This window comes from Melanotaenia boesemani, chromosome 10, assembly GCF_017639745.1.
Source record: "Melanotaenia boesemani isolate fMelBoe1 chromosome 10, fMelBoe1.pri, whole genome shotgun sequence".
Lineage (NCBI taxonomy): Eukaryota > Metazoa > Chordata > Actinopteri > Atheriniformes > Melanotaeniidae > Melanotaenia > Melanotaenia boesemani.
The window spans coordinates 13,320,158-13,392,246 of NC_055691.1; the positions used below are offsets into that span (position 1 = coordinate 13,320,158).

A 72,089-nucleotide genomic window follows, 5' to 3' on the forward strand; every position below is an offset into this window, starting at 1 on the left:
TTTCACTGCATGAAATAAGAGAACACCGAGACAAGAAGACAATGAGACTTCAATTCATTGAGCTGGGAACAAAGACTTTTTATTTCTAATCACCCAAAACCAGTCAGAGGCAGACTGGGAAGCGAAGTGAAGCTTTAGAGTAGAAACATATCCTGAGCTGCTGTCATGTGATCACAGCTGGTGGACAAATCCATCCCCAAATGTCCTGGGAGACCAGCTTTGCTGGGATCTCCATGGATGAAACCAGGTCTGAACCTTCTTCATCTTGGATAAAAAGCTTGAACCCATGATGCTGCATCATCAGGACCTTTAGACAGAAACCTTTTCTGACTGGAACCAACATGAGTCTCTTCAGAACTAAAATCCTGCTTAAATAAGATGCTTCCTTTCTCTTCTTTATTACTATTAACAATATTCTTCCTGTTATGTATACATGTTATATTTGTAGTAAAATCTAAACAAACACCTAGAACTGACATGGTTATAACTTTATTTGCACATTGGTATTCATTGAGTTCTACGGCAGGACAACGATCTTCTTCTCCAGTTTCTGCTGTGGGAAGATGAACCTCCTCATCACATCATCCAGCTCCTCCAGAGCCAGCTGTGCATGTAGCACTGCAACCTCATCTGGGTCTGAGCGAACCACCCACTTCAGGGCCCGGTACAGGTCCAACAGAACATCACTGAGAACCTGCAGGAGGCAAACAGACAGCTTACATGGCTGAATATGAAAATCAAAGGGTTCCATGCCCTCTGATGTAAAGTCTAATGGCCTTTGCATTAAACTACTGGTCAGTCAGATGTCTACAGGCTGCTCATTTCCTCAAGGATGAGTCAGCTGACTAGATCAAGGGTGCCCAAGTCCAGTCCTGAATCAATTGAATGTCTTGCTACCAGGCCTCTGCAGAGCTGAATGACACGCGAAGGAAGAAGTTCTGCCATTTGATTCAGGTGTGTTGGAGAGGGGTTGCACTAAAGGTCATAGGATAGTAGCTCTCAAGAAGACTTTGGACTGGATTATTTCAGGTCTATGTTTAATTTCCTTGTCTTTCAGATTTGATTGTCTATAACAGCAGACAATTCTTCATTCTTTGACCAATTCTTGATTTAATTTCTATAATAAAGATGCTGTAGAATGAACTTGTTTCCAGTCACTCCAGCACTGTTGAAACATTAGGTTAAATACATCCAACTGCTTTGACGTAAACAGGGTTCAGTCCAAAGTCGGACCGTACATTTCTTGAGAAACTGTAAAAAAAAAAAAAAAAAAAAAAAAAAAAAAAATTAAATTAAAAAAAGTTAACAGGCCTTAATTAACAGATTAAATGTTAATGATCACAACGGCACAAAAGTTGTAGCTGCTAAAGGTGCCTCATCTGGGTTTGTTGTGCAGCAAGAGGATCTGGACACCTTGCAGTCACTGATGGACCATGAACTCCTCTGGATACTAGAGTCAAATGTGAGTGCATCTGTCCGACAGCTAAAGCCTGACTGAAACCGTCTAAGATCCCAATCACAGCAGCAGATCTACACCTGAACTATGGTGTTGACCTGATCCAGTCCAGACCTCATCCTGACTGAAATGCTGTGGTGGGAAGTTCAGAGCAGTTTTAAACACGGATATCAGTGAGGCGACTTGCAGGCGAACGACTGTTCTGGAAAACCGCAGGAGGACGGCTGGCCTGCAGCAGGATGGCGACCCATAGGCGGAAGGGGAGCGGTAGGCAAACAGGGCGACCTGCGTTAGGCGGAGTATTTGAATATTCTGACTTTATGTGTTCTTGCCCATTGAAGCCTGCATGTGGCTCAGGTCTGTGCTCTTTATGGTTTTAATTATCTGTAGCCAGATGATGTCTAACAATACCAACGTTTATTTATTAATAGTTTGGAAACATAAAATATGACTGTAGAAAGAGTTTTACTGACATTTCCAGCAGTATTTACAGAACCAATCAGAAGTTTGACCACAGATTCCTGTAGTTTTACTGTGAAAGAACCAGGAACAGATGAGGGACAGTTTAACCCTATAATGATGGGTATAATCACTAGTCAGTTTTTAAAATATCTTAAAATGAAAACTTCTACTTTATTTAAGGAAATTGAATTCAGATGTTCTTCTGGTGCCGGGCACATTGCAGAGTTGGATGTAGAGATGAGTTTTGCCTGTGTAGTCGGTTACCATACCTGCGTGGTTTTATCGGCGAGGCCTCGGAGAAGCTCAGCAATGACATGGATGGCAGCTCTCCTCACCTCAGCCTCCTTTTCAGTCTTTATCAGAGCCGTCAGACAGGAGCTCAGCTGCACACAAACACAGCATCAAGTAGTCATGAAGGCCAAGCATGTGTGTCTCAACAGGAGCTAATGCACAATCCTTGTAAAAAAGAAATCACTGAAAAACACAAATTCTGAGAAAAATCCAGCATCGTTTTCATCCAGTCTCTTCTACGAGATCTCCCCTAACGACGGCTATTCCAGCATCCGCTGATTATCTCTAAATCAAGATCACATCTGACTCTGTAACACCAGAACATTTCATCTAGTAAGTAGCTGAATAAAGTCAGCAAGTCTTAATTTCAACAAATTATTTTTCCAACCGGATGCCTTGAGAGTCAATAAATTGAATGATTTCAACATGAAATACAGTCTGGTTTTCAGCTGCAGCCCGACACTGCTGAGGTCAGTACTAGAACTAAACTAGATCGATTGATGTATCAGCCATACTTCAAACCAACATGGGCTCCACAAACAGAGTCTGTCCGTGTGGAAAAGTGGAAGCGTGCATGTTCCTGAATAAGCAATCTGTTCCTGCAGCTGACAGTGCTGCTCATTCATAGCAGCCGACACCAGCGTGCACACAGCAGCATCTTTAGACAGCTGCAGCAGCCTGGAATGCCCATGCAAGGCCGTGGGAGTGGCTTCCGTGGCCTCAGGTGGCGTTTAAGCAATGTGTGTGTGGAGTTCACAGGTTTTAAACAATCAGAAAGATTTAAATCCCTCATCACAACTTTTTTCTGTTTGATGGACCGAAATGTGCAGCACAAATATTTCTGTTTCACTCTGCAAAAAAGGTCTGATGTCAAAAAGGTGCAACTTGCTCCATTATAAGCAAAAAAGAAAAAAGAAGTTTTTTAAAAACTGGCTGAGCCTAGTGGGATCGAAGTTAATCTAGTAAATAAACTTAATCATGCTGATTTTTTTCACTCTGATGCAGGATGAAGCTGGAAGCTGTGCAGCTGGGCATTGTGGTGTGGAACCTACACTATATTCCACAAGTTCTTCTTTAAATTGTACTTTGTTACTTTATCAAACAGTCACTGGTTAAAATAGCTTCTGTTAACTTTATAAAACATCTTTGCATTTCCTAAGTATTGAAAGAGAAACTTCTGATGTTTTATGTGGCTGATTTCCTGTAAACTTGAATTTTGGTCTCACCTCTTGAGCCAGTGGCCCCAGGGCATAGTTTAGTCTCTGACAGAGCTCTCCCAGGTTGGACAAACTACTGGCCCGGACACTGTGATCTGGATCTCTGGTTCCCTGCAGGAAGACGTCAACTAGAGGACGGCCAAGGTGGGGTGCCAGTTCCCCTGCAGGAGGAAAAAAAAACAGTCAGCGCAACTTGTTTAGACTCAACAAATGTGTCTCTGGTTCTCTGACGGACATCAGTGTGTTTTAGAAAATGTCTTTATGGTCTGTGGTTATTAAATGTGAGATGAATGTCGGGGACATTTAAGGCAAACTAACAGGCAGCCAGTGCAGCGAAGAAGCACAGGAGGATGTGTGTTCATAACTGAATTTGATGGATGGAGTCCTGACTCACACCTGAGTCCTCATTCATACCGATTCAAAATATTAAACTTCAGTAACTTCAGCAGAGTTAACCATCAGGAAGGAGGATAATGCTACGTGGAAAGGAAGAGGTGGAATAGAAAATGCAAGACAGCAGTAAGTGATAATGTTTCTGTTAGCTACCTGCAGCAGGTACAAAGTAACGCGTTACAGTAATGATATTACTTTTTTGGGTAACGAATAGGTGTTATACTTAAAATATTGGTAACAAAATTACTTTACTGGACTACAGTAATGCGTTTTTTTGCGTTACTTAAGTCATCTTTGTCTATGTGTCAAGTTCTGATCTGTTTTAAGTGTTACGCGCATGCTGCTGCCTGTGTGTGTGCTTGCCTGGGACGTTGCCATAGAGATCGATTTAAGTGTGCGCCTAATAAGGAAAAAGAAAAATTAAGCTGCAGAGTCAGAGATAGGAGCTTTTGGTCAGTGACGATATTCACATTATTTTCAGTTCAGTCCAAACTTGTGGTGAAAGATCCTGTTTGCCAGTCAGTGGAAGAAGTCCTTCAGCAGCCGACCCGCATAAACAAGCTTTTGTCAACATTTCCTGGAGCGCAGCAGCCGGTAAGACAGAAATTAACAAGCTAGTTGCAGGGTTCATTGTAGAAGACATGCTCCCCCTGTCGACTACTGAATTGATTAGATTTAGAAAAATACTAGATAAAATTATTATGAGACAAATGTGGCCATTTCTTCCCACAGACAGGGATGTTGTTCTTATGGTTTTAAAGCCATTTTGTTCACAATATACAGTAAACACTATGCAGACAGGCAGCGATGATTCGGCTATGATGTTTCTCCATGTCTACACGATTAATTAGGAAATGGTAAAGTAATAAGTACTGAAGATACTTTTCAAATGCAGTAATGTGTAATTTTATTACAATTTACAGAAGTAACGAGTAACTAGTAACTAATTTCTTTTTTAGAGTAACTGTCCCAACACTGCAGGTAGCTAACATAAACAGAACTGGTCTGGCAGTCAATGCCAATAACGAACTAGAACAGTCAGAGCAACTTTTTTAAATGAGCTGATAATATGACTACACAGTGTAATATAACACACTGATGAAGGTAGAGGGAATTTTTCTCACTGAGTTGGTAATAGTGACCTCTTCCAATATGTGCCTTGTAAGTATATCAACCTACAGGGCACATTCACTGAAGGCCAGACTTCAGAAAACACACTCTTTAAGACACTCATCCCCACTGTACACATTGTTGATGGAGCACTGATTTTCCCTCCTGAGCCGCCGGATGGTGGACCAGAATCTCCTTGAAGCCATCTGGAAGTCATTCTCCATGGCCTCTCAAAACTCCTCCCATGACTGAGTTTTTGCCTCAGCGACCGCCGAAGCCATGTTCTGCTTAGCCTGCCGATAACCATCAACTGCCTCCAGAGTCCCACAGGCCAAAAAGGCCCGATAGGACTACTTCTTCAGCTTGACGACATCCCTCACTGCTGGTGTCCCCCAGGGAGTTCGGGGATTACCGCAGAGACAGGCACCTACAACCTTACAGCCACATCTACGGCTGGCCGCCACAACAATAGAGGCACGGAACACAGTCCACTCAAACTCAATGTCCCCCGCCTCACCCGGGACATGGTTCAAGCTCTGCCGGAGATGGGAGTTGAAACTCTTTCTGACAGGGGACTCCACCAGACGTTCTCAGCAGACCCTCACAACACACTTGGGTCTGTCAGGCCTGACCGGCATCCTCCCCCACCATCTGAGCAAAGTTGACAGCTCTGCCCCTCTCGTCACCCGAGTGTCCAAGACATGCTGCCGCAAGATTGATGAAAGTCGATCATGGAACTGTGGCCTAGAGTGTCCTGGTGCCAAGTGCACATGTGGACACTCTCATGCCTGAACATGGTGTTTGTTATGGACAATCCATGACAAGCACAAAAGTCCAACAACAAAACACGACTTGGATTTAGATCAGGGGGTCTGTTCCTCCCAATCATGCCCCTCCAGGTCTCACTGTCATTGCCCACGTGAGCATTGAAGTCCTCCAGCAGAACTAGAATGAGCATGCCCACAACTGTTCAGGGCCTCTCGCCAAGAGCAACTCCAGAATGGAAGAGGGTCCAGCCCCTCTCAAGGACAGTGGTTCCAGAGCCCAAGCCATGCATCGAGTTGAGTCCAACTATATATAGCCAGAACCACTCAACCTTGCACACCAGCTCAGGCTCCTTCCCTGCCTGAGAGGTGCGGTTCCATGTCCCTCTGCAGACGAGGATCGGACTGCCAGGGTCCTTGCGTTTGGCTCACACTGGATCCACTGATTTGACTCATCATAGGGGTCTATTGAGCTTTGTCTGCTTTTGCTTAACTTTCATTTAGCTGACTGAGGAAAACCACAGAGGAGCATGTTTTTACATAAATTCCTTTTGTTATCTCTCTATCTGGCTATTTACATTACGGTAAAAGCAATAAAATCCACTAGATAAACTAAGCAGTAACATTAATTATACGAACTCACAGAGAGAGTGTGGCTTAGCTCTGAATGACTGAAGCTGGCCAGCTGACACATTACCACACGTTAACTTCCAGCCATTTGGGCACGTCCTACATCTGTTTTTGTTTATAAATCAGAATCAAATCTAAAGCGGGCACACGTGAGGGATCGGCTTGCCCCGCCCACATGGTGGCTATAAATGGTCAGGTGGACGCCTGTAATACTTATTCATCACATTGTTTGCATGATGGCTCGGGAGGGAAAAGGAGTTAAGAAGTGGAATTTTTCGGGGTGTGAGGCTGAGATCCTGATGGACCGTGTTGAAAAACATAAAAATGTTTAATTGGTGGGAACAGCGTGGGCATTACTTGTGTCAGAAAGGCGGAATAGTGGTAGCGGGTGGCTGATTCAGACCTGGACAGTCCTGGAAAACCTGTAGTCTAATCCAGAGCTGAGTTCTGGAAAAAAAAGTACGCTTTTTTTAAACTACACTTTAGTATATACGTTACAAAACCAAGTACATTTAAAGCATGTTTGTTAAATGGTGACATTAAATTCAGTAATATTTGATATTCAAGGACTTTTAAAGGGTTAATGAAGTGTCTACCGGCTGGAAAACAATAGAGCCTCAAACCGTGTTTTTGTTTTTTTTTTACTATCGGTGTTGCCGCTCCGTGTTCAGCGTCCACTGAAGTGTCCAATGAGTAATTTCAGAGGTTCAACATCCTGTGTTGTTGCTATGGGAAATTCTTGTTGACTAGATAGGCTGTCCCATTTCCCAAACGTTAAGCAGACTTCGAAGTGCGTAGACTACGGAGGACACTCTGTAGCCTATGTAGTCTGCACACTGCGAAGTGTGCAGACCCTGAATTGGGACACACCTTTTTTAACTCTTATCTCCCTGCCTGACAGACCCTGAGAGACTTGGTGTGTCAATGGTTGTAATAATCTGGCTGATTTCCAGCTGGATTTAACAGAAGCAGCAACCAGGTTGCTGGAGTCAAGGTGAAAGCTGTGATGGAGCCAGATGCCATACAGCTGCTGATGCTCACCCATCGCCCTGCTTGCCCGCATCAGGACCTCTCCCACCTTTAGCCGGGTCTCTAGCGAGCGCTCCTTGTTGGACAAAGGAAGAGAGGGTCCGGTTTGGAAGTCTTTCAGGAGCCTGTCCAGGATCTGGTCAGGGTAGGAATCAGCCAGTGCAGCCAGACCTAAAGAGAGTTTATATGGAGTCCATCAGCAAACAGCGTCATCCCAGATCATCATCAGTGTCAGCTGAATCTTTACCTTGGATGGCTGACAGGTAGACAAATGAGTCTTCATGCTCCAGGTTTTCTAAGAAGAGCTGGAGAGGACAAACCATGAGTGAGATTTATCAAAGATTAGTTACTACTAAACCCCCAACAACATGAATATCTAATGCTGTTTGCTCTGATCTAAATGCTTCAAATCAATAAAAAGAGGATCAATACTGTCAGGAATATAAACAGCAATCAAAGAGAATAATTCACATTTAGACGACAAGTCTGAGGCGGCGTCGTGTCGGGTTTCAGTTTTAGTTAAAGGAAAACAGAATATATTAACTAAAGATCAATAAGCCGGGTTTCTGCCATTTCTGCAGGACTTCTGATTAGAGAGAATCGTAAATGAGGAGATGAACTGTCCCCCTTAGCAACCCCCAGGAGCCCACCAGCGTCCTCTCTGAGGACAAAGTCCGACTGGCTCATTGATTATGCAGGACCCAGGAGACAGAAGACCTTCAGCTGATTCCTCACAATTCATCGACCTCAACCAGAGTTTATGGACAAAGCTCCATGCTCGGTGCGTTTCACCTTCAATTCAACCTCGAAAATATTGATAACCTAACTGATCAAGCAAACCACCACAATATCGACAAAAAATCTCTCCAAGTAAAAATCCAAAACATAATTCATGTTTTAATTCTCTTAGAATGAAGCACTTACTCACCCTGGATCCACATAGATGCAACTGCCACCCTTTTGACTACGGTGTCTCTGAATGGACAAACAAGCTTTTAAACTTCAGCAGCAGCTTTGTCTGATAGGAGGCTAGAGCTCAGTTTGGGATCAATTACCCCTTAAAAGCACCATAGAAGACAGAACACCTGCAGTTATCTGTAGAGCAGTCATCACTGCACCTGAGGTTGCTGGACCTACTCACACACGAAAACATCTTTGTGTCTGGAAGAAGTTTGGCCTATGACAGCCGCCATACATTCACGGACATACTATACCCTTCTTGACCACATGATGGCAGTAATTCGTACACACCGGGGCTTTAAATGTAAGTTGATCAAAAAACATTTTATCTGAAGTTCATTTGTTCTGTTTCAGGTTTGTTTTATAAACATCAAAGGTGTGATAGGTGGAAGCAGGAAACCTTCCTCAGAGGTTTTGCTCTATAGTGACATGACAGCATCACACAGTTGCTGCAGGTTTGTCGACTGCATCCATGATGAGAATCTTGTTCCACCACATCCCAAAGCTGCTCTACTGGACTGATATCTGGTGGCTGTGGAGGCCGTTGGAGTCCAGTGAACTCATTGTCATGTTCTAGAAAGCAGGTGGAGATGATCTGAGCTTTATGACATGGTGCATTATCCTGCTGGAAGTAGCCATCAGAAGATGCTCAGCTGTGGTCATGGAGGGATGGACATGGTCAGCAACAATACTCAGGTAGGCTGTGGTGGTTGAACCAGGCCACATTGGTACTAAGGGACCCAAAGTGGGCCAAAAAGATGGATCAGACATGAAGATCACTCACCTTTTGGCTAATTTCACCTGTTGAATCTAAAATAGGTGACCTTGGGCAGAAGCTGAAGGGTGCGGCTTGAGAGGCAATAGGTAAAATTGACTGATGCAAGCTAACATTAGCTTTTTTTCATGGCTGCATTTGCTGGCTACGTTATAGAATCTAAATCAACAAATTGACATTAGGTTATGTATACACAGACTGTATATAAAAGATGGGTGGAGCCTCCGTGACGTCGCCTGTAGGTTTCTGAGGAGCTGAATTGAAGCTCATTGGGCCGTTCCAACCGTCGCCATCTTGGCAGTGTTGTCTGTCCTGGAAAATCCAAAAAATGGGCAAAGAGGTGGAGCTGAGAGGGGTCTGTGAAGGTGGGGGTGGATGATTGACACCCATCAAGCTCCGAGCTGCCTGTAGCTAAGAGCTAAGCCAATTAACCCGGAGTTAACGGTAGCTAACCAGCTAACGGAGGTAGGCAGGCTAAAGCTAAGGTGTGCTGTTAGCCGGCTAAAAACCCCTGCTGCACTCTCCCTTCTTGCCGCTGATATTGGATACCTGTCAATCAAAAGGACACGCCCCTAATTATGCCAAATTTTAAGATTAAATAACATTAAAATGGGTGAGTTAGAAAAAAAATCATCCCCTCACAGTTGTCATGAAGGTAAACCTGACATATTATTCCTAAAATGGATTTTTAATGGCTTTAAACATGGTTATTTCTGCTGTGAAGTCGGTCTTTTTAACATGGGAGTCTATGGGGATTTGCTCTGTTTTGGAGCTGCCCCTATTGGATGAGGGGTGAACTGCAATTTTTTGCACTCCCGCATAGGCTTCACATTTTACCGCCGGAGGTTGCTGCTTGGTTATGTAAGTGAATTTTCATAATTTCCTTGTCATATGTCACAGGACATGCTGTTTATATCAGATAAGTAATGTTAGTCAGTGGAAGGTAGGAAACTGGTGTGGAAACTGGGCATTCATGCTATTATGGTACTTTTCTTTACGCTACTTATTCACCTGCTATAACTGTAAATACATTAGCCTTTCTGTCTGAAATCCAACTATATATGCAGGAATTATGGGTAAAACAGTTTACTCTGTGGGTAGGGTAGGTTTACTTGGGGGGCCTAGGGTAGGTTTACTCTGTGGGTTCGAGTAGGTTTACTCTGTGGGGTAGGGTAGGCCAGTGCTTTATTTCTCTGAACTTGTGAAACACTCCTTTTCTACACTTGACATAAATGTGGTTTTTAAATCAGACTATTCCAGTGATCATATGTCTTTAGAACAACACGTCTGAACTAAGGGTGAACAACCACCATTCTATCAATAAGCTGTAAGTAAACCCTGATACTACACTGTGTTTCCAGAATGAGTGTGTTAGGAGAGGAAGATGCTGTGGTAGTCAAACACCTGGATGCAGGTATCAGCATGCAGGTGAAACTGGTCTTGGTTCAGATTAGAAGGTCCCAGTAAAAGTACAAGAGCTGTCATTTCATCTGTCAGCTGTGTTAAACACTTTCTTATACATTCACACTGGCCTAAAACTCTGCTGGATTTTCTCTCAAAGTGCACCAGATCCATGCTTTTAAATATAAAATGGAGCAGGCCCCCGGACCCCTGTAGAGGGGTTGCAGCCTTCTCACCTTTTTCAGCCCTGATCCATTTTCATGTCTCATGGATGGATCCATGTTTTCATGATGTTTCCACTAGATTCTGAGCCTAGCATCTGAATATGGAGCGGAAATGGCGACTCATCAGACCAGCAATGTTTCTCCATCTTCTATTGTCCAGTGTTGGTGAGTCTGTGTGAATTGTAGCCTCAGTTTCCTGTTCTTAGCTGAAAGGAGGCACCCGGTGTGGTCTTTTGCTGCATCCCGGTCCAGACAACTGCTCGCTGGATATTTTCTCTTCTTCAGACCATTCTCTGGAAACCCTGGAGGTGGTTGTGGGTGGAAATCCCAGTAAATACTCAGACCCACAACCATGCCACATTCAGAGTCTCTTAAATCCCCTTTCTTCCTCATTCTGATGCTCAGCTTGAACTCCAGCAAGTGTTCACCACGTCTACATGACTACATGCTGCTGTATGATTGGCTGGTTGGATGTGAACAGGAAGTAGAATGGGTGGAGCTGATGAAGAGGAGGGTGGATGTATTTCTGCCTGTGGCTGTTAATGTTAAACATCAGAAAAGACCATCAGGAAGTAATGAAGCCACGTACCAGGAGGACTTTCTCTTGGTCCTGTATGGCTTCTGGGTTTTTGTGTTGCACCATTCGGGTCAGGATCCTGAGGGCGAACGCTCTGGTAGGCACATCTGGGTCACACGCCTCCAGTAGCCAATCAGAAAACAGCTTGTTGGGCGAGTCAGCAGTGGAGCTCTTTCCTGCTACTCTTGGAGGCCGTGAGGAAGATGCTGGAAATTCGTGGCTTTCTGCTGCCTTTTCAGGCTTCCTGGAAGATGAAGCAGCGGCAGGGAGGTTTTCAGGCCTGAAGGCACCATGAGTGGCGATGACAGCTCTGAGGTTGGATGCCAGCTCCTGGATGACCTCATCGGGATGTTGCTGAGACAGAGTCTGCAGAGGCGGAAGCAGCCTCGACATGGATGAATAGTCCTCCACACTGAGCTGTGAGTTTGAGGAGACAGGATATTTTATGTTAGTTTTCCTCCTGTAATGAGGTCTGTGTGACACATCTGTAATCTAGTACTTCATCCTCAGTTGAAGGCCGCGGTTAAAAAGGTAACCTTCATCATTCCCACAGCCGCACAAAGAGCAGGAATTACAGGCTCTTCTTGTATAAAGGAGGTTTAATTCCCATCACATTCATAAGCTTTGTTTTTTATATTCTCTATTTTTATCCTCTATTTATATACTCTACTGATTTTAGTCACATTAAACTTTATTTCTAATGGTTTTGTTGAGCAGTAAAAAGAAGTTAATATGAAAAGAGAATATCATCATCATCTAAACCTGCTAAGCAGATGTTGCTACATGAGTCTCATCCATATGTTGGATGTATTTCAGTCCGGAATACCTGAGGAGCCGATAGCAAAGTGGCCACCAGGCCCATGCCCATGCTGAGAGTCTGGCTCTCCACTGGGTGCCCAACATCTGGCCCACAAGCCTCATGCAGGCCCACGCAGGCCCTCTGGAACAGGGACACCATGAAGTCCACCACCTGGAGCAGAAACAAAGATGAGAAGGTAGAAAGACTGACATTACAATCAATGCTAAGGTTTTATGGATCAGATTAAACAATCATCTGGTCCTCACCAGGTCTTAAAATCCAGATAGTTGTGTGCATGCGCTAACAGGCACGCAGCCTTATCAGTCACACGTACCTTTAACTCTTTTTTTTTTTTTTATCTTATTTTTTCTTTGTACTTATTGTTTTGTTGGCCATAAGTATCTGCCCTCTCAATATGTGGGTTGAGAGAGTTTTTGTACTTGTTATCGCAGCAGAACTTTTACTTTCATGGGGAGTTGGGACCGCAGTGCAGCAGTTACATGCCGCTCGCTTTGTTTACTCCAGGGATCAGCTGATCGCCGTGAAGCCGGCCGGACTAGCGGACAGACCCACGGACTTACCGGCTGAAAACTGGAGGAAAACACACCGAGGAGCAAAGGCGTACAGAGGGGAAAAGGTACAAGCCGTGTCTCCCGTCTATTATAATGGGGAACGTAAGGTCACTGGCGAATAAGATGGACGAGCTGACAGTGCTAACCCGGAGTCAGAGGGAGTATCGGGAGTGTAGCTTCATGTGGTTCGTGGAGACATAGCTGCATCCGAATATTCCCGATGACAACACAGCTATCGTGGGCTTTCACACTGTCCGTGCTGGGTCATTGAACTGTGTGCTGTTGGTCTCAGACCATAATTGTCCCATGTCATCCTAGTGGCAATTTATGTCCCTCCTTCTCCAACCCCACTGCTGCATGTGACACTGTTCATGCTACCGTAGCCCAGTTACAGACTCAACACGCAAGTGCTTTCATTGGGATCTCGGGTGACTTCAACCAGGTTAACATGGACACTACACTGTCAAATTTTGAGCAGTACGTGGACTGTCCCTCCAGAGAAGAGACAACTTTAGACCTGTTGTATGCAAACACTAAGGATGCCTACAGTTCCTCTCCCCACTGGAGAGATCAGACCACAACCTCATTCATCTGTCTTCATGCTATGTGTGAAGAGGCAGCCGGTGACCTCAAGGGCTGTTAGGAGATGGTCGGAGGAGACCTTGGAGAAATAACAGGGATGTCCTAGTGGCGACAGCCTGCAGTGTGGTCCTTGAACGCATCAAGACCAGTATCCTGGTGGTGACATCAGCCTGAAGTCTGGTCCTTCAGACTAACTGGAAACAAGATGATTCTTTTAGAATTTGACTAAAACATAAAAGATGGGGCATTTATTAATGAAAACCAACTTCAGTCCTCATACAAACTAAAAAAAAAAACCCCTGATACTGTGAAGTAAAGTCTGATTAGTCTATTTCTGTGTGGCAGCATGACTCACGCTGGCCTGCTTTCCTTATCAGAACTCCCACAGGACTGCAGGCTGACCCTAAAATATGCTGGATAAGTGAAAGTCTGCCGGCTGGAGTCTGAGGTGACACTTAAAGAGAATGAAGTAGAACTGTCTGCTGTACTGCATGTGTTACATTAAATGAAGTCTTTGTAAAGTAGCTGCCAGTGCTGGCCAGATATTCTGAATATGCTGCTACAGACCTGCTTTTTGTTTTCTCTTGTGGGATCCTGACTGGCTTCTCCTAAAGGAATCTCACAGTCTGAATACCAGCTTCATATAACTGGACCAGTTTCCATTTAACAGCAGAGCTTCTTCAGATGTTTATGGCTGAACATTTTCACCTTGTGGCTGCTGGGATTTATTATTGTTAGTTCAATCTCTTTCAAGATGAACTGGTGGGAATTCATCCTCATCAGAGAACAGTGGGGAATCTTTACCCAGTAGAGTTGCTGAGAGATTCACAAGAGCTTGACCATCCAGTCTACCATGAGGGGGGTTCTGTGGAGGTTATTAGGTTCCTGTATGACCAAACCAGGAGTTGTGTCATGCTGGACTCCACCATGGCCAACAACATGGGGAGAGGAAGGCTCCTGGTTTGGTGAACCTCCATTTTCTGTTTGTGCTTCTAAATCTTTTTAAAGCTGCAGCGTGGAACAAAATCAGAGCTCAATAAGAGAAAAATTAATCTAACATTAAAAACTCTTTCTATTAGTATCATGACTTTACTAAAATAACTTCTTTATTCTCTTAGAATGAAGCATTTATATCTACCTGCCATGGGTTTATTTTATTTATTTAGCACTAAAGAATGAAAATTGCAATCAAATGCTTATCCAGAGGGAAGTTTGCTTATATATATATATATATATATATATATATATTAATGTTGTTCTTTATTTTAAAACCTAAAGATGGAAATAAAAATGTGGTTCTTCATAAATAACAAATATCCTATGGTGGCTCTTCATTAAGAAAATATATATTAAGTTGCCTGTTTGCAGCTCTAAAGGATTTTTATGTAGCTGGCTGAGGGAAAAATGGCTCTTTGGATTGGAAAGGCTGCAGACCCCTGCACTAAACACAAACAGATTTAGCATCAGTTTTCTCTTTAAACACCAACAGTCAAAATATGTCTTCATATATATTTATAAAATCAAATATTTATGAGAAAGAAGGATGAAATTCTCAGGATTTACTAACTAAAAGGTAAAAAATCAGCAGGACGAATTTAAAGCTGTGAAGCTGCTTCCTTCTAAACACAGAAGGAACAATATGTGATGAATATCAGCATCAGGGGAACAGACAGAAAGCAGGATTAGAATCTCACAGCTTCTAGATGGTGAGGAAGAGAAATATTCACAATATGGACAATAACTTCCATCCATGCACCTTCAGTGCTTCATTATCCAGATTTCTGGCCTATAAATTCTCTAACTTTCATTTTTTGTTTGACTGCACCTGCACCCTCCGCTACTGGGAGTTAAGAGGTTAACATCTTGTTTCTGGGTGTAATGTCAGGTCTGTAAATTTAACTGTAAACATGTGTGGTATCCACAGAAAGTCCAGAATCTCAGCTACCAGCTCAGTAAAACCATTTCTATGACCAAAACACACAGTTAGGACAACAATTCAAAAACCAGGTACACAAAGTCTGAAAAATATGTAAACACAGATGATGTCTCCCCATGAACAAACGACTCCTCTACTGAAAGCTCACATCTCACATACATTGCTAGTGTGGGGCTCTGTCGCACCCACTGTGTACTGCTCAGGGCAATGTAGATAGAGGCGGTTTCAGCAGCAGCTTTGTCGATAGAGGCGGTTTCAGCTGAAGCGTCAGCGAGGCGTCAGCCATTGTGTCAGCCCATATTGGGTTAAGACCCCATAGGGTAAAGACCCAAGAGTCTACCTGCACAAGTCCGCTGAGCAAATGCACAAGCTTTAACCTCCTCACAACCAAATCAACGCACAATGTGCTTCAAACCCATCCCTGTCAGACATGGTACAGACCAAGACATGTCACCTGTAGACACTGCAATCCACAAAACCCGTCCTTTCCATTGGCATGCACGTCTGCCACATCCTCTGCTACTTTCGGTTGAACTGTCAGTCCGCAGTGAACAAAACAGAATTTATCAGTTCATTGATCAATCTCTCAGACATTCAGGTCCTAGCCCTGACTGAGACCTGGATCCATCCAGAACACACATCTACTCCAGCTGCCCTTTCTGTCAATGCAGCATTTACCCAAACACCTCGCTCTGCTGGACGAGTAGGTGGAATGGACATTCTTATTTCTTTTTTATTCTTTTAAAACCTGTCCTGTCCAGCATCATAGCAAGCAGAATGATAGTCCGGGTTTTGTATTGTGCTGAACAACTTTGGTTTTCCAAGGGTAGGCCTATGGGTATAAGGCTCCTCTTGATAATCTGATTCATTTATTTATTTACTTTGAATCATAGAATCTATGCAATCTTGCTGGACCTGACTGCAGGGGACAGAAAAAGAAGGAAGACAGCAAAAAGAAGCAAAAGCGAAAGCAGAAGGAAGAAAGAAGAGACAAAAACACTACAGACAAAAGGCAACGACCCTTCAATCCACACTATCACCAGACAACAAACTGCAACACAGAAACACACCAGAAAATTTCCTACGGCTTTTACAAAAAAACAGAGCTGCCAGTGATTAAAATTTCTTAAATCATAACCAAATCAAAAAGACGTATCACAAACGTATCACAACAACAACCAGATACAAAAAAAAAATATATATATCTCAGTGTATAAACCCACTACCCAAGACTAAAGGATGAGGAATGAGGAGTGATCAGTTGATCAGTGATGAGGAATCGTGAGAAGAGATCATGCAAATGCGACCACACCTCTACGGAGGCTAGAGGCAGACCAGGGCAGCCCAGAGACCCGGGCCATCAGCAGCAACCTCGGAGCACGAACCCAAGCTACCCCACCCTGAAGACGACCCCAGCCCCACCCAGAAGGTGGCAGAGGAGAGCCCCAGTCAGAGCCCCATGTGGTCTTGGAGCACAGGCCCCAGTGGGCCAAGATCGGCAGCCACCGGCCCTGCCAGGCACCGGCCATCCAGGGCACACCCTGGGAACCAGGGCACCATAAACCCCCCTCCCTCACCTTCCACCTACTCCAACTTCCACCCCATTTAACCCCTCACTAACACCCTCCCCTGCGCTGTACCCATAAGCACTAACTATCACACAGTCACATCACACATAACCCCCCTACCATGCCCCGTGGGGTCCCCATTGCCCTCACCCTCCCCACTCATGACTGTTTGTGGTGTGTGTGTTGTTTGCAAGTAAAACTGAGGGGCAGTGACCACATTGTGCTGGGAGCGCGGCCATATTAGCAGCCCTGCCCTCCATGCGCTACATAACACGCTGCCCAATAGCTGTTTGTGTGTTGTGTTTCTTGTGTTCTGATGTCTAAGTGTAATTAAAACTGAGAGGCAAATCGCCACAGGGTGCAGCTGAGGCGGCCACTTAAATGTCCCCTTCGCTCCAATCTGCGGCATGCACTCCTCCCAAGTTCCTACGTGTGTGTGTGTGTGTGTGAGAGGGAGCGGGAAAGAAAAGGGGTCTGGGCATGTAAGTCAAGAGGGAAGCAAAATCCACACATGCATTTGGGTTGTTATATAATATTTTTATCCAGTCTATGAAAGATGACCCAAACCCAAATGTGTTTAATGTTGCAAATAAAAATCTCCAGTTTACTCAGTCAAATGCTTTTTCTGCATCTAAAGAAATTAATGTGGGTTCCAGATTATGTAGGGTAGAATAAATTATGTTAATTAATCTGCATGGTAGAGAAATGTCTACCTTTAATAAAGCCTATTTGGTCAGGCTGTACTATTAGAGGGGTTATTTTACATGGAAGGTTTGTTTCACAATGACAGAATATCTTAGTGGTTGAGGTTCTTATTAATATCATCTCCCTTTTCCTGGAAATCCTGTTTTTTGTTTTTCTTTTCTTTTCTCTAGCATGCACTGTTAGGAGAATTAATATCAAAAGTGCACCTTTATTCTTTTCTGCAAACAGCTTTAATGTCTAACATGTGGTGTGAAAGAAAAGGAAAGGTAATAGTGGATGGTGCACAAATGTCTCACATCATTTCCTTGATACTGGGCCGTTGGTGTCGCTGTTTTCCGTTTTGCTAGATTCTGTGCGTACACCTGGGTCAGAGTTTGCGTGAAGGTAGGAACATTTTCCCGTCAAGTTTGGTTTTCATAACTTTCATAAAAGTTGACTATATTTGGTATACGCTGGTTTTTGTTCACAAGCTTGATAAATAAGACCCCTGGTCATTTCATGCATTGACTACTGCAACTCCTTACTAGCAGGCCTGCCTGCATGCTCAGTTAAATCTCTGCAGATGATCCAGAATGCAGCAGCCTGTCAGGTCTAATCGCTGCTCACTGGCTTCCAGTTGCAGGGCATCAGATTCAAAGCTCTGCTTCTGGCTTACAACACAATAACGCAAACGGCTCCTGTCTACCTTCACTCCTTAATCCAGAGCTACACTCCCTCTCCACAGTCAGGCTCTGCCAGTGAAAGACGATTAGTGCTCCCACCACAAGATGGCACCACATCAGTATCTAGACTCTTTTCTTCCATTGTTTCCCAGTGGTGGAACGATCTACTGACCTCTGTCCGATCTAGAGTCCTTATCCACTTTTAAGAGCAAACTAAAGACTCGGCTGTTTAAGGAGCATTTCCGCACTTAGCTTAACTCTTCTACTCGTTAAAATGAGTTAGAAAAATTTGTCCAGCTCTTTGGCTCAACTCAGCACTGAATAAGCTGCGTGCACTTACACCCAAGATGATATTGTGCAATAAAATTGCGATCTTGTATTTAAACAAAGGACTTACAAAAAAAAAAAAAATTTTAGGTAATTTCCTTTACTGCCTTTTACTACCACACAGATAACCTGTCTGATGTTGTTTTACAATGGAAACGTTTTAAATAGACATCCTGGTGTTGCCTCTCCACCCACCTGCATGGTCTTTCTTAGCAGCTGAGTGTGCTGCAGACCCTCCACCATCACAGCCAAGACCTGAAGCAAAGCCAGTCTCCGGGCTCGTCTCTTGGTTCGGCCCAGCAGCTGCTGTTCCACCTCCAACAGCGTCATGGCCGACACATCCACTTCCTCTTCATCTCCATCTCCTGCAGCCTTCCAGCTCGTCAACTCCTGCAGGAAGATTAACATCAGCTGAACCAACAATGCTGAGCAAATACGAAGTATACCACACAGGGAAAAACATCCTGCTTCTTCCACCGATTTATTTCAGCCACAAAATGTTCTTTTGTATCACAAATGTGTTTTCTGTGCTTACCTGGATGAGGGTTAGGATGAAGAGCACATAGCCTCAGATAATAGATTCACATTAGAGCATTGTCACACATTATTATTGATTTCAATGATCTTAGGAACCACATTGGGCTGGTTCAAGTCATATTTGTCTGATAAATTTCACTTTGTTCATGTAAAGGATGAGCACTTCTGTACTTGGACTGATACTTTTCACCCTGTATGCCCTTCCATTAGGTAATATTGTCAGAAAGCATTTCTATGCAGATGACACTCAGCTATACTGCTCCATGAAGCCCAATGAAATTAATCAGTTTGCTATAATACAAATTTGTCTGTGCTGCTGCAGCCATACACCCGTGGTAACTCATCATCCATCACACCTGCACTATACTACATTATACATAACACTACACATGTTTTAATTTAAGATAAAATGTTTTAATTTGAAGAGAAATCCACAACTGTTTAGTTTTGAAATTTGTTCATTTGCAGTGACACAAGACTGTAAATGTGAAATAAGTGTTATGCCATATTTGACTGAGTTTAAGTTTGTCTTGTTTTCTGACGGCCAGTTTGTTAAGTTAGCATCTTGTTTCCTTACCACCTACTTTGACCTTGTTTAACCCTCTGGGTCTGGAGTATATTTCACTATTTAAATGAAAAACATGAAAATAAATGAATGTTTAGTAAAATTATTTTTCAGCACAATCTGACATGTGAATTTACAGTTATTTTATTTTATTTTGACCAAATGTAATAAAACCTAAAATCACACAAAGAACACAAAATCCGAGTGAGAGAAAGTTGGATTTATTACTATAGAAACCACAAATTTATCTAATGAATCATTGTTATAATTTACAATGTAAATATAGATGTAAATTTAGATCATGTACCAATCTGGCAAATAACAGTTATATACAATTATTAACATTGAAATGTAAGTACCTCTAAGGCTTTTATTGTAAAACTAATTATTAAATTAATTAAAACAATCAGATGTCAACATAACATACCACACAAATTATTTGTTCCACAAAAACAAAAGACTAATTTTCTACACAGTAAACACAATAACTTAGATGTCACACACAATAAATATCATTTACTTCAAACACTAACCCGAACACATCTTTCAAAGCTCCCTGTCACTATCGCTCTTGTTTTGTCATCAGTCCCACAACTTTCCCCTAGCAACTAAAATACAAATTGGAAAATCCAAGTCAGATAGTACGAGTAAAAAAAATAAACAACAAAAAACAAAAACCAAGTCACATAATATAAGTCAGAGAATACAAGTCTGAAAGTACAGGTTTAAATATATAAATGAGAAAGTTTAAGTTGGAAGATACAAGTCAGATAGTACGAGTAAAAAAATAAAAAGTCAGATAATACAAGTCAAAGATTAGGAGTCAAAAGATAGAAGTCACAATGTACTAGGGGTGTTGAATTGAATGGTCTCTACAATGCATGCGATGCAGATGCTTCTACATCGATGCAGCAAATATAAGTAATGTAATGTATATATTCTGCAGCTGCTTCTGTGTGTGGCGTGGTTTAGCTGCTGCAACAGCTTGGCAAACAGATAAGAGTCTCCCAAGAATTATCCCAGCTGGATCTGGTTTGAAACCCTTAATTAGGAAAACTGTAATAGTAGGCAAATATACAGAAAATACATCAGTATCTTACTGGAAATGCATTAATTATCTCAGTGAAATCACAAAACATTACACATGTAAAAACTGAAAAGTTAGCTTAAGGCTAATGTCTATAGAGAATACCATTGGAAAGCTAGCAGGACCGGACTAAGGGCATTAGACAGAGCGACTAATGTTCTGTGTGTAATGGGTGTAGTAAAGATCGGGTTGTGGGTGTGTCTGACTTTGCCTACGGGAACTTCCTACAGAGTTTATGACAGTCGGTTCGTTACCCTGAGTGTGTAGTTGATGAAGAAAGTGAGTATTTCCTGTTCGATCTGTTATATGTGATCTGAGCTAAGTTAACCTCAGGCATTTATTTATAGTAGGATGATGTCTCTGTTTAGATGAATATGTATGTGTTAGTCAGCAGACACTTCAATAAGTCTGCCTGTATATCTGTGTCAGTAACACAGCGTAGATTAACAGTTTTGTTCAGGGAAAAGGAGACAGGCGATGTCATGTGATAAGGGAGTGAGCGGCACCTGCTGTCATGCACATATACCCACACCGGTCGCTAGATGGAGCCAATGCTCCATCCGGATAAGTACAACCAGCCAGCATGCTCCTCAGTTTAATGCTGACATTATGTGGGGATTAGTTATGTTCATCTTTATGTAAGTTAAGTCAGGCCAGCTGATTTATGTGCTACTGTTTAGTGCAGGTCTGTTTACGGATATATGTTTGTAATTATCATGCTTGTGTATAATCTGTCACATTGAGACCAGCTACTGATTAGAATCTGCTTATTGTTGAGACTTCCGGTCGGATCACCATCGTGTATGGCTGCACTGTGAGGGAGCTCCCAAAAGGACCAGCGTAATCGACAGACTACCCCGTTTAAACTATGTAAATAATGTGATAACCGTGAAACAAGAAACGGGGAAGTTAAATACACGAGAGAAATCTACGCCAGAGACCGGACATAAAGTGAGTTAACTGAGAGACTTGAGTGGAAACTGCGTGTTAGCATTAGCAGTTATAACTAATACCGACTCAAGCTAATAGCAACAAGTGAAGCGAAACATCGGACCATGGCCGACTACGAAGTCATTTTACAAGAACTAAGAGAATTCCGACAAGAAAATAAAGAGCAACTTGGAGGAATCAAAGAAGAGTTGGCCAAGGTGAACGAAAGATTAGAAGAAGCGGAGGAGAGGATTACAAAAGCAGAAGAGAGAATTCAGAACACGGAAGAAGCTGTTTCCGTACTTGTACAGCTGCACGCAACCTTCGATGAGAAGATTATGGATATGGAGAGTCGATCTAGGCGTGAGAACATCCGAATTTACGGCGTTCCAGAGTTGTCCGAACGAGAAGCTCCATCCATGTGTGCTTTTGTTGAGACGCTACTACGCGAAGGCTTGGACCTGGACGGCGAAGGCATCAATATCGAACGAGCTCATCGCTCCCTTGGCCCCGCACCCCCGAAAGAAGCCCCGGCCCGCTCTATCGTGGTGAAGTTCCTGAGTTTCAAGATTAAGGAACAGATACTCCGTAAAGCATGGCAGAAGAAGGGGTTCACCTGGAACGGTAAACAGATAACGTTGGATAATGACTACCCTCCCCTTATTCTGAAGAAACGAAGAGAATACGCAGAGGTGCGCAAAGTCTTAAAAGAAAACCAGATAGCGTTTCAAACACTCTTCCCGGCGAGGCTTAAAGTGAAATACTCGGATGGGGACAAAACTTACGCCACCGCGGCCGAAGCGACTGAAGATATGTCTAGAAGAGGCTACAGCGTCAAGATCATCAAACACCCCGAAACGATCCTGGAGCGACTCAAACAACAAACCTGGACGAGAGTGACCAGAAGAGGTGCCGGCAGCGCGGTGAACCCGGGAAATGACCCAGGCTACAAAGAAAAGCTCCGTGCATTCAGAAGAACTGCAGCTGAAGCTACAGGAAATTAAGGTCTTACTCCACTTGTTTTTAGAGGCTCACTTGTTTTATACTATATACTATAGACGTTTCTCTGAATATAAACAGGTAAAATATGGTCCTGAGGGATTTTTTTTTCTCCCCCAAGTGAAGCCCTAGCCATTAAGGGCCCCCCCCTTCATTGTACTGATGTGGACGCTGCCCCTGGAGGCTTCGCAGGGTCTATCTAAAAGACCCCAGCCTTGGAAGTTCTCATTTTTCAAGTTTATATATAGTCATTTTTTTCTGTTAGGTTCTACATTTGTTCTGTGTTCAGTGTTCATTGTGGAGAGTGAGGCACAAATCAAGCAGCAAAAAGTCCTATATAAATGTCTGTTGATTCAGTGAAATTGGTAACAGTTAATATTAACGGTTTGCATAACCCAGTTAAAAGATGGAAAACCCTATCTAAACTCAAAAGAGATAAAGTACAAATTGCCATGATCCAAGAAACACATCTTTCAGATGAAGAGCACTCAAAGTTGAACAAGCTTGGTTTTAAGCATGTGTTTTATTCATCCCACAGCTCAGGGAGGCGTAGAGGAGTGGCAATATTGATAGCTGGATCACTAACTTATGAACATTTATCCAAATGTGTAGACAAAGAGGGGCGATTTATAATGATCACAGGCAACCTTGAGGGTTCTCTTATAACCATACTAAATGTTTATGTTCCTCCTGGCAGCAACTGGTCCACTTATAAACAAATACTAGAAATGATGACGACTAAAAGTCAAGGAACCTTAATATGCGGTGGGGATTTCAATGTTACACTAGATGCAAGAGTAGATTCTTCTAATGGGAAAGGTGACTTAAGAAATATAGGGAAAAGGATGACCCACTTCATGGAGGAAACAGGTCTATTTGATGTGTGGAGAGATAGTAATGCAACCAAAAGAGAATACACCCATTATTCCCATGCTCATAACGTATACTCCCGTTTAGATTATTTTTTTATGTTCAAAAATGACCTGTTTAAAATTCAGAAATGTGAAATCGGACCATGTACAATCTCTGACCATAACCCTGTTTATGTGCAAGTTTCCCTTATGAAAAATAAGAGATCCACTCTTTGGAGGTTGAACACAAACATCTTAAATTATTCGCCTGTGAAAGAAAACTTAGCAGTGGCTATCAGGGAATATTTTGAACACAATGATAATGATGAAGTTAACCCAGGAATCCTCTGGGATGCATTTAAGGCTGTAATCAGAGGTAAAATAATTAGTATTTCTTCCCACCAAAAAAAAGCTGCTGCTCGCAAAACTGTGAATTTAGAGGAAAAATTGTTGAAACTTGAACGAGAACATTCCAAACATATGAAAGAAGAGACTAAATCTGAAATAAAACAACTGAAAAGAGAAATAGATGACATTAACACATTGGATGTACAAAAAAAACTAATTTTTACTAAACAACTACATTATGACTCTGGAGGGAAATCTCTTAAATTACTTTCCTATAAATTAAGGAAACAACAAGCAGAAAGAACCATTCACAAAATTAAGAACCCTTTGAACAATAATGTTGAAAATGAGCATGATAAAATTAAACAGTGCTTCCAAAATTATTATCGAAACCTTTACTCTCAGACTTATATAGACAACGACCGAGACATAGACGCATTTCTCCTGCAGCTAAATTTACCGACATTGACAGATGAGCAAAACGATAAGCTCACTTCACCAATAACCAAAGAAGAAATCCATGTAGCAATTAAAAGATTGAAGAAAGGAAAGATGGCAGGAACAGATGGATTTAGCCCAGAGTGGTACAAAACAATGGAGAATTATCTGACCCCTTCCTTGCTGAAGACATTTAATTGGGTGATGGAAAAAAAAGTGGTCCCTGCCTCGTGGAGTGAAGCAATAATTTCTGTCATTCCAAAAGAAGGTAGGGACAGACTGGAATGTCACAACTATCGCCCAATCAGTGTCCTGAATATTGATTACAAATTATTTACGTCTATTATATCAAGAAGAATGGAGGCCATCTTACCATTACTGATCCATAATGACCAGACCGGATTCATTAAACAGAGGCAGACACAAGACAGTATAAGGAGGGTCCTTCATATAATGCAATATGCTACACGGGAAAAACAAGAGACCTTGATGATGAGTTTGGATGCAGAAAAGGCGTTTGACTCTGTGAGGTGGTCTTTCTTATTTAAAGTACTAAAGAAATTTGGCTTCAATGACTCTATGATAGAGGTTATTGCAGGATTATACACCAAACCAGTGGCCAGAATTAAGATTAATGGGGACCTCACTGGGCCGTTCACCCCAGAAAGAGGTGTGAGACAAGGATGCAATTTATCAGCTCTCCTTTTCGTTTTATATATTGAACCACTAAGTCAATGGATCAGGCAGAGACAAGATATTTCAGGGGTAACTATTGCTGGGAAGGAACAGAAATTGGCCTTATTTGCTGATGATTTATTACTAACCATATCTAACCCAACTCAGACCCTACCAAAAATTATACAGCTGCTGGAGGATTACGGTTCTTTTTCAGGTTACAAAATCAATGTGAATAAAACCCAAGTACTACCTCTAAATTATGAACCCTCTCCAAATATAAGAGACCACTACAATTGGAAATGGGATGCAGACTCTATTAAATATTTGGGAGTTCTACTGCATAAAGACTTTACAAAGATGTACGATGTTAATTATGGACCATTAAATCTGAAAATCAAATCTGACATAGAGAGGTGGAAGGCCCTGCCCTTCTTAGATCTGCACTCCCGAGTTGTGTCTATTAGAATGAACATCCTTCCCCAGCTGTTATACCTATTTCAGTGTTTGCCATCTCCTATTCCCCAAAAACAATTCTCAGAATGGAATAAAACTTTTTCAAGATTTATATGGAAAGATAGTAAACCCAGAGTGAAATTCAAAACCCTACAAATAAAGAAGGAACGGGGTGGTGCAAGCCTCCCCTGCTTACGAGAATATTACTATGCTGCCCAACTGAGGCCACTGGTCTGTATGTGCTCCCCAGTCTACAAGGCTGGATGGAAGGATATTGAAGGGGAACTATTTAAAGATACACCACTTGCTGCCCTGATGGCGGATGCCAAATTGCAATCTGAGGTCAACTTTCCAACTGAATCCATAACCCACACAACTTTAATGGCTTGGCAGGAAGTAACCAAACTATTGAACTTAGAGATGGAATCTAAAGTCCTCCGTTGGTGTGCATATGACTCAGATTTCACCCCTAACAGACATGATCACCGCTTCAAAGCATGGATCTCTAAGGGATTGTTTGACTATAATTCATTTGTCCACAAGGGTGCTTTCCAAACATTTGAAGCTCTTAAACATAAACACGACCTAGACTCTCATGATTTCTTTAGATACCTGCAGATTAGACACTACTTTAATCACAACATTAAGATACTCCCATCCAACCAAGGACTAATACCAACATTTATTTTATTAACAAAATTGATGTCCCCTTCAAAAATTGTTTCTAAATTATATAACAACATGTTGCAAAATAAACAGGACAACACATATTATGTGAAAGAAAAATGGGAGAGAGAAGGAAATTTCACAATAACTGGAGATGACTGGGAATACATTTGTAAAATTCAATGGATGTCCACTGGGTCAAATACTTGGCGTGAATTCTGCTGGAAAAATATCATTAGATTTTTTATCACACCAGCCCAAAAGAAATACCGGGGATTGGGAGATACCTGTTGGAGGTGTGGTTCTGAGAGGGCAAATCATTTTCATGTTTTCTGGAGCTGCTCCACTGTTCAAAAATACTGGTTGGAGATTCATCAGCATGTACAGAATGTATTTTCTATTGTCTTCCCCTTTTCTTTTGAGACGTTATACCTCTGTAATATAGATGGACTCAACAGCAGTGACAAAAAACTGCTCTACATACTACTAGCAGCAAGCAAAAAGGCCATCACCCGAAAGTGGCTCAAACCTGAACAACCAACAAGTGAAGACTGGATAAACATTACTCAAGAAATTTTTAAAATGGAGAAAGTGTCATCTCGGTTGAAACTACTGATGGACTCATTCTATAAAACCTGGTCAAAATGGACAGAATATGTCAAACCAACAAGATCAGACTTTATATAAAGTTGTGACGTTGCCATAGAGAGAATACTAACAACGATATGATGTGAATTAGAATAGTGCCTCCTCATGCCAATTGTTCCTGTTTGTAAACTTTTATTTACTTGTTTTTCTTTTTTTTATATATTTAAAAAAAAAAAAAAACTGTGAGAGAAGTGGATCTGTTTTCAAATTGTAGATTGCATTTCTTCAATAAAAAGTAAATATTAAAAAAAAAAAAAGAATCTGCTTATTGTTGCAGAACTGTTAAGATACTGCTGAGTGGAACACATGTCAATAAACAGAGCTGGGCTCACAGTTCAAGAAAGATCCTTGCATGCGCCTCTTTCCTGTATCCTGACTGATACAACATCTTGTTACCGTAAAGCACCTAAACGAACTGGTTGACACCTCTATCTATACAACAATCGGGATGCTGCATGTTCTCAGGTTGTCTTGTTTTGTGCGGCTTTGTCTCAGTTGTGTGTAGATTGATAACATTATCAACTGTGATTTATCATCATCTGATTAGTTTTAGCTTACTGGATGACATTTAGATTTTTTATGCCGTTTTTCTATGCGATTTAGTGTCTTGTCTCTATGGTGTCTATTTTTAACGTTATTATCGCTGTTCCTCTTTTCGCCTTCTTACTGATGAGTAATTGTTTTTTTCTTTTACTTTCTGTTTTTCCTTATTCCAGGAAGCCTTTGTAACATCTGGTCAGGGACAACGGATAAAACTGGCCCTTTGGCTAAATCTGACATATTTAAAAGTGTTCTTTTGTTTGTTTTTTTATATGCCCTGTCAAATAAAAATAAACAAACAACTTTGTTTACCTTAACAATATTCTCAGTGTTACGTTATAAATTGACTAGAATACTTACAGGCAAATGTTTTCTGCCCATAAAGGAGAACATGAAAAACATATTCCTAACTTCCATATTCTATCTGGACTATGGAAAGACTGAAGGGACAAACATACTGCTTTGCTGCAGGATATTTTGCTACTAGAGGGCTGCTTAACCATTTTTAATAACAGAACATCACAGTATAGTAATGATGTTTGATTTTCAAGCAATGGAACAATAAAGTTTAACATTGAAGTTTAAAATAACATCATTGTTTACATGTTTATGATGTTTGTCAAGATCAAGACATTCAGACTAATTTATTCAAGGTTTCTTCTTTCAGACAATAGTTAAGGTAGAAAATGTATGTTTTACTTCGACATGTTTCGACTGGCAGCTTCCTCAGCAACGTCATCCGACAGCTGTGACGCACTGTTTATCAGCTGTTATTCCAAGGCGTGGCCAACCTGACACACTTAAGATCCACCAGGTTGGCCACGTCCCCAACGCTCAATGGGCTCTGGAGGAGAGAGTCCCAGGTGTGAGAGAGTCATAAAAGCTCCCTCATCCTTGGCGATGGAGTGCATGGCCTGCTTTCTGATTTCTATTGCCTCCTTGATCTATCTTTTTTGGTCTCTGATCCGTTTTGTCCCAGACCTGATGGGATTATTACGGCTGATTTTAATTGGTCTTGTTTTGCTTTTTCTTCTTGAATTCTTGTGAACCATCCTGCTGTTTCCTTCTCACATTCTTTTTATCTTCTTTCTTTTTTACACTAGTGACCTCATCGTTTCTCCCACCTAGTTTTAGTTGCATGACTTGCACGGTATCACGCATTTGATGTTGCATTTCTTGTTCCGTTTTTTGTCTTTGGATGGACCAGCAACTGTTTATGTTGAATTTTTTCATTGCTCACTGTAGTGCTTCTGTAATATGTCTGATGTATAGTATGGTCACTGTGTCCTTATTTTTGCTTGCAGGTTGCTGTTTGGATTTCGTTTTTTGGTTATTTTCTTGTTTATGGCCCATTGGCAGCGTGCAAATCGGATGTGTTTTTCTTCTTTCTGTCTTCTTCCGTTATGAAACTGTTATCTTATGATTTATCTTATTTTAGCTTCTCATATTATTTTTTTCATTTTAGATTTACTTATGATTGATCTTACTTTAGCGTCTTCTGTTATTTATTAAGTCTGTCAAAAATAATGGGTTAATGGCAGTAACTAACTTATGTAATGAATTGCTAGACTTTTTAACACATTTAATGCATGCGCAGCATCTGTCATTTATGACGGCAAGACATGGAGCTGGTTGGCTCGATGGATGGGTTTGACGGCATTACACACACTGGGCATAAGGATGCTTTAACACATTTTCCTAGTCAGAGGGTTCAGCCCTTTCTTTGCATAAAACCAACCTTTTCATGTCGTTTTACAAAGACGTCGCTGCTCTGGTCGTTTCTGCGTCTGGCCAACCCTCCCTCTCCTGTTTGAGAATCATGACAGCTGTTTGATCAGCTGATCTGTCACTAGTACCGTCTCTAGTTGCGGAAACTAGTGATGATGATCATGATCATGATTCACACTAGCATAAATTTACCCAAAAGTATTGTTTTTGGGTGTGTAAGCAATAGCAAGCTAAATTTGAACGGCTCTTAAAAAGTCACAGATAAGCTGGCAGTCAAGTGTTTCCAGCTTCTGGCTCTTTATCTGAGTTCTGTTATCCTAATAACCACATTGTTTTTCAGCTCAGCAAGCTTGCCAGGATTTGTCATGGTCAACTTTAATTTTTAAGCCTATTTTAATATCTGAGACTTTTACAGTAAATACCTTAAACTCTTAGATATCATTAAAGCTGCTGGCTCAGATCATTTCGAGCCTTTCTTTTAAAACATGCAGCTGAATTTATTGCTTAGCCTCTAACACACATTTTTAATCTTTGCTTGGATACAAGTGTCATCCCTCTTGTCTGGAAGTCTGCGCCTATGTGCTTCCCCTCTAAAAAGGGGGTGATGCCTGTGTTCTTAATAATTACAGGCCTATCTCCAAACTATTTGTGCTGGCTAAACTCCTCGAGTCCCTTGTCAGTGATCAGATAAAAGAGTTTTTAATGGCAATAAAATTATATCTGACTCTCAGTCTGGTTTTAGGAAAGCAGCACTTCAATCAATCAAATGTTATTTATAGAGCTGTTTTCATGCACAAAGCAACACAAAGTGCTGTACATATTAAAAACTAATTCTGCATATTAAATGCTAAATTAAAAGCCTTCAAACACCAGAGGAAATTAAAACACACCTCATAGTGGCTCTTTCTCTCTCTCTCTCACACACACACACACAAAAACCCCACATGTACACGTTTTACTTCTAGACACCTCCAAGTAACAAGAGTGAGTGGGTGGGGAGTCACGTGGAACCGCCGAGGAAGATGGCTGCACACTAGAGGGGCCCCTTAAACCCGTTGATTAATGTCAGGAATTTTGAGGCATACACTTAAACTGTAGTTATAACTTTGATGTCCTCGATCGACTTGGAGATTAAGTTTGAATTGCGACCTTCGGTAAAGATGTCAAATAACAAGGCAAATTTTTTCAAAGGACCTAACTCGAGGAAGAAACCAGCTAATGCTAGCCCCACTCCAGATAAGCATGAGGGTATACATCAGTGGTGTAGTCTAGTTTATTCTAGTCGGTATACTCTGATTCCCCCCTGTGTGATTGTGAGAGAGACAATGATGGGTGTGTTTTTAAATTGCTATGTCATATAGTGTGTGAAGGCTTGTTTTACTTTAATATGCATGCATTTTTTTCATCATGTAAAGCACTTTGTGTTGCCTTTGGCAAGAAAAACGCTTTATAAATGAAGTTTGATGTGAATTGATTAACAGCTGCACTTTAATTAACCACTGAACAGCCACTGACAGAACAAGACAAATCCATTTTCAATTAATAAAAATAGATGAAAAAATTTAGAGGCAAACATTCCACTCTTGGAATAGCTAAAATAACGAGACAACTCCACATAACACACTTACGTTATTTATTTGATGGTGTACAAGGTGTCTTAATTTTTATTGAACCATAATAACATGCTAATATAGCATTAACTTTGTACATTTAAATAGTTTCTACCAGCTTTAAATGTCCAACATTTACCTAACTTTCCGTTTCTCCACTCTAACCAAAGATGCCTGTTTTTAAATTCCCCTACCTGACTCTCACTCCACAAGACCGGCCAGGTCAAAGTCTCTTCTATGAGCACGCGCGCGCACGCACACACACACACACACACACACACACACACACACACACACACACACACACACACACACACACAGAGAACAGCAGTATGAAACCACCACTTTAGTTAGTTAGTTTTATATAATTTAATATATCACCTGCTGTTTAACAGACGAATTGCACTCACCGGGGCCCCGTTTCAGAAAGTGGGTTAAACAAACTGAGTTTAAAGCGCAACCCTGGGTTCACCAACTCTGAGTTTTCACTAAACCTGCTTTCTGAAACGGGGCCCAGGTTAGATGACAGCGTCAGGCTCTCCTCCCCGCCCGTAAGTGTGTAACTGTAGTGTCCCCCGAATCGACAGTGGAAATAGCACTAGTAGCAACACACTCACTGATACACTGAAATAGTGTGATTTGACTTTGTTTTCTTTTCATGTTTTTTCTCTGCATTCTCTCTCCATTAACTACTCGTACCGCCCAAAAAAATCTTCTTCCTCTTCTTTTTCTGCTGCTGCATCTTCTTCCTCTCATTCGCCACTCTTTAATTCACGGTTGTCTAGCAACCAGCTACCAGCTGTTAAGGAATGCAGGCCAGGATCAGGACAGACGGCCAAGCTGCTTTCTCTCTGCGGCGGCTCAACGTCACTTTTGACGGAATTCCTCATGGTCTAAACGGGCCGGCTTCGTAGCTAATTTATGACCGGGAAAGTGAAAGTTATGTCACAAAACATGTTGATACACATCTTTCAGCATTTTTTAGTGGTGATACAGAAATTTGTGACCTTTTCTAGTGGGTATACGGCGTATACCTGCGTATCCCATAGACTACACCACTGGTATACATGGGACTGAAGCATAGACTATATAAAAGATAGACGGAGCCTCCATGACGTCACCCGTAGGTTTCTAAAGAGCAAAAGAAAAGCTCGTTGGCCGTTTCCTACCATCACCATCTTGGCAGCGTCACGCCTGCCATAACTCCTGGAAAATACTAAAATGGGCAAAGTGGTGGAGCTGAGAGGGGGCCTGTGAAGGTGGGGGTGGATGATTGATGTCTATCAAACTCCGAGCTGCCTGTAGCTAACAGCTAACTGAGCCAACTTGGATGGTAAAACTTGACATATTAATCCTAAAATGGATTTTTGTACCAGGCTTTGCACATGTTTATTTCTGCTGTGAAGTTGGTCTTTTTAACATGGGAGTCTATGGGGATTGACTCTGTTTTGGAGCCAGCCCCTAGCGGTTGAGGGGGGAACTGCAATCTTTTGCACTTACGCATATGCTTTACGTTTTACTGCCGGAGGTTGCCGCTTGGACTAAAGACACCTCGGCCCACTCAGTGCTAACGGAGGTGAATACGACGAGAGATGGCACTAAGGACCTATATGAAGAAATAAAGAAAATGAAAACTGCTCTTCAGGGGGTGGCAAAGGACGTCACCACCATTAAAGACACAACTAAAGAGCTGAAAGACTTGGTGGAAGATATTAAACAGAGGATGGAGGAGGCTGAACAACCCATCTCAGACGAGAAAGATGCTAACATGATCATCAAGGCTAAAGTGGACAAGAGTGATGAGAAGCTAGATGTATTATGGTCACACATAGAGGAACTGGAAAACCGGAGCAGAAGAAATAATTTGACTGAAAGTAGGTACGGAAGAGCCTGGAAAAGTGGATCGATATGTCACGGAGATTCTTGATAAAGCACTGAGGCTTACTGGAAGTGAATTTGAAATCGAACATGCTTATCGTTCCCCGGGACCACTACCGGATTCCAAAGATCCTCCCAGAGTTATACTTGTTCGCTTTTTGTGCACACCTGCCAGAGAAAAAGTACTACGAACGGCCAGAGAGAAGCAGGGAATTGACTGGGACGACACTAAGCTCTCATTCTTTGAGGATGTCACGAAGGAGTTAGCCAAAAGGAGAAAAGCGTTCATACCAGCGATGAAATGGGAGTTACAAATAAAGCACAGGCTGGCCTACCCTGCTACGCTCGTTTTTACATGGAATGGGCAAAAGAAAGCTTTCAAAGATGGAAAGAAGGCTGTGAAATTTCTGCAGGTGTCAGAGTAGAGGACCAAAGGATTCAAAGTGACAGCCAGAAGAAGTGTATGTCTATTTAAGAATATAAGGTAATAAACAATGGATAGAGGGGAATACGGGGTTTGTGCTACTGTTGACCATATCTGGCTGGGTCTCATGGACCAAGTAAATACGTTTGGTGGGGTTGGAGGGGAGGGAGAGGAATGGCTAGGCATTTAGGAACACGGTTTGTTGTTGCTAGGGAAAGATGGGTGTTTGTTTTGTTCATGTTGGAGTTCTTTATTTAGACAACTAGTTTAAGTGGGTCGGATGTGTTATGTATTTTGGGAAGGTCAAATGTGTATTTGAGTGTTACATGTATTGTTTGGGCCCTGGTTATGGAGCACGCCACCTCTTTTTTTTATTTTTCTATTTACTTACCTATATTTTTCAGTTAGAAAAAGATGAACAGGTACGTTAAGATAGTATCGCAGAATATAAATGGATGTGGGAATCCAGTTAAAAGGAGGAAGTTTCTAAAATATTTAAAGTAGAGAAATACTTATATAGCTTTTATTCAAGAGTCACATATTGAGGGAGAGGAGGAGGTGAAAAAGTTTAAAAGGGACTGGGTGGGTACAGTCTTTCATAGTTCATATTCTAGCAGAAAAAAATGGTTTTCTGATTCTAATTAACAAAAACTTAAGTTTTGTATTACTGGAAAAACATCAGGCTAAGGAAGAGCGTATTATATGCTTGGAAGCCTTAATTAATGGGATTAGGATGTTTTGTGCAATATATATGCACCTAATGTAGAGGAGCCAGATTTTTTTTCATAGAGTTAATAAGATAATTGGAGATAGTGAGGGACAAGTAATATTAGCTGGAGATTTTAATCAGGTGATGGATGGATGATCGATAAATGCAAGCCCAGGGGTGGGTCCTCACCAAGGGATAAGAGAGGCCATTTGTTTGTTGGTGGAGGACCTGAACCTAGTGGACGTACGGAGATTAGTTAATCCTAAGGGAAGGGAATACACGTTTTATCCTAATTGCCATAAAACATACTGGGGGAAAGATTTCATTTTGGTATCAAATACTTTAGTAGACTCAGTGATAGGCTGTGAGATTGGCACGAGTGCCATTAGTGATCACGCTACAGTGGAGTTGCATATAGATTTAAACACAGATGAGACCAAGAGGGGATGCTGGAGGCTAAACACTATGCTGCTGCAAGATAAAAAGTTCAATGAGGAATTATTTAAGGATCTCAAATTCTTTTTTGAAATAAACATGGGCTCCGCAGAAAAAGTAGACACGGTTTGGGAAGGATCCACAGCATACATTAGAGGGAAGATAATTGCATACGCCACAAAAAGGAAGAACGATAACTTAGAAAGAGAAAAAAAACTAGATGAGGAAATGCGTGCTTTAGAGAAAGAACTGGTGAGGCAATATTCAAACGATAAATAATAACATATCTGTAAATTAAAGTACAGTCTGCATGATATTTACAATAAAAAGGTATTTGAGTATGCCTTATTCAGGCTTAGGACAAAATTTTATGAAGGTGGAGAAAAGAATGGGAATTTATTAGGAAGACAACTAAAGCATCAGGACAACCTGAACAATATAGCAACAATTACAAAAGATACTCAAGTGGTAACCTTATCAAAAGAGATAAACTCAGTTTTTAAAGCGTTTTACCAAAAATTGTATACCTCTGTGGGTATAAGTAAGGAAGAAGAGGTAAAAAATTTTTTGCTAGCCTTACAATCATCAACTCTTACTAGGAAACAAAAAATGGGCTGGATGAGCCTATAACAGAAGAGGAGATTAGAGTAGCTATTCAATCTATGAAAAATGAGAAATCACCAGGTTTGGATGGCTTTCCGATTGAATATTATAAGAAATATATTGATATTTTGACGCCAGTTTTGCATAAAGTTTATTTAAAAGCAATAAAAACAGGTACATTAACGAGTACATTTAACGATGCATTCATTACTCTTATTCCCAAAAAGATAGGGATGTATCAGACCTGGCAAATTATCGACCACTAAGTCTCTTGGCAGCAGATTGTAAGATTTTAACGAAGGCCTTGAACTCCCGCTTGGATAAAGTATTACTGGAAGTCATCAATTGTGATCAGGTAAGCTATGTTAAGAATGGGTGTTCGGGAGATAACATGAGAAGACTTATCCACCTTATGCATAAAAGTAAATCGAATCCTGCCCCAATCGCAGCCTTCTCACTTGATGCCGAAAAGGCATTTGACAAGGTATTATATGCTTGGAAGCCTTAATTAATGGGATTAGGAGTGCCGAATCAGAAACCGAGCTTAGAAGAGTTGTATTAAGTTTTATAAGTATAAGTTTTATAAAAAAAAAGAAGCTTTTTTTAACTACACTTTAGTATAAATGTTACAAAACCCAGTACATTTAAAGCATTTTTCTTAAATAGTGACATTAAAATTCTGTAATATTTGATATTTAATGACTTAAGGGGTTAATGAAGTGTGTACTGACTGGAAAACAACAGAGCCTCAAACTGTGTTTTTTTTTTTTTTTTTTTAACTGTCGGTGTTGCCGGTCCGTGTTCAGCGTCCACTGAAGTGTCCTATGAGTAATTTCAGAGGTTTAAGTGATTCAAATTCCTGTGTTGTTGCTATAGGAAACTCTTGTTGACTAGGTAGGCTGTCCCATTTCACGAACGTTAAGCACACTTTGAAGCGTGTAGACTACGGAGAACACTCTGTAGCCTATGTAGTCTGCGCACTTCAAAGTGTGCAGACCCTGAATTGGGACACAACTATTGTCACATGCAAATAAGTATGTAAGGGAGGCTCGAGGCAGATCTAAATTAATACATAGGTGGTATTTTACTCCCTCTAAACCTCACAGAATGGGTATTATGTCTAATAATATGTAATGTAAAATGTAGCTTAGAACCAGGGACATTTGTGCACGCTAAATGGGAATGTGGGGCAGTATATCACTTTTGGCAGAGAGTTTTGGCCAGCATAGTAAAATGGATCGGCTTTACAATATCCATGTCACAAAGATTATGCTTATTAGGGGATTCATCTGTCTTACCAGGAATTTCAAAATATGATTTAGTGGTTATTAAAGTGGGGGTGATTGCAGCTGCCCGAGTAATTCTTAGTGTGTGGAGGGTTCGGGCTCCTCTAGAGTTTAACAGATGGAGGGAAAATTTATTAAGGATTGTGTCATATGAGAAATCTTTGGCCAGGCTTAATGATGATGTGTTAGATTTTAAAAGATCATGGGGACGGGCTTTGGATTGAGGCTTATAATGAAGAAAGATATGTGGGTTTTTTTTTTTTCTATCAATAGATTGATTTGTTTGAAATTTGACTTGCTCATTTAAACCTGGGTGGCAACTGATTTTTGATGACTATCAATGATAGACCCTAAATGTTAATATGTTGAAGCAATCACATGCAAAGTTGTCAGTTTGTGCTTAAAATGTTTAAAATGTAAAATAAATAAATAAAATTTAAATTACACAAAAAAAAAAAGTGAGTGGGTGGGTGGGTAGTTTGGTAAGTAGGTAGGCAGGTAGGCAGGTAGGTAGGTAGGTAGGTGGGTGAGTAGGTAGGTAAGTAGGTAGGTTGGTTGGGTAGGTAGGTAGGTATTTAATTATACGCTAATGACATTGTAGTCTATTACACAGCTCTCACCCTAACCCAGGCCCTCATCCAGTTTCAACTGGCTTTTGATGCAGTTCAACTCCTGCTTAATACAGATAAAACTAAAGTCATGCTTTTCTCAAATGCCAGGCCACACAACCTGCCCTAATTATTACTTTGCAGGGTTCGCACATAGATTTTGTATCATGTTATAGCCATTTTGGTATTTTCATTGATGAATCTTGTTCTTTTGCCCCGCACATTCAGCAGCTGGTAAAAATGTTGAAAGGTGCCCACCCGGGCCTCCCATGCAAGTACACGTGATCTTTCCCCTCCCCACATACACATCTATATCCTTGCCCACTTCCTTTCATCCTGGCACACACATACAGCTTACACACACACACACAAACGCACGCACGCACGCACACACACCCACACACACCTTTCAGTCTCACCCCTAAACACACCCCAGCACCTACCTCTACGATACCCCGATACCCCCGACCTTAGGGATTTCAAATGGTTATTTATTCATTTGTTCTTACCCTGTTTTAAATCTTTTAGCCAGTTTGAATGCTTTTTGTTGTGTGTCTGCAAAATTTGTAATTGCCCTGTTGCGGCCAGGACATTTTAGGAAAAGCCATTTTAATCTCACTGGAGGTCCTTCCTAGTTAAATAAAGGTCATAAACAAAAAATAATCTTGTTTTAGCTTCTGTTACTGACTTCATATATAAAGCCAGAGTAAAATTTAAAATTCTTCTCTTTAAACATGAAGCGTTTAACAACCATGATCCACCATAGCATAATGATCTCACTCCTACATAATCTTGGTGGGACCAGCTACCTGTATTTACCTGCAGCAGGTCCAGGAAGAAGTCACTGGGCAGGTCAGAGTCCTTGAGTTCAGCCAGCAGCATTGTCAGACACTCCAGCCTCCACTGTTCCCCTGACAGCTTCGCATACAGCTCATCATCCTCGTCACTAGGAAGCAACAGCAAAGCGGTAAGTTAATCCAGTGTAGACTTCTTAGAGGAAGCATCAGCTGTCTTCCGAGTGTCGCCACCTGCAGATCTCTTTACAACAGAGTCTGGCGCCTCCATTACTGCCCACAGTGAAGCAGAAGTCTGCCGCCACATCCTTCTTCGATGTCTGCAGGCCTGAAAGCTGCCTCAGTGTAGACAGCGCAGCAGACGTTTCAGCGTGGCTCAGGTACCAAAGTAAAATCTCCTGACAGGGGGCGCTGTGGAGCACATAGATCACACATGAGCACACGCCAGTGCTTTATTCAGACTTTAAATAAGGGCTGGGTTATGTTTGCTGTGCGATGCACTGTGTACATATCATGGCTACCACACATTCCTAGCGTTCGTTTGGCAGGTAGATCGTTCGTGTTGATGCGAGGTAACATATCGCGAGTTGCAATATTGACTTGAACACTAGAGATGCTCATGCAAACAAGAGCATGAACACAACAGATCCAAGTTAAACACAACAAGTCGATTTAAACACAACAGGTCCAAGTTAAACACAACAAGTCGATTTAAACACAACAGGTCCAAGTTAAACACAACCGGTTTGAGTTAAACACAATGGCTGATAGTTTTTAAGACCATCTCTCGAAACATGTCCCCAACTACCAGCAACTGTATGATTTTTTTCTCCACGTTGCACAGTGATAAACACTCATACCTGAACAGTTGGTAATAAATTGGAAGCATTTTGGGGGTTGATACCCCGGAAATACAATGTGACTGGTAGATTGATCTTTTCACTATTTCAGAGTCCAAGTGCTGGCTATTGCCCCTAGTGGTGACCTCCAGTATTGAGTGTTTTTGCCGCATCGTGCTTCCATTGTTTGCAGCAAGTATTTACACAAACGTAGCGGAAGGTTGATGTGCACTGGCGTTCACAGCAAGTATATCCCAGCCCTCTGAAGACACTTACCGGAGGTGGGAGACATTCTGTTTGGTGAAACAGAAGAGCGTGAAGATAACAGGAAGAACTTCCTCAAGCGTCCTAAAAATAGTTGGTGACGGACTGTTTCCAACCACCCAGATCTGAACAGGACACAGAACAAACGGGTGGTATGAGCTGACATCTACCTCCACAGACAACTTCAACAGGCTGGGCATGCTCACTTTGTACACATCCTCCACACAACACGTCATCTCTGACTCGTCTACAGCAACTCTAGGACACCCGTCACCTGAAGCACAGACACATTAATCAACTTTTTAAACTGGGCGATTTGCTGAAAAAGTTCTTTCTTTAAAACAAACAAGCTCAGGTTCGGGGGAAGAACCATCAGTGTTAGACTCTACTTGAGCAGATGGAGACGGCCATGTTTTTATTACTGACTGGAGGTGGAGGTGCAGCGGTGGAGCGGCTCCAGCAGCGGCCCAAGCAGGCATCGCTGAGCCAAGCTGGGCCTCTCCTGGACCATGGAGTGCACCACCCTGGTGGCCACACGCTGGAACTGCAAGGCTGTCAGCTTGTCTCTAAAGTGAAGCAGGTCCAGAATCTGAACAACAAAGCACCAAAAATAATATTTTCATTTGAACAATTTCAGTCTTTTCATTATTTTCTAATTAATAATAATACATTTTATTTCTGGGTGCCTTTTATGACACTCAAGGTCACCTTACAGTAAAGCAACAAAATTATGTAAAACACAGTAAATACAAGTTAAAACAATTGAAAACATAAAAAAATAAAATAAAATAAAGAGAAAATTTTAAAACAAAACACAGGGTATGGAAGGATCATATGGAGAAGCAGAGTTTAAAAAGATGAGCCTTGAGTCTGGATCTAAAAAAGTGGAAATAAGTGGATATTATGCCGCCACTAGACTCTGGATCAGTGGAGACCGTTCTCTGGAGGAACGAATCAAGCTTCACCATCTGGTGATCTGATGGAAGAGTCTGGGTCTGGCGGTTGCCAGGACAACAGCTCTGGCCTGTCTGCATTGTGCCAAGTGTAAAGTTTGGTGGAGGGGGGATTATGGTTTGGGTTGTTTTCCAAGAGCTAGGCTTGGCCCCGTAGTTCCAGTGAAAGGAACTCCGGATGCTTCAGTGTACCAAGAGATTTTGGACAATTCCATGCCCCCAACTTTATGGGCACAGTTTGGGAATGGCCCTTTCCTGTTCCAGCATGGTCCAGGTCCATAAAGACCTGGATGAGGTGTTTGGTGTGGATGAACTTGATCGGCCTGCACACAGTCCTGACCCCAACCCAACAGAACTCCTTTAGGATGAACTAAAACGGAGGTTAGGCCTTCTGGTCCTACTGTGTTCCAATTACTAGTAGCAGTTTATTGTAGTGGTTTTAGAATTTATCACATTAGACTATGGGTTTTTATTGAGGGCAGCTAGCTAGATTTGCCAAATGGCAATAAAGTGATGTGTGAGTGATATACTGTGAGTGAGTTTCCAACTATGTTTGTTTGGCTGCCTTCTGGAGAGGAGGCTATTATAGTGGTATAGTAATCAAAAACAACTGCTTCAAACTATTTTAAATATTGTCTCTAGATGGTCTCTAGGTGACATAGCTGCTCTCTCTGTTTTTAGCTGTGATTTTATTTAACCAAATTAAGCTCATTTATTGTTATTGGGTTGTGTGAATCACTTCTTTGTCATAAGCCATTGGTTCTGATTTTGTTTTTCATTGATTATGGAGATGTCTGTCCTCTGTGTGACTGTGTGCGCATGTGCAATTCTTAGTAGAGATAAGAAAAGAAGATGGTGTCTCACACTGTAGTTTTTTTTTTGCGCATGTGCACTGAGCAACTCTCAGCAGAGATAGGGAAGAAGATGATGTGTCACTCTGTAGGTTTCTTTTTTTTCGCCGACAATAGTTAACAAGTAATTTTCTTGTCGACTATTTTTATTGTCGACTTTTGCCCTAGTTTGTATTGAGGCCGTTCATGGCTGAGTCTTGCTCAGTTAAAGTCCCCTAAAATTACAACCAGAGAGTCAGCATGACCTGTCCTAAACATGTGATCTGTTCAGCCAGTCGCTGAATAGCATCGCTCACAGAGGCCTGAGGTGGGAAGTAGACCTCCACAAAGATGGAGGAAAACTCCCACGATGAATAAAATGGCTTACAGTTCAGTACCATGAACTCTAGGTTCAGGTCAGAATGTTTGTGTACCACTGTGACGTCAGTACACCAGCCTTTGTGTATGTAGAAGCATTTTCCGCCACCCTTTGATTTCCCCAGCAACTCTGTAACGCGGTCCGCGTGGAACAGCTGAAAGTCCGGGAGATGCAGTCCGCTGTCCGGGATAAAGTCCCAAAGCCAGATTACTGTGGAACAAAGAGCTACCGAGTGTGCAGAGTCTCTGTTGGTCCTGTTCAGAAGAAGCAGCTCATTTATCTTGTTGGGGACAGAGTGGATGGTGGCTAGCTGAATCGCTGGGAACGCGGTGCGGAAACCTGTTTGTCGGAGCTTCACAAGCTCGCTTCCCCATTTGCAGCACCTCTGGCGGAGTAGCGGTCCATAGAGCCAAAAGTTCTACAGAACCTTCTGGGTCTGAGTAGGAGGGGTGAAACGTGTCCGGATTGAGCTGTCTGATGTTTAGAAGCTCATCTTTGCTGAAAGTGATGAGTTTCGAATTCGCAGACACACACAAAAAAAAAAAACACACACACACAGTACTAGAGAGCACAGAAGCTGCCTTCGGCGGCGCCGTCCTAACCCTTCAATTCAGCCCTCAAATTAAACGACTCTTTTATCCTCCACCAACTGAATGGCTTTCAGCCACTTAGATGTCGAAAGTTAAATATAAAGAGAAGTTTCAGTTTCATGGCTATGTCAAACAAGTATCTGATATTACCCAGTTTTCTACAGCTGACCTTTATTCAACTAGCTGAATATTAGCTGAATACATCCCTAGTTGTGGCATATTAGCTGGGAAAACAATCATACCTGACTTCATAACAGCAGCAGAACAGCAGCCATGCTGCTTTCAGAAGGTTTTAAAGTGCCAGTCCACAACAGTCATTTACAGTGTGATCGATGTGAGCACAGCAGGAGAGGAACATGAACTTCCTTCATAAACTTCTGGCATCATGTTGCAGACAACATGAAGCTGCTGTAGAAGCTGTGAGTTGAGAACTAAGAGCTAAAGTCTGGCTCTGTTCAGACACCAGAAGACTGCTGAAAACCCAGGAAAATAAACTGAAGAATTATTTTTAAATAAAATGTGCAGCAAATGGTGCAGTTGTGGAGCTGCTGAGCACGTGTAAAACCGTGGACCTGAGGACAGACGAGTCTGAAGTAGTCTTCTACTGATGCAGCCTGTTGGGGACAGGCCGCCAGGATCCTGGCAACAGCATCACATTTCCTCCAGTCTGACTCGCCTCCTGTAGGACACAAACACACTTTCAGTTGGTTGACCTGATTCTTTTATTGGAAGTCACAGGTAAAGCGCTGTACTCCGAGAGACAGAGGATGCGCAGGATCTCGGTCAGTCTGATACGAGCTTTGGTTGTTCGTTCCACTCATCCTCCAGGGCTGGAGTGGCCCCTGCACAGTGACTGGTTGGACTGACATACAACTGATTGTAATTGGCCAGTTATCACTGACATGAGCAGGCCAACCAATGCTCATGTCATAAATTGAGATGTGCTATTTGATGTGGGTGCAACAGTGTTGGATCTTAGGCGTGTATCTATTGTAACAGACCTATCTGACATATTGTAGTTCCTTCTTATCAGTCACGGTATGTACTGAAAGAGTTCTAACCGTCAGATATCAAGTTTTTACACCTTCCTAGCAGAGCTAAAACAGCTCAGAACATAACCAATTATTCCAAGCCCAACTCCTGATTGGTTCACACATTAACAGACCAAACCACCCATAACCCTACCACCACCCCTCCTCTTCCTCACCTGTTCCTCCTTCCAGGACTGCCCTGACCACAGCCTGAACACCATGAGGCTGCATCAGACGCTCAGAGAGCAGCTGGCCACACAGACGCCTCAGCCAGGCTGGAGCTGATCCCAGACCTGCCCTGCCGCTGGATCCAACGGAGGTCCCTGCAGGACCAGACTGCTGAGGAGGACGGCAACACAAATCAACCATTCAGCATCTGAGGTGGGGGATCTGAAGGAATTCTGGCTAAATTCATGATGTGGTGACAAAATATGAAGCTTTTAAAAACTTGTCTTTCATTAGATTCAGTAAAGGAAAAATGATGGAATCACCTTATAGTTTACATTTCTGAAGCAAATACGCGCACACTAGGGGTGGGCAATATCTGCGGGTAAACGGAGTCTGCGGGTAAACGAGTCTGCGGTTAGACGAGTCTGCGGGTAAAAGAGTCTGCGGATAGATGGACTCTGTGGGCAAAAGAGTCTGGGAGTAAACGGAGTCTGCGGGTAAACAAGTCTGCGGGTAGACGAGTCTGCGGGTAGACGGCCTCTGAGGGTAAACGGAGTCTGCGGGTAAAAGAGTCTGCGGATAGATGGACTCTGTGGGTAAACGGAGTCTGTGGGCAAACGAGTTTGCGGGTAAACGGAATCTGAGGGTAAACGGACTCTGCGGGTAGACGAGTCTGCAGGTAAACAGTTAAAAGTAAAAGTCAGGCTATATAAGGGCAAGAATATTTATGCGATCATGGCAATCTACACTATTTACTACAGCATGAGGCTAAAACAGCTGTTTAGAAATCCCAGCAGCACTAATGCTGATTTCAAAACGGTCAAAATACGTCTTAGCTGTTCTTGTGTTGAATGACTAATACTTTTTTTTTAAGTTAAAACTAGACTAAAACTTTTTTTTAGTTTTGTCAACTAAAACTGCAGTAAAATGATCACGTACAGAAATGTTTAAAATGTGACTAAAACTAATTAGATTTTTCTTCCAAAAGATGAAAACTAAAACAAAGATGGCTGCCAAAAACAACACTGCTCCAACCTGGAGCTCCGGGAAAACAGCTTCATGCTGCTGTTTGTGGAGCAACAGACCGAGCTGGGCAGTGATGTGACCTTTGATATTCATTCAGAATACCTGTTTGGGTCCACCTTGGAGGATCAGAAGCTCCTTGACGACGATTGGCTGGTAGACTTTACTGAGGAGGTTCCTGAGGGCCTCCTTGCATGTTCGACACTCTTCTGCACTGAGCTGCTGCATTGAAGAAGAAACAAGAAAATATAAAATAAGAAAGCCTTTACTTGTACTGACTTCATGTTTTCTGGCCTCTTTCTGTAGGCTAGTGAAATAAAAGAGAGACCTTATACCTAGAAAAAGACAAGCCAGAGAAGATCATCTCTATTGGCATTAGAGCTACACCAGCTGTGAAACATGTACTGATGGAGTAGCACCCACCCTGTACTCATCTCTGCATGGCTCATAGCCCAGCTGACACAAAGCTGCCATCACGTCCCCCAGATGCCGTGTGAACACCAGTGTGGCAAGTGTGGACAGCTGCGACAGCTGCAGCAGGACTTTAGTGGTGATAAGAAGGCGCCGCCCCGCTGTGGGCAGCACCTCTTTAAGGACTACTTTCTCTACAATGGCTCCAAAAGCTGACCTGCGTCCCAGGGCAACACCCACTCCAGGGGCCAGGTAGGGGCAGAGCCCCAGAGAAACCACAAACTGCAGAGTAGCTTCCAGCGCCTTCTGCTGGGAGATGCTTAGAACGTCGGGGGGTAAAGTTGGAGCCATATCCGGGGTGGACCGCCTCTCTGCCGACGGAGGCGTGGCCTGCTGGAGGTGCTCCAGCTCATCCGACAGGTGTTGTGTCAAGGTGAGGAGCAGCAGGAGACACTCCTGAACAAAGCTCCATGTGGGGTCTTCTGTGTCACAGCAGAACCAGTCCGATGATGTCTTCACTTGCTCCCTCAGACTCCTCACCGCCTCCAAGCTGCTGTCACCCTGAAGCTGCTCCAGGAGGAGGGTCCTGTTGGCCCCCAGAGCTGCCAGCAGGGCCTCTGGCTGCGAGGCCTGCACAGATGCCGCTGCAAAAAAGCATCACATCATTAGTAGACCAAAGCTGGAACATCTACACCGGTGGTCCCCAACCCTGGTCCGCAAGGCCCACAGTCCTGCAGGTGTTAGATGTTTCCCTGCTGCAACACACCTGATTCAAATTGAATGGATCTCTGACAAGTTCTGAACAAAATGGCTATTGAACCATTAATTTAAGTCAGATGTGCTGAAGCCGAGAAACATGGAAAGTCTGAATGGAGCAGGGTCAGCTTGTGGGGTGAATGAATCTAATCTGGTAACTGTAGTATGTACAACTCAGAATACGGCAGAAACCAGAGAAAACTTTATGAAGCTGCTGGACTTCATATCAGATCTCTGTCCAACAAGTTGCTGTTCGTTCATGACTTTATCATTTCTCCCAGTTTAGATTTTCTCTTTCTGACAGAAACATGGTTAACAGAAGACACAAGGGCTGCAATTGTTATTAAAACATTTTAGGTTTAGGAATAAATGTGGAAACGGGAGAGGAGAAGCTGCCTTATTTAAAGATTTATTACAGTGGAAAGAGATTTTATTTGCTGATTTTAGTTCTTTTGAATAATTTAAAGTCTGTTTCTTAAATCCTATTTTAACCATCACCAATGTCCAGGACACTGAGCAGATTTTATTGATAAATTTTCTGAATTATTGTCAGTTATCTCGACTGATTTTAACCATTTTATCTGAACATTCACATAGATAACATGATGGATGGGAATGTGAAGGAAGTTTCTTCTATACTGGACGTGTTTGGTTTGTGGCAACATGGAAAAAAAACCGACCCACATTCCAGGCCACATTCTGGACCTTGTTATCTCTAAAGGTGGTAATATTTCCTCTGTTGTGTTCACTGACTCTGCCTTGTCTGAGCATTTCTGTATTTAGTGTGATTTACTGATACTCAGAATATCCAACCAGTTAGGAAGAGGAACATTAATGAAAGAACAAGAACTCAGTATGTGGAAGGCAAATCCGTTACCAACAACCAGAGCAGAGTCAGCTGATGGACTCCTGGATCATTTTAATTCGAAAGTCTTGAATGTAATGGATGCTGCTGCACCGATAAGAACTAGGAGCACATTGAGCAAAAAGAAAACACTTTGGAGAAACACCACTGTGGTCACCAGCCTAAAGAGAGAAAGCAGGAAAACTGAGCGGAACTTCAAACTGACTGAGCTGTAGAAACAAAGCCTGCGTGGCTATAACAATGAGCTGTCCAAGGCCAGAGAGCTGCATTTATCTGGAATGATCCACAAGAACGTCAACAATTCTGTTAGCTACGATGGAAAACTAACAGTTCAGCCCAGAGCTCCTTTCCACTAATAAATAAATATATTAAACCAATAAAACAAAAACATTAAAACCATTAGACAAAATATTAACTCCACACAGTCAAACAAGAAAACTAGTTTGTCTAAAACATGGAAATAATTCTGATGTTAATATTTAAACTACAAGAAATAGTTTGGAATCTGAAACCAGCAACATGCAATCTGGACATGATCCCATCCAACTTTTTAAACCAGTTTTTACCTCAGTAGAAAGGGATCTCCTACTGATAGTTACCAGCTCGCTGATATCAGGCTCTAAAGATGGCTGACCGGTCTCTGACCTCTTTTATATCCAGGATTACTGAGAAACTTGTATTTCACCAGCCTCATGACTTTTTAAAGTAAAGTGGAAATTTGGATAAATTTCAGTCCAGCTTCTGACCTCATCACAGCCCTGAAACAGCTCTGGTCCAAGAGGTACTGGACTGATTCTGGTCTAGTATCAGTCCTGGTTCTGGTTCTGTATCAGTCCTGGTTCTGGTCCAGTATCAGTCCTGGTTCAGGTCCTATTTAGAAGGCCAGAGTTATTTAGTTCCGATCGGCAGCTATGAATCCGAGTGAGTGGCCATGACTTGTGGAGTCCCAGAGGGGTCAGTCCATGGACCTCTTCTGTTCAACTTGTATCTGCTCCCTTTGGGTCAAATATTACAGAACTTTGGCATTAATGATTAAAGTTATGTAGATGATACACATCTTTATGTGTCTCTGCCACCAGACGACTGCAGCCCAGAAGACTTACTGTGTCAGAGTCTGGAGCAAATAAACACCCGGATGAGGGAGATTTTTCTACAATTAAATGAAGACAAAACTGAGATTATTCTGTTTGGTAGCAAAGAGAAGAGGGTCAGCATTGGTAAACACCTGGACCCTTATACACACAGACTTGTAAGAGGATTGTATTTCCCACTGAAACATGGCATACGCTCAAATCCAGAAAAAGTCGTACGCATTAAAAAAAAAAAAAAAAAAAATCATATGTATGATTCTGTGCATACGCTTGAATCCAAGCACATTTCCTCCCTCCCTGTCCCTGTCCACACACCCATTTAAATATGCAAGTCAGCTGTCATTCTCCTCTCTGAACAATCAGAAAATTACATGAGAATGAGTGACTGCTTAAGATATTTTACACTTCATGCCCGGGGTTATTACCCAGAGTTCTTTGCACACAGAGACGATCAGGCTAGTTAAGAAGATCTAAAGCTAGAGTCAAACTGGCCAAAATAAACAGCTGTAGTTCTGGCTTACAGAAAGCTTGTCACGAGGAACGTAACGTGGTCCTCCTCGTGGGTCTGTTAGCTTGTCATCATTTTACTTACCGCTAAAAGGTCTGGTGAGAATATTTATGGCCGCGAGAATCGCTGACGTCATCTCAGACTAAACACCTCCCCAGTCTGAGAACAGTCGAAGCTTTTATGTCTTTCTTTTTCTCATAAACATCAGACATGCCGCTAAAGTTGGCGCTGCTAAAGCTACAAACATCTCAAACAGACGCTAAGATGTACGTCATCACGCAGCCTCTGAGAAATGACGGCATTGGCTGACAACATGATGCATTCACTGAACACCTAAAATATGGGATTTTCATACAGAACTTTCGGCTAAATGCCGATGTAGTGTGATGTAATGAGGTCCAAGTCATTTTCTTTGTAGTTTTTGTTAAATAATAGATTTTTGTTCGATTTCAGTCAAACACATAGATAAAATAAACACTTTCTTTTCTAATTTCTAAATACAATTATTTATACATATAAACTCTCTAATCTCTCAGATGTTATTCTTTTACATTTATTTAACCAACAACGACTCTTCTTCCTCACAAAGGTGAAGAGGACAGGACTCTCAGCTGCTGGTGAACTTCTACAGAGCCTCCATGGACAGCATCCTGTGTCTCAGTGTGACAAGAGGGTGGCGAGGACAGCTCAGAGGATTGTGGGCCGCCATCTACCAGATCTGGACTACATCTATACTGCCCGAGTCTAGAAGACTCACTGACAGACTCAGAAACAGCTTCTTCCCCAGAGCTGTAGAACAATTAGCCCCCTGTAGTTCATCACTACAGTACTGTAAGGGGGACACAGTACTCACACAGAGACAGACGCACACACACACACACACACACAGACCTCCATCCTTGCAGCACGATGAACTTTATCCAGACTGTAAATATTACTGTCTGCTGGGAATTCTCTCATTTTCTGTAAATATAGACAATTCTGAAAGTTTTTAGATATTTAATTTATTTTTTACTTATTTGTTCCTCTTATATTTCTATTTTCTTATGTGTGCTAAGCCAAGAGACTCCACAGAATTTCATTATGCTACATAAAGACAAGATATTGGATCGTGAAGTACAGGGAAATTATTTCCACTCATTAACTTCACTGTGCTGAAAAATGGAAATACATCTGTAATCATCTGCAGCAACACACTCAGAAGTTGGACATGTTTTCATTGTGTTCCATCAGCTTTGTTTTGGGAACTGCGGATTCTGCTTGTTTTAGTTTACCAATAAATCTTTGCCCAAACTTCCCGAATCCAACATTTTGGCTGGCTGTCAGATTCTGCTCTTCATGATGCTTCGAACCTTTTTGGTGGGAGAGGACTGCAGGAAGGCTGTTAGAAGTAATTTAAAATTACCCTGCTGAAATAACCACACACCTCTCTCCCTGGAAAGTCACCTTGGTGTTCGCATACTTCCCATAAACTCCAACATGCACCTCTGCAACAACAGCACCGTCACACAGCTGAAGTCCTTCAAAACTGGATTATGATCTAGATTTAATTCATAGAACAGTGGTCATACCATCTTGTATGTGAGCCCACATTAGTAATTTACATGGAAGACCTGTTTAGATGAATCTACTAGGATGCTTTTCATGAAGCAATAGTTGTTGAGTCCTGAAATTAAAAATACTACAGCAGCTTTACCACTAGCAGAGGATGATGAAACTCAAGGAGCTGAAGAATGGTTCGTTACACACAAACAGTGAAAACTGGACTTTATTGGCAGCATATCGAGTTGCCAGCAGGTATGACTCTGGATAAATATATTATCATATTAGTGTAGAAAACATGCTACATGTCTGATTCAAGCTTCCAACTGTGCAGCCACCAGGACCTTCATGTTCTGGGCTGTAAAGGGAAAGGACAAATTCAGTATCAAGTCACACTTTGCAGCACATCTCCACCAGGTGTTTCTCCTACTTTCAGATTAGGGTGATGCAAATGCTTCAATTTAACCAAATCAGGCCATTTACTAGTCAGGTTTGATTATTTCAGTTTTTCCATGTACAAGATACAGGAAGTTTGGGAAAAAGGTAAAAAGGCAAGTCAGATACAGAATGCCAACGATTCTCACCAGAAACCTCTTCAGAAGTCACTTTTGTCTTCAGCTTCATCACTGGGGCTGGCAACCATCACTTTGGGTTGGTGTGATCCTTTTGGGGTGAACTGGGCCTTGGTAACCACCTTCCTTTGTAGAAGGTAGTTTGAATGTGCGTTTAGAGAGAAGACTGGATCCCGGCCAGACATATCAGTGAAGATGGGCTCGTCATCGTTGGGAAGAGAGCTCCAGTTCTCCTCTACAAACCAAACAGGGCCATTGTTCCATGAATACCCTGCTCCTGAACTCCCATACTGACCATCCTCAGGGCTAAGCTGTTGTGCCCAAAAATGATCATCTTTACCATCAACACCAGCTACATTTGTGTAGTGTCCTGGAAAGACGCTGAAAACAGCAGAACCACTGGATTCTTCAGCAGGATTCACATAACTTGACTCGGATGAACCTGGTTGAAAGGAAAGAGGAGAGGCAAGACGGGGCCACTTTGGGTTCGTCGTCCAGCTGCTTGCTCCATCTGCAGAAAGAATTCAGGAACTGTCAGCGTTCGTCTACAGTGCAGAGGAAATTTATCTGTACAGTGTACTTCAAATGGTGTCATCTCATTACCTTGTGAAGGAAAACAGGCCACGCCTCCAGCCAACAGAAAAGAAACCCACAACAACCTGAAAAAGAATTAAATTTAAAACAATGGAACAAGCTCAGTCCATTTATCAATTAACAGGTTACTCACTTCATCATAGAAAAAAAAAGTGCAGATTTCTAAGTTCTCCTCAACCAACCTTACCAAGAAACACTCAAACAAAGGCTAAACAAAAACAGTTTACACCTGCCACCAGCACCAACCAGAAACCCCGCTATAGTGTCCCCAGTCCACAAGATCTACTCCCATAAACCTCCAGCTCACAGACACCTGATTGCTAACAGCTGCCGATGGAGGAGGAGCCACAAGGCTCATCTGCCTCATTTCCTTCACACCTGATCAGACATTAGCCATAACCAGCATCTGTTCCATAACCAGCATCTGCTCCATAACCAGCATCTCTTTCTCTCTCCATCCTCAAATATCAGCAGTCCTGGTGACCTATCCCGCATAAACCTGGAGTCCAGACGCCAATATCTGCCTGTCAAACTATCAGAATTAATACTTTTTTAAAAATAATTTTTAATACTTTTTAAAATAATTTAAATACTTTTTTAAAATATGGAGATTCAGTTGTGTTGAAACATGCAGTTAGTTTTAACTTCTGAGAGTTTAAGGCAATAAAATCACGTGAAGTCTGGCCACCATGTATCCTTTCATGGCTTCCTCGTCACATGATTATTGTGGCCTATCAGATGCCATAATCACTGCTAGTGATAATGAAGTTGTGTTCTAATGTTTTACTGGTTAAATGTAGGATTTTCAGCACTATATTTACTTTATTGCTATTATACATTGTATTTACTTATATAGAGTTTAAAACATTTAAAATATATTAATTTGGAGTCTAATAATTTAATCTTTTAAAAAGATTAATTTTTCCCCGTCTCATTTAATCTAATTTACTTATTTAATATATTTAATTATAATTTTATTATTTCTGTCAAGTATTTATGCTCATGAATTTTATTTATATATCAAATAACTCTTGCAATAAAGATAATACATGAAGAGCTGCCTTTATAGTACCAACAGAAACTTTAAAATTAAACAGGAACCAACTCAGCTACACAAAGTAGAGTCCACCGTGCTGGCGTTTCTCCGGTAAAGCCCTCCACTTCTCATAGGACTGAGTCTCTTCACAGTACCAGTTACCAACATACAGCTCATGTGTCAGTGGCTTCCTGTCCTTGTGGCACTATAATGTCTTTTTGGAGTATTTTCTTTTTAAAATGCCTGTCTGGTCTGCCTCCATTTTACTGCGCCTTTACTGCTGAGTGGTGTAGGGAACAACTTGAAGAGTTGACTGTGTACGAGATAATGGATATGGATATTAAAGGGGTGCGTTTGCAGGGTGGAATTGTGAGGGTGTAGCTCCAACATTTGAGGCGCCCTGGTAGCATAATGGGCAGAGGGGCGGAGCAGGCTGACTAAAGACAAATTCCTGTGGAGGTGGAGGTGCCTGAGGTTCTATCCAGCAGTGTTTGGTGGCAGAACAAAAAGGTGAGGCTATAAGAGTTTTTCCTTTCTGCAGGGCAGCCGGACGTTTAGCTGGGCTGCCGTTGGTGCGTTTAGAGCAGGAACACCCTGCTTTGGAATATCTGGCTCCTGTGCCAGGCAGTGCCTGTAGAACTTATAAAACAAAAAATAATTGATATAAAAACCAAAGTTTCCTTATAGTATAATGCAGAAAAAGATGTGATCTTCCTTTTGATGTGATTTACATTAGACATGTATTATCCTGCAGCCCCAGACTGGAATATAGAATCACTGCAACACCAACACTAAATCTCATAATTAGTGGTCAACAAAATCAGCTCTACATAAAATATGTAGATTTTTATAGATCCTACTCTCTACCGTGCAGCTGCTGCAGCTGGATGGTGGGCTCGCTCATCACCCTGGCGTGGGTGATAACGTAACCTGATGTTTATGTAAGCGCGTACCACCGCAGTGTGTATCCAGACCTTCTTTCCCACAGTGCAGTGCTTGGGTAGAGGGCAACCGCTCTGTTGCAGTCGGGCCACTGTGCAGGACTGTGAGTCCCAATGAAACACCTGTAGTTAAAACCACTGATAAGAGCAATCCATACTAAGCAATGCAAATTGTTGTAACATTTGTTTTTTAGGTAAAGGACTTCTTACATCACATGAAGAGGAGTGTGTAGGCGGATTTGTTTCTACTGATGCTTTATTAAAAAAGACAATTATTTAGAGTAAAACGTGTCCTGACACATTCGTAGCAATTAGCAAAGTGAAAAATTAGAAACACTTTCAGTAAAACTCAACAGACTTTTCAGCAGCAGAAACTGTTGGTGTGGAACGGGGGAGCAAGTGAAGGAGCTGCAGACGCTGATGTTTAGGTGATAAATGACTGAGTCACAGGTAATGGGGAGAAATGGGCATGGGGGGAATAGGAGGTCCAGAGGCAGTAGCCTGAGGAGCTGCTGAGGAACCAAGAGCAGCTGCAGATGCTTGTGAGGCCACATCTGCCTGTAATGTGGACTCTGTCAAGTCCTGAAATCCTTCAGGTTCTGTGAAGCTTTCATCTACCTCAGCTTCAGGTTTCAGACTCTTCAGCTGCTGGTTGGTGGTCCTGCAGCACTTTTCCTGTTTGCTGGTAGAGCTCTCCACACCAATAAGCTCGCTGTCAAAATGACAACAAAAAAATTAAAACAAAAAAATACACAAAATTTCATAAATATTCAGATTATAGTATAAGTTGAAAACATAAAAAACAGGAGATTATATAACAATATTCAACCTGTGTATTTTCTTGGCCCAACATAAGACCTCTGCTAGGGTGTTAGTAGCATGGGCCAGCATGACTGCTCATCCATCGATGCTGCCACAGCTGGTCTTACTTCCATCCAAAAGATAGGCCTGGAAGAAGACATTGCTTGCCAGGGTACCTATAAAGTAATTCAGAAAAGAGAGAATAAAAATATACATGCAGTTTCTATGATGCTGTTTTATTTATGATCAATAGAAGACTTGATCTAATTCTTCAGGATCTAAGTTACATTCCAATGTAGTCACAAAATGCCTTGGTAAAGAAATTGATGACAAAGTTTACCAGGAATGAACGGTTCAGATGAAGAGGAAAAGACTCCAGTGATGTTGAACCTCGGGCATAGTGGTACATTGGCAGACAATGACCTCCCTTCAGGACAGTTCCCGTATGCAAGTAAAGGTGAATCTCTGGAGGATCCTAAATGCAGGCCACATGTTTCTTCTGGGATTCCATGATTTCCCTCATTCTTGCTGAGTTTATCAGTGGGACTTCCAGAGTGTTATAACCATTGTCCCCATCCAGGGCCTGGATAAGCCCTTCTATAAACCTCGGTGTCTCCTGAATGCTGTGGGTGGTCCTCTTGCAGTGCAGGGCTAGCTCACTTCGGCTGATAGACAAGAGCCTCAGATGGTTTGCCGCCTTTAGCTGCTAGCTCTGAATGCTTCGCTATCTTAAGGGCAGTCGGGTCCTCTTCATCCCACATGAAAATACAGTGGCTGAGACGGCTCATAAAAGTGGCATAAAGCTGGTGCGAATCAGTAGTGCAGGCCACTGCAAACCTCATGAAGTGCCAAATGTCCAGGTGGATGTTCAGATGTTTTCACTTTTCAAGCAGTTTCCTGAGAAAGCTTTGCCACAGCAGTTTTGTCAACGTAAAGCACCTCAGGAGGAGGTATTCCAGCCGACATGTATCTCCTGACCAGCCCTTCTACCATTGGCCAAACCCTTCGCTGGTAGTGAGCACAGACATCATGACCTGTCCATGCTCGTTTCCAACATTTGTGACCCAGGTCGCAGTGCCAAAGCTCCTCCCTGCAAGTTCGCGGGCAACTTTTTGGTGGAGTCCATTTTTAAAATGCGGCCAAGGTGGGACGTGATGGATGCCTTTATTTCTTCCAGCTTCTAAAGAACATCCTGGACATACACCTGCACCAGCATCCGGGAAAACTCCCGGGCCAGGTCAAACCCTTTTCCACAGCTCCTCTGCATTCTGTCAGGTCTTCTGCAGCCAGATTTCAGAGTGACATGGCTTCAGCTGATAACTTTCCTCTTACATCTGTTGCAGGCAAAATATTCAGATGCCATGAAATATACAGCGCCTACACTCACCAGCTGTCTGATCTTCTGATGCAGACCACCTCTTTGTGACAATCTGAAAAAGGACACATCAGCTTTACTTGCCTTTTGGGGCATCCAGAGGAACAGGGGATGGCCAAAGTAGTTTTCTAGCTGAGGGACATTTTTTGCCTGCAATGGCACCTGTGGAGGATTCCACCAAAGCCTGTCCACTCTGCTGAAGTCCAGTTCAGGATTTCCCTGTGCCATCCACTTGAACAGAGCCTTTGAAATATACTTCTGATCTACTTCACTGACTGTCTTTATACAGCCAGCTGGAAGACATATTTTCTTTGCTACAATACAAAAAATATGCAAACACAGATGAAAATTTTAAAACAGTCTCAACATATAAAAAACTTTAAAATCAAATTCTCAAATTATATTTTATACATAAATGCAAAAAGCAAAGACTGATATTTAGTTAAAATTTAGTTTTCATTTTGACTACCTTGTCATTTGGGTCTCTTCCCATCTAATGATCCCTGCCAACAAAGTGACACACCAGCCTTTTATCCACACCAGCCTTTTCACCAACTTTGTCAGGGTTTGCTCGCTTGGCACCTTCTTGACTAAGAGAGCGGACAGGCAGGCTGTGATGGAGAACTCTGAGCATGGTGGCTGTCTGCTGGAACACTTTCCCAACATACTGCTCTTCCTTCATGGCAATGGAAATTCTGCCTGAATGAAAGAGCTCCACATACTCCCTGATACACTGTTTATTGTGGACGAGCTTTCTCAAGTCTTTGCTGCCACCTGTGGGATCCCTCTTGATCAAGACCACAAGGTAAGCAACATACCTGAGAGCATTCTCCAGAACCCACTTAAAGGTCTATCCTTGGAAAACATCAAACTGGATTTCAAAGAAACCTAACTTTATTTTTTAATTTATTCTTACACAATGCTTTTGTAATTTTTGCCCCAATTTCCATCAAGAAAGTCTCCATTTTCTGCAACTCCTTGTCCACCTGGTTAATAGCAGTGATGTGTCCCTCTGCACCTGCAGGACTGGGTGGAGTCTCTGGCCACACCCTCTCCAAACACAGCTGCAGCCCCGCCCACCCAGTTGGAAAACCCAGGAACTAGAAAGAAATATTATTTAACACTAAATAAATAGGTGACGCTGGGGTAGGTGACGCTGGTGGCAGGTAATGCTGTAGGTGACGTAGTTCCGGGGAGACGGCAGATTCAAACTAGGCGCGCCCAAACATTTATGCTTTTATTCAATTGTATTTTGTGCCAGTCTAATAAAAATATTCTTTAAAGTAGGAAAATTGTATCTTTAAAAGGTACACTCTGGAGCACAGCGGGGAGGATTTGGCCGGCCTGACAGATTTTATAGATTGTTGTTATGACAGAATTGTCATGGGGAAACCAAACAACACGTTCACCCCCTCCACCTTATCTAAGGCCAAGAGACAGTGAAATGAGGATTCACCTGGAGCTATTTCACCACCGGGGAACGACTCAGTAGTTTTAATGCGCGTTTGAGCCTGGTAGAAATTCTCCACAAGGAATTCCAGGCGCTGAATCACTAGAATTCAGCCAGAAGCAGGTGGAAACTCTGGCTGTAGAAAATGCTGTTCTCAGAGAGTTGGTAAAATCCCTCACCGAGGGCTTGACCCGTCTCGGAAGAAAATAAGAAGATGAAGGAAACGGTGATCGAGCTGCAGGCACGGAGCATGAGCGAGAACCTGGTATTTGCAGGGATTCCAGAGCAGACGGAGGAGGACCCCGAGACCACGGTGAAAAACTTCATCAAAACCCACCTGAAGCTCCTGGAGGAAACTGTGAAAAACATCTCCTTTCACAGAGTCCATCGGCTTGGTGGGAGGAAACCCGGGTCCAGCAGACCAGGACCCATTGTAGCGAAGTTCGTCAGCTTCAAACAGAAGGAACAGGTGAAGAACCAGGGCTGGGAACTGAAGGGAACAAACTTTGGAGTAAATGACCAATGAGATTTTGGACCGACGGAGAGTCCTGTTTCCCATCAGGAAAAAATTCATCACGCTTTCATTGCGATTTATTAATGGACAGCTGTACCGCGACCCGGATGTCACTCCGTGGCTCTACTGACTTGGTATGTGCTTTAATTTTCCTGTATTCTCACTAGATCATGTTATATCCATAAAACTGCCATAAAAGATAATTTAGTTAACAGTAAATCCACTGCCCGTCTCCACTACACTGCTCTCAGCACAGATGCTTTTTTAAAATTACCTTTTTCTTTTGGCACTGTCGCTCTTTTCACTCTTTACACTTCTTCTTTCCGACCCTTTAATGGTTAACGGTAATCCCACTTGTCATTATATTATATACACATCAGCACTTTTCATGATTCACAGGAACTCACACAGAACAGCACAAGCGCACATACATTCCTGTCACAACCAGATGGCAGATACACATGCACATGGAGAAGCAGTGGGATGCACGCACACAGGCTTCAGTAATATGCATATAGCCCTCATTTCTGTGGTTGGTTCATGAACGAACTCACATTTGTCACTTGGAATGTGCGTGGAGCTGGCACAAGGGAAAAGAGGTTAAAAATTTTTAATCGTTTGCAAGAAATGAAAGCAGATACAATATTACTCCAAGAGACTCATTTATAGATCTTCTCTCAACAACCCAGTTTCCACACGTGTATTCAGCTTGTTATAATTCTAGGCAGAGAGGAGTAGCAACTCTTATTAATAGAAGGTTACATTTTTACAATCATAGATCCAGAAGGCAGATTTATAATAGTTACATTATCTATTAAAAATGTTAAGTGATGTATAGCAAATATATATGGCCCAAATGTTGATGATCCCACCTTCTTTCACTCCCTCTTCGCTTCACTCTATGGTCACTCAGATAATACACTAATTATGGGAGGTGATTTTAACATTATACTAGATAAACATAGTACCACAGGAGCTCATCAAGTCTGGAAATCCTCAGAAACTGTTAAACAGTACATGAAGGATTTTGGTCTCTTTGATGCTTGGCGCTCTCACCATCCCACACTAAGAGAATACGCCTTCTTCTCTTCAGTTCACCATTCCTATTCTAGATTAGATTATTTCTTAACTAGCAGCTCGCTGATGAATGACATGTCAGAAATCAGAATCCATCCCATTAGCATTAGTGATCACGCACCAGTATCATTCACTCTGAGAAATAAGAGCAATAAACCAGCAACTAGAAACTGGAGATTTAATACGTCATTATCCTGAGTTTTTCAGCTACTTTAAAAGAGAATAGTCCTTATATCTTGAAAACGACTTGCCAGAAACGTAAGCGTGTTTTCTTTGGGAAGCAGGAAAAGCAGTGATGAGAGGGAAAATAATTTCCTTCTCTTCTCATAAGAAAAAGAAGGAAACTTTGAGAATTTCAGAGTTAGAACTCAGAATTAAATCCTTAGAGGCCACTTACAATGTCTCCCCAGAAAAACACATACTAAATGCTATAAGGAAAGCTAAACTTGAACTTAATGAAATAATAGATAAAAAGACGCAATTCTTGGTGCAAAGACTTTGCTTGGAGAACTTTGAACATGGCAACAAATCTGGAAGGTTCCTGGCTAATCAGTTAAAAACAAACAAGGAGAAAACAACCATCTCCTCTGTCAGAGATCCAGAAGGAAATGTGGCAAGCTCGGGGGAGCCGGAGGTTACATAAACATGAGTTCGGGGTGCTTACAGGCTAAAAGCCAGTAAATCATATAATTGGTTACAGACAACGCCACCCCGGGACTTTTACCGCGGCGAATGATAACATGAACTCCAACAAAGCACACAGGTTCGTTTTACTAAGGAGGCATGAGACCAGCGTCCAAATAATTAAACAATCTTTATTGTTCCAAATAAACAAAACAAAGCAGGACTAAAAGAAACTCACGGTCCAACATTAAAAGATGGTGGAAGCTTACCGGGAGGAAGGTGGGCCAAACGAGATGAAGGGAGCCAAACCAAAACCACCCCAGACACACGTGCAAGACAAACACTCTTCGCACCGCAGTTCGGCTACACAGCACAGGCAGACGTGCTCATGCAAATGAGGGGAGAATCAAACCAGGAAGAGGGACCCACACTGTTAAGGCACCACCAACTCCAAGCTTTCCCGCCACTAAAAGAAAGAATAAAATACAATTATTATAAGAACCATGGAGTTTGGGCGCGCCAAAATAAAAGACAATAAATAAACAAACATAAAACTGTTACAATATAAAATATCCACACTGGAAGCCACCCGCCAGTATCAAACCTCGTTGTGGGCCTCGTCCCGGGCTTCCAGTGGAGCAGCAGAAAATAAAATGCGTCCCCAATAACTTAAAAAGAATCCAAAAATTAAAATAAGCAAAGCAGCATCAATCAGCCGAGCAGCGGTCTGTCAGCGTGGGGAATAGCTGTGAAGCTCCTGATCCACACGCCACCGCGGACCGCTGCCTGTTGTCTAGAAGGTGGCTGTGTCGTTAAAATGCCGTCAGATAAATCCCCCTAAAACAAAAACAGATAACCATGAACATCCGATGCAGTCAGGAAAAGCGCCCACCAGCCGTGGATTGACCTACCCGGATGACCAGCCCTCGTCACGCAGAGAAGCCGTTCCAGAACGAGAGGCAGTACAACACACAGGTTTCTCTACTGGAGCACAGTCTGTTAGCACTTACTCTGTCAGAAAACCTGATACAGCAGGGGAAGTAAAGTTAACCTACCACCGCAGTCTTAAGGTGATAGCCAATACTACGTGCAGCAGCAATCTCCACATCAGCCGGAAGTCAGGCGACCTGCCAACCAGACAAACTCTGCCCAAGACTGGCTCCTCGCCTGCTTAAATACGTCGCCCCCTTCCGCTGATTGGTTAATACTGCAATTCCTCAGCTCATACTGCCACAGAAACATCAGCCACGACCCTGACAAGATAAATAACACTTTCAAAGAATTCTATCAAACATTATATACATCACAACTAACTACAACAGATGACAATATTGATAAATTTCTTAGTAACAGCAATCTTCCAAAATTAAAACATGAAAATAAAATGGTCTTGGATTCATCTCTTTCAGTCAGCGAAATCCATGAAGCTCTCCAGCATATGCCCAACAATAAAGCTCCAGGTCCAGATGGTTACCCAGCAGAAACCAAATCCTCACTTTTTCCATGTAAGTTTACACCCCTCTGGAACAACCCTGACATCCTGCAAAACAAAAAGCTGATTAATTTCACTCAATGGAAAAATAAAGGAATAAAACAGTTAGAACATATAATAGAAAATGGAAACTTCTTCTTATTTATTATTCTCACTTCACAATATGGAATCAGTAGCAAATTTCTTTTAGAATATGTCCAGCTTAAATCTCTTATATGTAAAAAATATACCATTAATCGGTTAAACTTATAGCTACCTCTTAGGGTGGCAGAATTCATGAATCTCAATGCCCCAAAGCTATTATCAAAAACATATAGACTATTATCTAAACTAGAAGACTCAATCTGTCTTCCAACTTCAAAATGGGAGGCTGACTTATCCAGTAACTTTAATAAAGATGAATGGTCACAAATATGTTTAAACACCTTTAAAATGACTAAGAATTCAAATATGCAACTGATACAATTCAAAATTCTGCATAGAACTCATTATGCAGGACAAAGGATGTTCAGGATGGGTCTATCACAATCAAAACATCTGCCCACACTGCAGTGAAAACACACCTGACAACTATCTCCATGCCTTGTGGTCCTGCACACCTGTCCGCACGTTCTGGCTTCAGATATGTTTGGACATGTCAACATGGTTTAAATGTAATATTCCTGCAATCCCCGGACTGTGTCTACTAGGTGACTTGGGTGACATTAATATGGCAATTAACTCTACACACATGATTTGCACAGCATTATGCATCACAAAGAAAACTATCCTTGTGAACTGGAAAACCAAAAATAATCTGTGTATTTGTAATTGTGTATAATCTGTGTTTAGGAATATTTTAGTAGACAACATCAGTAGTGAGACAATGTCTGCCTCCTCAAAGAACTATTTGGCTGAATCACATTCCCTCTGGTCTCCTGTGCTTAGCTCCATCACTTAGTGTAGGTGAAGGACTGTGACCTTGTTGCTTTTGGGGTTGGAAAATGGCCAGGAGAGACTGGTGGTTGAGGGTTCCTTGTGGTTTCCTGTGGTGCGGGGCCGAGCTGCTCTGCGGTGGGGGTGGCTCTGGGTCCGGCCCAGTCGGGGGTTGTTGGGGCCAGCGTTGGCGGGGGGGAGTTCACTGGTGGTGCCTGGGTCGGTGGGCGTCAGTCCTGGGCGGGCTGGGCGGGGGTTCTGGGCTCTGGTGCCTGGGGGTGGTCCCCCTCCCTCCGAGGTGGTGGGGTCCGTATGTGCCAGGGGTTTAGGCTTGCCCGGATGTGCTGCCATGGTGTAGGTTGGTGCATGCCCTGGTGTCTGGTTGCCACCCTGGGACCCAGGGTATGGCCCGGAGGCAGGAGGGGTGTAGGGGTTTGAAGGGGGACTGAGGACGATTTCGGGGATTATAGGGGGAGGTGCTGGGGTGTGAGACAGGGATGCTTATATGTTGTGTGTGTGTCTATGCTTTGGATGATGTTTGTGTGGGGGTATGTTTGTATGTCTGCGTATGCATGTGCTAGGGTGAGTGGGAGTGTGTAAGATCATACGTGAGTAGGTGGGGTGGGGAGGGATGACATGACCCTTTGGGGGGGCCTGGGTGGGCCTGGGGGTGGTGCGCCGTGGATCTGGGCTCTCCCACTATTCTGCTTCCACTCCTCTCCTTCCCCCTTGGGTGTCTGGTGGGTGGGTGTCTTCTGGGGTCGGTGGCGGCTCGTTGGCTGCAGTTGCTGCGTGGCCTGGTCGTGGGGGGCGGCTGCCTCTGGCCTGTCTTGCCCTGGAGGGCCTCCTGGGGAACAGGGGTGCCTAGTGCTGCTGGCAGCTCACCATCCGGAGGGAGGTTATCTTCCCGTCGGACTTACATCCCTGGACCCCTCTTCATCCCTGCTCTCTCTATCTCTCTTACATACACACATAGACACACACACATAGGGATTTGAGAGGCTTGCACGTCATGCGGGGTGTAGCCGAGGGGGCCACCCAAGTGGCTTCCTTAGCTGCACCCTGTACTACTACTACTACTAACATGACCTTTCTCCCAGCACAATATGGTCACTGCCCCCCAGTTTTACTTGCAAAAAACACACTCACCACAAACAGTCATGAGCGGGGAGGAGGAGGAGGACAATGGGGACACCTCACACCCCTCTCCTCTGCCACTATTCTGCCTTTTCTGACACCAGTAATGCCCACTCCGTGCCCACCAATTAAACATTTTTACGTTTTCCAACGTGGTCCATCAGGATCTCTGCCTCACACCCCGAAAAATTCCACTTCTTCCCTCTTTTTCGCTCCTGAGCCATCATGCAAACGATGAATATGTATTACAGGCGTTCACCTTACCATTTATAGCCACCATGTGGGTGGGACAAGGCATTCCCTCATGTGCACCAGCTTTAGAGTTGATTCTGATTTATAAACGGAAACAGGTGTAGGACATGCTTGCGCATGCTTTTATAAATCGGAAAGTAGAAGTGCAGCGCATTTCCTTTTTGCGCCACAGACGCTGGCTGTAGTTTATCATCAGCTATGCTCTGTTTGATAAATGAGGTCCCTGATCTGCTGATAAGCAGATCCTGCAGCTCATGTTGAAATCTATGTCCCAGAGTCTGGAGGAAGACTGAAGAGCGTCTACCAGGAGGTTTTTATAGCACTTCATGCTTCCTTCAGAAAAGCTTTGTGGAGATATGAGGTGTGTCCCAATTCAGGGTCTGCACACTTCGAAGTGTGGATTCGTCGGCCACATACGTCATCGCGGTGCGCGAAGTACTGTCCCAATTCACAGAATTTGAAGGACCCTCCGAATCCACCCTTCGAATCCGTTTGGCCTCAAACGAAGGATGCTGGTGATGCATCCTTTGCGGCCTCTTTTCTCCCACAATTCATTGTGCACAGGACGGTGGCGAATCAGCAACCTCAGAAGAGTCGTATTAAGTTTAAATAAAGTTTTATTTAAAAAAAAGTTCGTTTTTTTAACTACACCTTAGTATATACGTTACAAAATCAATTACATTTAAAGCATGTTTGTTAAATGGTGACATTAAAATTCGGTAATATTTGATATTCAATTACTTTTAAGGGGTTAATGAAGTGTGTACCGGCTGGAAAACAACAAAGCCTCAAACCGTGTTTTTCTTTCTTTTTTTTTTTTTTTTTTACTGTCGGTGTTGCAGCTCCGTGTTCAGCGTCTACTGACGTTTCCTACGAGTAATTTCAGAGGTTTAAGTGATTCAACGTCCTGTGTTGTTGCTATGGGAAATTCTTGTAGACTAGGTAGGCTGTCCCATTTCACGAACGTTAAGCAGACTTCGAAGTGTGTAGACTACGGAGGACACTCTGTAGCCCGCGTAGTCTGCGCACTTCGAAGTGTGCAGACCCTGAATTGGGACACAGCTATGGACTTTATTTTCGAGCAGGACTTGGCACCTGCCCACACTGCCACAAGAACCACAACCTGGTTCAATGGACAAGGATTACTGGGCTGGACTGGCCAACAGACTCTCCAGACCTGAACCCTGTAGAAAATCTATCGAGCATTACCAAGAGGAAGATGAGACACATAAGACAGAGCAATGCAGAAGAGCTGAAGGCTTTTGTAGCGTCCTAGTCTTCCATTCCACCGCAGTAGGATCAAAGGCTAATAACATCCATGACATGCCACATGGAGGCAGGAATCCATGCAGAAGGGCTCAGATCAAGAACTGGGTTCATATGCAGGACTAGACTCTTCACAGGGTTATGGATTCAGATTCCTTTTCATTAATTTCATGTAATATTCTAATTTTCTGAGATTTAGATTTTTGGGTTTTCATCAGCTGGAAGACATGATCATCACAGTTAGAACAAAACAAAAATGCTTAAAAATCTCACTTTTCATGTAATGAGTCTACATAATATATTAGTTTTGTTTATTAGTTTACGTTTTGTGCCATATTGTTAATTTTTAATTTCATCTGTATTGCAGACTGCACAAATCTGTGAACTTCCTTTAAAGCTGCAGGGTGGAACTAAATCACAGATCAATGAAAGACAGCCACAGCTCTGACAGCCCCCATACATTCACATCATATGATACCCATCTTATCCACTAGATAGCAGTAATTCACACACACTGGAGCTTTAAGAGACAAAAATACCAGTATTAGTATGGATATCAATGCAAAAGTATCACAAACTAATGGCATTGTGTTGACAGGAAAGATTTGGTATTACCCATCCTTATAAAACACATCTGCAAGATTTTTCTCTTCACATTTAGATCATTGCCAGACTCCACCCTAGACCACTCTCACCCTTTTCTTCCTCTCAAGCGGAAAAGTTGATTCACGCTTTTGTCTCTTGCAAAATAGACTAAAGCATCTCTCACTGGGATTACTAACAAGAGTCTACAGAAACTCTAAGACATCCAGAACTCTTTAAAATCCTATTTAGAGTTCAGAAAAATGAACATATTTCAGCCATTCTCCACTCCCTCTATTGGCTTTCCATGTCCGTCAGGATTGAATTTAAGGTCTCCCTTCTCATTCACCAGTTCCTATATGGAAACTCCCCTTCATATCGCAAAGAATCACTCATTCCACAAACCACAACACACTCCTTCTGATCCTGTCATTCAAGCTGCCTTTTAATTCCTGACACCCACAGGGGTCCAAAGCCTTGTTTCCGACAACGGGCCGGGTCAGGGCGGTTAGGGTGCAGATATAGTATAAATTGTAATCTGGTTGCGTTCTCACAGCCAAACATAACCTTACCTCAGAGGCGGAGCATCAGCTGGATAGCGATAGATGCTTCAGCTACGTAGCAGGATGTCGCCATCACAGAGCAGCACCTTCCTTAGAGTAGAACCAGAACACGACTCTGAAACTGTGGAGGAGGATGGAGGTCACCAACCAGTTTGTGTTCTTTCTTCTTGGCGGTGCTTTGTGATGCCATTTTAAACTGAGATTTAATTTACAAAAAGGAAATCTGTTGCTCTGAACAAGGAGCCATTCCTGTTATATTATATACCACAAAGTGGCCCGCATTTATCAAATGAATGAACGATGGAAATCTACATACACAACCATTTCCACACAAGCCATGGATGGATGGATGATAGATGGAGGGATGGATGACAGATAAAAATTGATACAAATCAAATCATCAGAGCAAGAGAGAATAAGTAAAAAGAACAAGCTAAAGATGTATATAAATTTAAATAAGGATGTGCAAATTAAAATGTAAGAAGAACAATGCGCAAACCAAAATAGAAATTAAAAAGTATAATAAAAAGTCAAGTAAAAAGCAGCAGGTAAAGCCTGTTGGCTAAAGGCCCATTTATGCTCCCTCACATACGTGAATAGTGACGTCTGTTTCAAACGTCATACGTCGTCGTCTTCATACTTCCATGCCATGGTTGTTAAGTCAGTTTCTCCACTAGTGGACATTGCTGAGCTCAGAGTTCACTCCCATGAGCTGACGTCAGTTTTAGACATTGTTTGGCAGGCATCGCTGCAAAGTTGTTTCCTTAAACATTTGCATTCTATATTCATTCATTCTATTCTAATATAAAACGTGTTTGATAATGTTGCAAGCCCGAGAGGAGGAAAAGACTGACATGAAACAGCGCGGATTACCACCTTAAACTTAACAATCGAGATGATGGGAGCGCGTTGTGACTCCAGTAAAACCCCTAAGATTTACTAAAGACTTTCAGTTTTTAGTCTGGGACTGTGAAAATCGTTTAGTGTAAGCCCAGCTTTAGTCTGAGTGGAGCAGCCCTAAGTTTTTGGTTTCAGAACCACAGAGTTAGTTCAATTAACTTTGAGTTCAGCCAGCTGGAAGAAAGTAGTATGTAGTATGTATGGATGTATGCAGGATTGAGAGCTAGAATACTGCGTTTAGACAAAATAACATCAGGACTGTTAGACTACCCAAATAATTATTAAAGAAAAATCAACAGGAAAATAACTTTTGCACTGATGGCAATACATTTGACAGGAAAAATGAATCAGACGCTCAGGGTGAAGCGCAGCCTTGCAGACTGGTTCAGCAGCTGTTATCACTGAGCAATCAGCTCCAATCAGGTCCCTGAGGATCAGATAAAAGCAGCTGGTGCAGTTTGAAGCCAGAGTGTGCTGACTTTGAGTTTTCTGTTAGCAGCAGGTCCCTGGTTAGCATGAATGACAGCAGAATGAGGTGAGTTGCTTCTAAAAGGTGGCTCTGATCTGTGTTTCCTCTAATGTTCCATGGAGGAGAAACAACCTGGATCATCACAGCACTGCTGTCCCTCAGGCTGCTGCATGGTGGTGATGCTGGTGGGATTGGATGATGGACCTTCTGGTCTAGAATGTCTTGTAACCTTCATGATGTGTCCGCAGGGTATTGTGGATTTCTTTCCTGCTGATTGGAAGCATCACCTGCATTCCTCAATCAGGTAAAGAAGCATAATGGGAACTGACTGGGCTCTGAATGGATGCTTAGTCCTTAATCTGCTTCTCCCAGGCAGCTACCAAGGACCTTACTTCAGCAGCGGTTCTCAGTCTGCTGGACAGTCTGGTCCTGACTCACCAGGATATTCCAGCTTCAGCAGCAGCTTCCAACCTGCCGGAGGTGCTGGCAGCTTCAGTTCTTGGTCTCCAGACGACCAGTCTGGATCTCCAGGCAGCCATCACCAGTATGCACAGGGGAGCTGGAGCTCCTCATCGGAGGATGGTGACAAGGAGCCCGTCTTCACTCCTGTGTCCTCGGAGGATCAAGTCTTCGCTCACAAATCTCGGGCACACTATAAAAAACACAGGATGATGTTCCACCAGTTCATCTATGTCCCGACGGAACCAGTTGCACCCCAGGAGCCAACATTCCCGCATCACAAAGGCCAGGTCCACAAGGGCTTCTGAAGCTGTTTCTGGTGCGCCTGTCTTCACTTGGTCTGTGTGGTATTTTTAGCTGCTGGTTGACTGTCTGAGAGAATCCATGCTGCTGATTCCACAAAACCATAATAAAATGTTTTTCATGGGTCTGTCATGACGTATTCAATTGTACAAAGAAGTGGCATCAGGCAGCTTCACAAAAAGGGGCTGGGGGCGTCAGCTACTTTGGTATGATCACTCTGCTAAACTAGGAACAAACTGGCGTACACCAACTTGTAGGATTTATGAAAACCAAACTTGATGGGAGACTGTTCCTACTTCCCTCCATGCAACTATGACCCAGGCATACGCACAGGATCTAGAATAACGGGGAAATGGCGACGCTAACGGGCCAGGAAAAAAAAAAATCAAGGAAATGATGTGAAATGTGAGGCATTTGTTCACAATCCACTATTGCCTTTCACACATTAGATATTAAAGCTGTTTACAGAAAGGAATAGACACAAAGCACTTCACCCCTGTGGGATTAAAACTTTGATGGCAGTCAGATGCTCTACCGACTGAGATATCCTGCCCCATGATCTGATGCCTCTGGTGTGTGTCCCCTTTTGACACTGGTCCACAGCATCTGCCACCTGCTGCCATTATTCTGCCTTTCTGAGACTAATAATGCCCACGCCATGCGCACCAATTAAACATTTTTGTTTTCCAGCGTGGTCCATCAGGATCTCTGTCTCGCACCCCCCAAAATTCCATTTCTTTTCTCTTTATCCCTCCTGAGCCATTATGGAAATGTGAATATGTATTACAGGCGGCGTCCTGACCATTTATAGCCACCATGTGGGCGGGCCAAGGCGTTACCTCACGTGGGCGGGCCAAGGCGTAACCTCACATGGCCCAGCTTTAGAGTTGATTCTGATTTATAAATGGAAACAGGCATGGGACGCGCGTGCGCATGCTTTGATAAATCTGCAAGTTGAAGTGCGCCACATTTCCTTTTTGATCCGCAAATGCCACTTGTAGTTTGCTTTGCTACGCGATAAATGAGGCCCTGATCTATGTATTTCGGAACCCATTTAATTTCCCCTTCACCCCATTCATGGGCGCTGATGGGGTGTTTAAAAGGTAAACCTGCCTATACAAAATCTGCACATCAATGATTTAGAGAAAGACCTCCCCTTGTTTAATCTTGACACTCGCTGGATATCTGAACCTGATCCATCTGGCTGTATTATGACCAGATTTTACAGTTGTGTTACCAGCAAAGATTAGCTAATGAAAATATAAATGCAAACTAAAGGCTTAACAGGCTGTTTTTGCTTTAACTCTACTACATTACAACTTCTGAGATTAAGTTTTAATGTTCATCTAATTGTATCCTTTAAGTATGGCTACACTACGTTTTCCCCACTTGCTCAAAATAAATCAATCTGAAAACAAAAGTGACCAAGTGAAACTAGGATCACAAATATGAGTCTAAAGCAGAACAATTTTATTGATCCTGAAGGAAATTGTTGTGCCAAAGTAAAGAAAAAATATAGCAAGGCAAAGTAAACTTATTAGTATAGCACATTTCATGTACAAGATAAGTCAGTTCTTTACATAAAACATTAAAAGCATCACAGTGAAAGCAGGAAGCAATAACAGCTGCATTAAAAAAAAACACTAAAAGATTTAAATAAAAACATGAAAAAGCTAAAATCAAAAAGATAAAAGCCAAAAATAAAGTTCCAGTGTGGGGAAATAACAGCTGTTCTGATAAAAGGCAGTAAATAGAAAAGTTTTTAACCCTGATGTAAAACTGCTGAGTCAGCAGACCTGCAGTTTTCTGGGAGTTTGTTCCACATGTGAGGAGCATAAAAGCTGAACACTGCCTCTCCACATTTAGTTCTGACTCTGGGAACAGAAAGTAGACCTGACCCTGATGATCTGAGGGATCTGATTGCTTCATAATGTGACAGGAGGGTTAATACCTCCTCGCCACTAGATAGCACTGTGCTGCCAGCACCACCACTTATTAAATTGGTGGTGCTGGGGGAGTATAAAAGCACAGGGGATAGGAAGCTTAGGAATTCGCTTCCTCTTTGCCTGGTGGCTGCAGTGGCAGGTTGGCGTGGCTGGGTGCAGGAGGACATTCCGAAAGGGTAAGCCGCAACTAATATCCATCTTAGCAGAAGTATAGGCTAACTTGCTAACTAGGCCTCCCACACTCGCAGCTGTGGGCAAGCGCGGTTGTGGACAGGAGTGATCGCGCTGCGGCTGGTACCTGGATGTGGTGAGTCTGCCCTGTCATAAGTTTTGCACCAGTGAAGATTGTTTTAATCACTCCTGTGTGTGTGAGCAGGAGTATAGCCGCAGGGATTGCACCATTGGCTGCCCCTCCTCCTCTACCCCGGATAACACATGGATGTATTATAGGAACTGGATAACGGACTGAAAATGGCGGCCCATTCATTTCTATGGAAGTTGCTCACCCAGCGCATCCATACGCCGAAAAAGTTCTCAGGCTTCCGGGTTACTTCCGCATATTGGGCCCATAGAGCATGCGCAGTAGTGTCACCTCCCATCATGCTTCACGTCACTGTGAACGAGCAATGCGCAGCCCAGTGACCTGATCCAGCGACGCGCGGTCACGACATTAATCTGCAGTATGAGAGCTGTACAAACTCAGATGATGATTTTCTACGGCACACGATCGGACCTCGATGTAAAGTAATGATATAATATACGTGGAAAAAGTTGTGTAGTAATTGTTAAAATGATGGTTTGTTTTAATCTGATGAATTTCTATATGGGATTCGTAATAGCCCAATATAAGTCAGTCTATATTGTATATTTGTATAATCCCGTGTCAAATTTTCACGATGACTTACAATTCCTACCTTTATTCATGAATAATTTCAGGCACGTCTTTTGTAATAAATGTTAGAAGTCCTTGTTAATGCATTATTTCATTGTGCTACCCATGCATATTCTCTTTATTTTTCTGCTATTCCCTGGATGACACCAAGATTATCAATTGCGTCTCTTAAAATGTTCCTTTCTTGTGTTTTGCCGGATTCCACTTTGTTAAATGCTGCAGTTTTTTAATTGACAAAGGAAAAAAAAACTTTGTTTAAACTGAGGACTATGTTAAGGAAAACTAGGCCACTTGGGTTATCACATTCTATATTTATTATGTAGTTATGTATTTTATGTATCGTGATTTCCGTTAGGGATTGAAAATGGTTTTGTAGGCTATTTTACCTAACTTGGCGACATTGTGTCGCTGTCATGAAATGGCTCAACACTCCCAAAATATTTAACTGTATATGTATAACAAAATATCACTGACAGCGATGCGTCAAGACTGTTATTCATATTTTATTTGAACTAACGAAAATAGAATAGCAGCTCATAAGACAAAATATTTTAATTAAAAAAAATTCTATTGCCCTCTGGGTGAACAGTGTGATTAAACTACTTAACAAAAAGTGAACTAATGTGAACCAAAATATAAGAAATTAACAAATAAAAAAAAAAAGCCACCCTCACTTTCCCCGATCTATTCATGGGCTGAATCTCTCTTTACATAAAATAAACCAGTAAAACGCACTATCAGGTGGTTTAAACAGGTGGTCGTAACTACAACCTAGAGCTAATTAGGATTTAGGTCACAATACGTTTAAAAACAGGAACGATCATGCATGTAATATCAAACATTAAGAAGACAAATGTATTAAGTTACTCGATATCAGAAAAAAGAAACTTAACTTTAACTTAACTTTTACGAACAGCTTTCCCATCATATTGAAGTCAACAGCCGTCCTCCTCGCTCCCGACACAGCATGACCGCGCTTCGGCAGTGCATGTGCACAGCCGTGACGTCACCGGAGAAATAGAGACTTTTCTGTGGCTTTTATGGCCTTTTGAAAAATAATTGACGGATTAAATGTCCATGAATTAAAAATATTGAATAGAAAGATTAGTAATTAGCTGTGTTTAAAGCTGAAGACGTCCTGTCAACAGTTTTACAGCCGTGTCTTTTACCATTGTGGCCTATGGGAAAAATGCTTTTTGGGCCCCATGGGATTTTTTGTTGCAGTACCACGAGTGGCCACTGGGAAAAATCGGCGTGCCGCCATTGTTCAGTCCGTTATCCAGTTCTTATAATACATCCATGGGATAACACGGCGCGTTGCCGGCACGGATACAGGTGGCGACTCGGCGGAAGTGATCATCGGCAGCCCTGCTGTTCTGGCGTGCCTGAACTGATTACACTGGACGGATTATTCTGGACTTGTGGCGCTGAAGTTTACCTTTTATTTGTTGTCCTGCTTGATGGCATATTTCTACTAGATTTTAGTTTAACTGTCGGTGGCGTACTTTTAATTCTGTGTTTTGTGTACAGGTGCTGTGGGCTCCGAGCAACATTCCCCTCCCTGGTGGTGGTCGTTTGAGCATGGTTGATGTGTCTACACTGGTGGTTTGGTTTGAGTTTGTCTTGTTTTCCCCTATTTGGTTAATGTTGGGAATGGTTGCCCTCCCCACAACCTGTGTCTTTAGTTTTATTGTTAAATACCCGCCGACAGTTTATTTTATTTTGATTGTTTAAATAAAGATTATTGTGAATTGGAACGGACTCTGCTCATGATATAAACCTAGCTATTACTTTTAAGAGCTAGAAGGTTCCCGGGGGTGAAATTCCCCTGGGTGGCGTTGTCACACATTCTTATCAACAAAGCTACTTATTAAGGCCCTACCCTCGTCATGCCACAATAAGCAGCCAAAAGATCCTGAATGGAATCTGGTCCTAAACCATTCAGTCTTTGTAAACTGACAGCAGGAGTTTGAAGTCAGTTCTCTGCCAGACAGGAGGCCAGTGTAAAGATCTGAGGACTGGAGTTCTAGGATCTACTTTCCTAGTCCTAGTGAGGACTGGAGGTAGAGGATCTACTTTTCTGGGGCCTCATTTATAAAACTGTGTATCAAAGCAAACTACAGGTGGTGTCTGCTGCACAAAAAGGAAATGCTGCGCACTTCTACTTTCAGATTTATAAAAGCTTGAGCACGCATGTCCTACACCTGTTTCCATTCATAAATCAGAATCACCTCTAAAGCAGGTGCACGTGAGGGAACGCCTTCCCACGCCCACATGGTGGCTATAAATGGTCAGGTGGAAGCCTGTAATACATATTCATCACATCGTTTGCATGATGGCTTGGGAGGGAAAAAAAGGGAAGACGCAGATTCTTTCGTAGTGTGAGACAGAGATCCTGATGGACCACGTTGAAAATGTAAAAATGTTTAATTGGTGGGAACGGCGTGGGCATTACTGGTGGAAGCAGGTGGCTGATCCTGTCATCGCAGTGTCAGAAGGAAAGACACGGCAAAGGCATCGGAACGTGCAGCTGGACATCTCAGTCGGTAGAGCATCCGACTGCCATACGGGAGATTGAAGTTTAAATCCCACAGGGGTGAATCGCTTTGTAGATAAGCGTCTACTAAATGACAGTACTGATGCCGGTAATTTAGTAATTTGTTTTCATTTTTAAAATAAATATGTACAGATACATGTGAGATTCGTAGCAGTTCATTTAGTGTTAAATAATATTTCTTTCTATTTGCTGGGTGTTCTAGCTGGGTGGATAGGTCTGCAGCTGGGTGGGCGGTGCTCCAGCTGGGTGGATGGTGCAGAGGGACACAATCTCCGCTATTAACCCGGTGGACAAGGAGTTGCAGGAAATAAAGACCATCTTGAGACAACAATTTAAAAAAAGTATGGCCGGAGGTTGTTTTCCTCTTGGCCACTATATGGTCTGGCCGCAGCCACTTGGATTACCACCTTGATCAGTGGGCGGAGTGACGGGCACTTTTCAAAGTGGATGTGTTTGTCCTTCAATCTTCTGTGGTGGCTGTGGCTAGCGCGGCTAAGCTGTAAATTTGGTGTACTGTGTGCAGAGGGTCGGCTTCCACACAGTGTGAGTGGCTGCTGGGGTGTGGGAGGCTGACTGCTCTGCTGGATGCGGTGCACACGGCTAGATGTTTGCTCCGGTAGGTTGTTTGTCTTTCTTTGTTTGCCTGCTTGTTTGGCCTCCAGCTGACTCTCGTGCGCATGTTTTAGATGACGGCACAACTGAGTCACGGTACCTGAGGTGTTTGACTGTACGCTTTCCCGGGTCGTGTGCATGCCAACCAAGTGGTATATATTAAGTTGGTTTGCGCTCAATGGGTGGTCTGAATTTCCTCATTAATTTCCGCTGCTCCCTTTAGAGGCAGCAGGTTTGGGCTGTCTGCCGCCACCA

General features: G+C 42.5%; 1 protein-coding gene across 2 annotated transcripts; it reads right to left on the minus strand.

The window, feature by feature from the left end:
- Positions 1-408: 408 nt before the first annotated feature.
- Positions 409-47,246, minus strand: tango6 (transport and golgi organization 6 homolog (Drosophila)). 2 transcript variants are annotated; one of them, XM_041996037.1, is made up of 18 exons: positions 47,048-47,246; positions 43,756-44,387; positions 43,438-43,551; positions 42,318-42,480; positions 41,683-41,789; positions 38,785-38,947; positions 38,565-38,632; positions 38,371-38,483; positions 37,490-37,666; positions 37,281-37,407; positions 18,636-18,830; positions 12,116-12,259; positions 11,302-11,706; positions 7,600-7,657; positions 7,365-7,523; positions 3,436-3,587; positions 2,188-2,301; positions 409-694 (listed from the first exon to the last, which is right to left on the minus strand). In XM_041996037.1, exons 1-18 carry the CDS (start codon positions 47,097-47,099, stop codon positions 518-520), a joined length of 3,120 nt encoding a protein of 1,039 aa, XP_041851971.1. In that variant the 5' UTR covers positions 47,100-47,246; the 3' UTR covers positions 409-517. The 2 variants fall into 2 exon arrangements, with proteins under 2 accessions (XP_041851971.1, XP_041851970.1); XM_041996036.1 differs by having other exon boundaries at positions 43,438-43,554.
- Between the last annotated feature and the right edge of the window lie 24,843 nt (positions 47,247-72,089).

Bases quoted from the DNA above. Each gene is read 5' to 3' on its own strand.
- tango6 (XM_041996036.1), bottom strand. From the start codon at position 47,099: ATGACGTCAGCGATTCTCGCGGCCATAAATATTCTCACCAGACCTTTT. The intron at 7,524-7,599 runs GTAAAGATTCAG...AACTCTCTTTAG, and splicing joins CTACCTGTCAGCCATCCAAG to GTCTGGCTGCACTGGCTGAT. The intron at 3,588-7,364 runs GTGAGCATCAGC...TTCCTCCTGCAG, and splicing joins GCGGGCAAGCAGGGCGATGG to GGGAACTGGCACCCCACCTT.